Source organism: Struthio camelus, chromosome 3, assembly GCF_040807025.1.
Source record: "Struthio camelus isolate bStrCam1 chromosome 3, bStrCam1.hap1, whole genome shotgun sequence".
Lineage (NCBI taxonomy): Eukaryota > Metazoa > Chordata > Aves > Struthioniformes > Struthionidae > Struthio > Struthio camelus.
Genome location: NC_090944.1, coordinates 12,293,834 through 12,365,608, shown reverse-complemented (window position 1 = coordinate 12,365,608; position 71,775 = coordinate 12,293,834). Strand labels below are relative to the sequence as shown.

The 71,775-nt window shown below is 42.6% G+C and overlaps 1 protein-coding gene across 6 annotated transcripts; it reads left to right on the top strand.

Annotated features, from left to right (window-relative positions):
• The first annotated feature begins 11,332 nt into the window (after window positions 1-11,332).
• Window positions 11,333-44,692, top strand: TFAP2B (transcription factor AP-2 beta). Of its 6 annotated transcripts, XM_068936963.1 has the most exons (11): window positions 12,210-12,440; window positions 14,743-14,769; window positions 16,006-16,464; window positions 16,662-16,817; window positions 21,602-21,662; window positions 29,765-29,984; window positions 32,732-32,850; window positions 35,343-35,484; window positions 37,659-37,918; window positions 39,317-39,379; window positions 44,616-44,692. In XM_068936963.1, exons 2-10 carry the CDS (start codon window positions 14,743-14,745, stop codon window positions 39,355-39,357), a joined length of 1,485 nt encoding a protein of 494 aa, XP_068793064.1. In that variant the 5' UTR covers window positions 12,210-12,440; the 3' UTR covers window positions 39,358-39,379; window positions 44,616-44,692. The 6 variants fall into 6 exon arrangements, with proteins under 6 accessions (XP_068793065.1, XP_068793063.1, XP_068793062.1 ...); XM_068936962.1 differs by lacking the exons at window positions 12,210-12,440; window positions 14,743-14,769; window positions 44,616-44,692 and adding exons at window positions 11,359-11,503; window positions 40,872-42,906; XM_068936961.1 differs by lacking the exons at window positions 12,210-12,440; window positions 14,743-14,769; window positions 44,616-44,692 and adding an exon at window positions 11,359-11,503 and having other exon boundaries at window positions 39,317-39,411.
• The last annotated feature ends 27,083 nt before the right edge of the window (window positions 44,693-71,775 follow it).

Here is a 71,775-nt window from a genome sequence, read left to right as displayed (position 1 = left end):
CCTGTGTTTGGGAGACCACTAGCCGGCCCAAGCTAAAACTTTGCGAGGGACAGTTCCAGGTGGAGGTTGCAGGACAGTGCTCAAGCTGCTTACTGTTTTGTTATTCCTTCATGGCTCTCCTCTCAAAAATATCAATAACAAAAAACAGCTCTCTTCAATACCCTTAAACCCAAGCAACGCTTCATGAACCTCTCCTCTCCCACCCGAAACCTATCCTGCTGCTGCAGCAGCACTGCACGTCCACCATACGACTGAGCAGCGGTCACTCTGCTCTTCGGAATACTGTATTTCCCGTGAGTAGGTGTGTTATCCACTACAAATCTATCTATAAATTCCAGTTTGCATCGCTTAACACACTTCTGATGAGATGCATACTATCTGCAAAGTTCTTATAAGTTTTTTTTCTTGTATTTCAATTTATTTTCTTCAAAGAATATATAATATTAGTGTGAGCAGAAGTTCTGATTTTGCACCTATTTTGGGAGAATGCAGTGGTACAGGGGGTGGAAACATTTCACAGTGCCTTTCAAGTGATTTTTTTTTTTTCTTACAACTATGCAGCACCTTGTTTTCAGAGCTCTATATGAAAGCATGGGAAGCTATTGTTTTCATTTGAGTTCCAGGTTCAGAAAACCTCAAGAATAAGAAAAATTGTCCTATTTTTTATGTGAGATTTTCATTTAAAAGTATTTCTGTGCTTTGCTGTGTACACACAAGTACGAGGGTGAATAGAAATTACCAGTGTAAGAATAGTATCAAAACAGACCTTTCTGGTTTGGAAACTTGTCTCTCACAGTGGCCGTTACTAATGCCTCAGAAGAACATAACAAAAACTCTCTAAATAAGAACAAAGACATAACTTCATCTATGATTGCTTAATATCTTAGGCATGACAATTTGAGGAGTTTTCAAAGAAATGGTCAGACAGCTGGAACATAAATACTTGTTTTTCCTAACTTGGTGAAGTGCAGAAGATAATTTGTTGCCAAACTCTTAAAAGACGAACAGATAAATCCGCATGATTATATGCTGAGGTTTAGCATCAGTTCTGTGTCTACTAATGTAATATCTGACTGAGGACTCGATTAATAAAAAATTAAAGGAGGGTAATGTAATTAATACTAATCAATAAGGGTTTACAGAAAATAAATACTGTCAAATGAACTTGTTTTTCTTCCTTCTAATGAGATTACAAATTTGATTGACTTCTAGAGCACATTTAACTTGCAGCACAGGGATGTTGATTGCAATTATAACAATTAGACAAAATACTAAATACGTTAAATGGTTTTAAAGTCACCTATTGGAACCTGAAAATGGATGATGACAGAGAATAGTGACTGAGCATGTAAGCTCCTGGTAGAGCTTCAGGTTTCAGTTTCTGCTCTGACATTAGTTTACATTTTCATCAATGAGAATATATAACATTATTGATGGTAAAGTTTGTAGGTAACTAGGGAAAAGGTTTGTGGAAAACTGATGAGGAGGACACATGTACCATGCTCTGGATTGTTTGGTAGGCTGGATGTTATTAAGTAATTTATTGCAATGGAGTGAAAATGAACTTGCATATATAAGAAGAAAAGAATCAGTCCTTCCTTACAAGACGGTGGACTGTGATTTGGAACTCAGCGACTCTGAAAAAGAATTGTCTGTCATGGGGGATAAGCCAGTAAATATGAGCTTGAACTTGATACATCCTAACATAAGACTTCCCAAGATTCAGGTTTGACTGAAACACGTTCAGAGCAGAAAATAGGTTTTTTTATTTTCATCAGAGATAGTAATTAAGAATAATTCATTAAGGTAGGGATAGATTTTAAATCTTTGGTTTTAAAAAGCAAAAAATGGAGTATATTACTATTAACCCAGCAAAAATAAAACAAGATATACTGCAGCTCATTCAACAGTTAATTCATTGAGGTTTTTTTGTGCATATTCTGCAGAAGTTCATATTAGCTGATCAGCTCCAACTTTTGTTTCTATGAAGCTGTGAATATCCACCCTTCCTGGCCTATCCATGGCTATTTTCATGAGTTTCAAAAGATAGATCGGCTGCCCCACTTTCTATTAACTCCATTTTCAGAGAACGTGCAAATAGAAACCCTGAGGGAATGAAAGAAGCTGACCAAACAGACATCATCCTTCATTTGTGCAACATGCCTACATGGCATAAGAGGTTTTTGAGACAATGGGGAACTCTGCTGACTGCTGTTCTTGCTGCTGTAAGATTGATCCTTTCTATTTTCTTCTCAGCCAAGTGTCTTCCTGATGTTCACACTTCAAGGATGTGGTCAGGTTCCTTTTAATTACCTGCATTATGAGTACAGATGATTAAAAGGGAGCAAGCCATGCTGAAACTGAGCTGTCAGTAAAGAAGCAGGTCTAGACCAAGGTCAGGCACACAGGAGCTGTAGAAATATTGGCAGAGATGCGAGGCAGCACTGATTTCCCAGACTCCAAAGTACCCTTTCCACTAAACTGATTTGGGTATCCTTTTTTATATTCCATGTATTTTGAGTGAGATGTCTGTTTCCTTTTTTTACTGAAGTCAAACAGACTCTTCATATATGTAGAAACAACCCTAGAGATCAGAGCTACCAAAAAAAATAAAAATTAGACCAAAACAAGACTGGTCATTCAGGGAACTACTAGTCATGTGGTTTCAACATGCGATAAAAACCTAGTCTAAGCCTCCTGGCATAAATTTGGGCTGAAACTTTTTAGTATCCAACTCAGATAAAAATGATCATGTTGAACTTCAGCAGTGAATGGCAGCTCAGAGATCAAGGTTTACAAAACTAAGTAGTGATTCTGTGAGCGTTTTCCTTTTAGGAACGTTGTGCTCATACTTTTAGGAATGCCAGATATTCTGAAGATTCATAAACAAATCTGATAATCAAAAGGAAGGCGCTTATAAACTTTTACAAATTAGGTTCTTTTTAAGTAGTCAAATCAAATCATTAGAAGATGTTAATTTCAAAATTGGGGGAGAAAAAGGTTACAATTTTCATTTTCCAGCCTCTCTTTTTGATACTGGAGAATAAAATGTTTAATTTCAGTGCTGTTAAAATTATTCACTTATACTTGCTCATTCCTATGTCTTTTAGGTAGGAAACACTGATTTTTATTGTGCTTGTTAACTTATAATAATGAAAGTGATGGTATACAATTATGTTAGGTTTACAATTGCCAATAGGAGGTTTATATTAACATTAATATCATACTCTAGCGCTAGAATGAATATTACATGGAAGGCAGTGAGGGTGCTATTAACCTAATTTAGACAATTAGCTTGTGCCTTAATTTTAAGGCTATATCTCTACTATACCATGAGTCCAACTGGCACAAAACAGTTGGCTTATATATTACTAAGCTCAGCCTCTGAAACAGGATGGCCCTATCCAAACTACTTACTGGGAACAGTCCCTAATCGTGCTTACTCCTAAATCATGCTTGGGAGGTCTCTGGAAGAGCTGACATGGGCCAAAATCATACCAGGGATCCTGTTAATAATTAAGCAATTGGATAATTAAGTAACCAGAAATATTCCTTGCCATGGTTCTGTTTGTTAGCATAGATGCAGCCAAAGTGCCCAGATATGCAGGAAAGCAAAGGAAAGCAAAGGAAAGAAAAGGCCCCTGAAATTAAGAATTTGAATTCCCTTAAAAATTAAACAAATGAAAGTTGAATCTTCCAACTTTCTGTGATATTGAATATTCAGTAAAACAGAAAGCTTCCTTTGGTGGCTGCAATTTGTTCTTCCTTGATTATGTTGCCTCATTACTTTATGGATTTGTTTTTAGTTTGGGGCTTGGCATTTTCTGGGGGTGGGGGGTGGGGGGGAATGGGAAAAATAAAGAAATAAAAGTTCTATGTTTTATTCAGAGGAACAAGCCGGTTACTAATTTCAATGTCAATCCCCAAACTGAGGAAACTGAATGAATATTTAGTTTAAAATTTTTAAGCAAACAAGTTCATCAGCTTTTCTATTTGTTTGTTTGGCTTCTAAGATGAACCTGTTTCAGAAAGGATTAACTGTTTTCCAAAAGGTGGACATGCAGGAGAGGATACATAGAGAGGACGTGCAGGATAACCCTGCAGTTGAGATAGCAGGTCTTGGGACTCCCCAGACTCTTGTGTTAAAAGGGGTATGTCACCCTGTAGACCATGGGAGAGTAAAGTCTTTGGTTTAATATTTCAACATCTAATTCCTACTTTTCCTGTCAATCACAGAAATCCCTCAAGTTATCACTGAGGTGCCCTATCCAGATAGTGAAGAGAGTAGTGGGTCTTAAGACAAGGAGACACAGAAGCCAGCAACAAGGAACAATCCAAGCTCATAGGAAGGGACCCTAAAGTGGTGAGCAATGTTTGTTGCTCTGTGTTGTAGGCAGCTAAGCACTTATTTGATGTTCACTAACCATTTCTTGAGTTGAGTGCCTGAGTCAGATCAAAATCAAGAGGAGGTGGTAGTGGTATTAGAAGAAAGGCATGCAAAACTCTTAACTCTTCATCTAAGAGGTCTGATTGTCATTCCCACTCCAAAGAGTTTAGAGCATGTAGAACAGCTTGCAAGAAGGGATATCAAGGCTGAATCTAGAGGTTTGGTAAGATATCCCATCACATTGCCCTGAGGTCCAGGTCCCTGTTGACATGATGTACCCAGGACTCTTATGGAAAAAAAAAAAAAAAAGAAAAAAAAAAAAAACAGGTTGTAGAGAGGACTATCACATCAAGACATGAGTAGAGCATATAATTCAATTTGGGCACCAGAATACTCCAGAAAGTCTAGTAATGTAGGCATCATTTGGTGGGGTTCCCTTTTCCAAAGAGCCCACTGACTGTGTAAGACTTGGCCAGGGAGGGCGAGGTTTAGATTCCTGCTCCAAAGCAGGTAAAGGAAGAAATGAATCTTCACCTCTCACATCAGTACTGTGATGGCTGAGCCATAGTAAGTATGGACATAGTCTTAAAACTTAGGCCAAAGTTAATTGTCTATATTAGATTAACTGCATCCTCATAGCCTTTCATGTAATATTCATTCTAGCAATAGAATATATTATTGATTTTAATATAATTATGAAATTTGCAATTGTAATCCTAATGCAACTCCAAAGGAAGAGGGTTTTATTATTATTATTATTGTTGTTTATCCTCTAGTACGGGCAAAGCAATCCCTACTAGAGCAGAGTCATGTAAGCGGGATACTTCCACCAGAACTTAGGCAGCAGCTTGCTTCATGGTGTCAGAATATGCTCCAAGTATGAAATATTGACCCTAGGGTTGTGTAAATGCCTGAAAGTCAGAAGGTAGTTAGCAGGGAGGAAGGAATAAGATGGCATAGAAGAGCTAAATGTTGGATTTAGTGCCATTGAGATCTCTGCTGTTGTGAATTTAGACTTTTGTTCTGTATAGCTCATTTCCCATGTGTAAAGCACTCTACTTCATAGGCTGTATTAAAGACTGGAGGGCAGGTAAATACCACGGATAGATAGAGTGACATGTGAACGCAAACTCATTTTTTAATTGTGACTGGACAAAACCAAAATTATAGCTCTATTTCTTAAAATAGAGATTAGGGTTTTCCTTAATGTCACTGACTGTCTTTCAGTGTATCAGTGTGTGCTTATGGCTATGTGCTTATGCACACGCATATGCACTGTGTGCCCTGGCTATGAATGGATATTTGAACCAAATTGCTGAGATGTTATCTTGTTTTAAAAACTTTTCCCCTATCCACCTACTTTCACCTTTTAAGCCGCCTCCCCTCTGTAATTTTCCAGGTATTTGACAATTTTACAATTGCTTCCAGAAGTAAACAAAAAAAGTCTCTTCTCTCTCTCCCTGAGCTAGAAATACTTACTGAAAGCATCTTCAGTGTCTCCTAGTGGTGAGGGCTGGGATTTCCATAATTTCTAGTCCTCCTGAGCTCTTTACTGCTATTTGTTGCAACTCTTCACCTTTCGGAGAGACCCAGATGCAGAGGGGAAAGGCAGAGGGAAAACCCCAAAACAAAGGCAGTAGAATTATCCTCCCTTACAATGTGCCCATCTCTTCAGATATGCAAGGAATGATTCAGTAACAGGACTCAGGTCGTACTACCAAAAACAGGTCCAAAGCATTCCCTGAGTTTACCAACAACATTGTTATACACATGCCCTTAAATATGGGAGTGAGACAGAGACAACTAACCAAGTAATGAGTTCCTCATATGAAGAAAGGCTGAGAGAATTGGGACTGTTTAGCTGGAGAAGAGAAGACTGGGAGGAGATCTCATCAATGTGTACAAGTAGCTGAAGGAAGGGTGTCAAGAGGATGGGGCCAGACTCTTCTCGGTGGTGCCCAGTGACAGGACAAGAGGCAACAGGTACAAATGGAAACACAGGAAGTTCATTCTGAATCTGAGGTAAAACTTCTTTCCTGTGTGGGTGACTGAGCACCGGACCAGGTTGCCCAAAGAGGTTGTGGAGTCTCCTTCGCTGGAGATATTCAAAACCCACCCTGACACGAACCTGTGCAATGTACACTAGATGATTCTGCTTGAGCAGGAGGGGTTGGACTAGATAATGTCCAGAGGTCCTTTCCAACCTTGGCCATTCTGTGATTCTGTGATGCCGTGTTCCTGTTTAGTGATTCTTTAATGGTAGCTCACTACTGAGTCTGTCTGGTGGAGGGGTTTTATCTCTCTTCATCTCAGGTAAAAAGGCAAGAATCACAGGCAAACTTCTGCTAGCCTTCGAAAAGATATTTCTGGGCCTCCTTTTCAAAAGCAAGTAGTGCTGAAGATTGAAATGGTCACCTCAGCCCTTTCCAGAGCATGGCTCTTAGGATACTTCAGAGCTCTTCTTGGAGAAGACATTTCAGACAGGAGAAGACATTATTGTCCTGGCCATGTCCTTCCTGGCTGCAGATAGTGGTAGGGGCAGTTTGGCAGGCCCAGGGCAACATGAGATGGGTCTCGGTGGTGACAGGTGACCCCTTCGCCCTGATCACGAGGCTTGGGAATGGCCCGGGGGGGGGGGGGGGGGGCGCAGTGCTATGGGGATGGGGGTCCCAGGGAGGCCACCACTGAAGGAAGATCCCCGGCATCTCTCTTGACTCTAAGAAGGTCCAGCATATGTTGCTGCTCTTTCCTGGCTTGCTGAAAGCTATTCCTAGCATCTCAGCCAGTAGACAGCCGCAAGAGGGTGTGGAGATGGCCCACTGGAAAATAGGTGCTGATAGTTTTGAGGGGGAAAAAAAAAGAAAGAAAGAAAACCTGCAGTTATATCTGCCTATGTAATCATAGGCAAATTGAACTTACTAGCAAATAAGATGAAAAATTAGGATAAATTATTCTATTCTTGCTTTGGTTTATGTGTGTTTTCCTTCCTTCCTTAATTCCTTTCCTCCCTCCATCCTTGCTTTCTTCCTTCCTTCCTTTCTCTCTCTCTCTCTTCTTTTCTCTCTCTCTCTCTCTCTTCTTTTCTCTCTCTCTCTCTCTCTTCTTTTCTCTCTCTCTGTCTTTTAAAGAGACGAGTCTTAGGGTTATTCACAAAGAAGAGGGCTAAAATGCACACCAGCTAGATGCTTTCTGTAACCCATAAAAAAGCTGACAGTGAAATTTAAGCTGCGTTCTTAGATAGCTGCACTATTATATTTTTTTACCTCCGATGCTGTAAACTGTAAAGAAGTTGGGGTTTTATCTGTTTGTCTATTTACTTGTTTTTTAAGACTGAATTCTGGAATGCACAGGGGAACATATGGGAATTAAAAGGCACAGGAGAAAAGTGATAGTTTGCAAGAAAAGGTACCAAACACGTCTGAAAAGCCTGATTTTTCAGTTTAAAGAAGTGTCATAAACCTGCCTTTACATGAAAGCCGCCAGCGAGCAGCAGAGGGCGCTGAGCTAAATTGATTTATTTTAAACTCTAGCCAATAACATATACTTCCTAGGGGGGTAGGATACGGAAGAGGATATACTTTATGATAAAGAACCACATTTGCTTTAAGGTAAAGAATGACTGAAAGTCCATTTATGAAATATAATCTAAACTAGGTGAATGACTATTAAAAAAAAAAAGCCAGAAATATCTTATGACGTGAGCGTGGCATACTTGTTGAGCTGAAGTCGATTTTTTTTCTGACTTTTCACTAAAGTGATCGCCATGGTATTGAAGCTCCAGTCCCTCATGTGCCAGGGGGATAAGCTATTGACAGATAGCTAAATGAGAATATTTGATTTAAGCTCTGCGTTGCATTTAAAAGTGGACGCTAAAGGATGTATTCCTGCTTAATTACAACACGGAGCTGCAAAAACAGAGCAACCTAATGAGAATCTGCAGCCCTCTGCGTTCGTACAAATAAAGCATCGCAATTAGCGTCATTCCTAGAAACAGAAATGCTTAGCTGCTTGCAAATCCCACCCCCCCCCCCCCCCAAAATCGTCGGCTGGAAATGCGCAGAAATCCGGGGGACTGAGCAGCTTTCGGCAGGAGCTGCCGCATTTAGCGAAGCCCCATCAGAGGGCGCCGCTGCCCCGCTCAAGGCCGGTGCGCGGCCGCTGCCCCGCGGCGCCCGGCGGCAGCGGAGCCGCTTCCCGGGACCCTGTGGCCGCAGAGGCGGGGGGGGGGGGGGGCGGGAGAGCACCCTGATATATAAGCAATGCTATGTATAAAAGTATCCTTAAAACAAGGGGTGGGGGGGAAGAAAGAAAAAATTTCCTTAGAAATTGCAACTGCCAGGCTGAGTTGCAATGCCGCTCCGCTCGCCACCGCAAAGACCCGCGGCGTGCATTGAAAAGGCTGTGAAAGCATTCCCCAAAACTGCCGCAGAATGTCTTCTTCTTCTTTTTCGCTTCTTTTTCTTTTCTTTTTTATTTTTATTTTTTCCAGTTTGAAGGTATGCGACTTCTAAAGGTCAATTTTGAAGACGTGTCTCGCGTTTTGAACTCAGAGTTTGTTGCTTATGTCAGATAAACGGATGTAACAATTCCCGTTTGTAATTGCTAAAGTAGACATACTTAGATATTTAAGCTACAGAAGGGGAAAAAAACATAAACAAGAGAATAACCTTACTTCAATTTAATTTTTAGAAAGATCACTTGAGACATGTATCTCATGTTTTGCCAGTGCTACTGAATCCAATGATTATGGGACTTGAAAATACGAATTTACAGCCTATACCTTTTTATGAGCAGGGAATCAGTGGTCGTCAGATCTATTTTAGCTCCTTTTTTCTCCCCTCCTCCTCCCTCCCCCGACGCGTCGAGCATATTTAATTCAGGGTGCCACGAAATGGTAAAGCATGAGCTGTCAGGAAGCCCATTCGCTCTGCCCTGTGCCAGCCTCGCAGAGCATGACTCAAAGACTTTAACAAAAGTGATGGCAAAGTGGCCCTTTATGAGCTTGATATTTTTCTAGGAGGGCCATTCAGATGGGCAGGCGCATGGGAGCGTGTGTGGTGTGTCTGCCTGGCTATCTCCGTACATCCACATGCAAACAGCATACATCCCTTTCCTTTTCCGCATTTTTTACACTATTGCTTCGGCTGAAAAGGGCTGCCCAGCCCACTCAAAGATGTGCTCTTTTCTCCTCCTCTTCTGTGCAGCGGTGGCTGCAAAGACACGGTCTGCTGAGGGGGGAAAAAAATACTCGTATCTGCCTTAATAACTTCCAACAAAACCGTTGCCCGGCTCATCTTGCAATAACTAGCTATTATTTGTCTCTTCCCTTTTGCGGGCTGAGTTTTTTAGAAGAGATGATCGCTCCGAAACGGGGGCAGGGTGGGGGCGAGATATTTACAGAGGCTGGGAGGAAGAGGGGTGAATTTATACTTTTTGCTTTAATTAGAGGTCAAAACAAGCAAAAAAGAAAAGCCCACCCTTTCCATCAGCCAACCAAACAACATCAGAAGCGTCTTCTTACGAAGTTTCCCTCGTTTTAGAGATCATATATACATATATATGTATACGTATAAGTATATGTATATAAAAGCGTCTTTACCTGTAGGACCTTTGAAAGTACAAAGGACACTATGCATTTTCCCAGAGGTTCCCATGCAGAATAACAAAGATTTGTAGGACCCTTATAGACAGAGCTCGAAATTTCCAGAGCTAGGACCCTGAATTTAGAAACATCTTCTTTTTCTCTGCCTCTCTGTATGTGTGTCTCTCTCTTCCCCCCCACTCCCCGGGGTCCCCCCACCCCGGTGCACCAGCCCACTGCAAAGCTCAAGTTGTTTCCTTTCAGAGATGGGCTCTGCTCGCCTTCAGAATAGGTCGCCTCTTTGCGGTACAACGTGTTAAAAATGGACAATGCAAACGAAGGTTTGCCTGGGGAAAAAATAAATAAATAAAGGTTAAAAATGGTCCAACTCCTCCTCTCCCCTTCCAAACCAAGGGCTAAGCGGGAAACACGCACAAATCCATCTCTATTTTTAATCATTTTAAGAAAATAGCTAATCGCTATTCAAATGCGTGCGGAGGGTTTGCTAAACTCCTTTTTTTTCTTTTTACAGAGAAAGTGTTCCCAAGTTAGAAAATATACAGTCCAAGTCTGAAGTACAAAGCTTTCACGAGAAAATCATTGGTTTTAGGTTTACTCCTTTTAGATCTCTTCAATGTTCTTGATGAGATATTATTTTGCTGTTTTACTGCATATGAAACGATAATTTCTGTATGTGTAAATAAAAGCATATTGCATGGGGGGGAACATAATATCTCATTGTAAATGATGAATCGCTTAGTGCAGAGTCAGTCTATTCTTTATTTTAATATAAAGAGGATTGAAAATGTATCCATTAATTTCTCCTTTCTATCTATCTATCCATCGATCTAGCTATCTAGCTATCAAAATAGCAGATATATATACTATATAATATCTATGTATGATCACCATATATCCACGTATATGTGCATAGATATCAAAATATACACACATTTGCATTTATATAAACTTCTGTCTGTATTGATTAGGTTTATATGTATACGTGCATATGTAAAGTATAGTATGTGTGTGCCTACATATGCATGAACATATATACATTTTACATACGTATACATATCCTTTATATATGTCTGTATATATGAAAAGTTGTTTTGAGATATATGTGTGTATATGTGCCTATATGTGTGCGTGCATGTGCAGCTGTGCATGTATATATGTCTTTATATGCCTGCACATAAGTCTAAGTCTATATATGTGTGTATATGTGTATATGTAGTCACATATATGTCTGTAGATATATGTAACTATGTAACAGATAATGTGCTTTACTATCTGATTGAGGTTTACTTCTGCAGCCTATTGTTTCAGACAACAGATATAAGTTGCAATAGAAGAGGAACGTCGGATTTGGTGTCTGTCCCCCATTTCCAATTATAGATGGATCATTACAGACAGAGAAGTACTGAGAATCCAGACATCTGCTCTTCACATGAATGCACTCACCTCCTAGAGAACAGCCTGCCATCATGCTCTGGAAACTGGTTGAAAATGTCAAGTATGAAGATATCTATGAGGTGAGTATATAATATGCATACGAGTAAGAGAGTATATGTTTATTTAAATATACTTCTAGCTGTATATAGGCATGACTATACAATATATATCTGTATCTACACATATACACAGGCAGCTCTATAAATGCACACACCAGCCCACACAAATATACAGATAGGAAACCCAGAGTAAATTCTCAAATGCCTATTTATTTATGTATTTATATTGATCATGCTAAGTCTTAAACTTTTTTTTTTTCGTGGAAAAGCTGTTTGATACGATTTAAAACATCAAAGAAATGATCTGGGGGTTGAAATGAGGCAACTTAAAGGCAAGAGTTTGATTGTTTAGACCTCGAATTAAATATAATTCGATTAAATATGGACAAACGTTGAGGAAAAAAAGCTGAAAATAGACGAGAAACACAATCCAGCATTCATAGAGTGGATACATTTATTTTTTTCTTCTTTTTTTTTCTTTTATTTCCAATTCCCATCTAAGATCATCCGGAATCTGGATTTTTTTGTCTTCTTCTCGCTTTCACAATCGGATACATTTTTATGGTATTTTTTTATACCTATATAACAACAGACACGATATGCAAGCATACATATATTCATGTTAATCAAAGGGTATATACATTCTTGCACGTATACGAGCACACGCACCCGAATTCATACACTTAAAGCACAGCTCCTCATAGTCCGCTGGCGCGAAAAGTTGGGTGCTTTATTCAGACCTCTGTTCTTTTCGAGCAGACCGAAGGGAAAAAGAAATAATAATACAGCAAAAACACTGAGAAAGGTTTCCTAATTTTGCACGGTGTCACGAACGGCATCTTTTCAAAAAGGGGCTCGGCGAACGCCCGCCGCGTAAGTTAAACAGGATTTGCTCCGACACAGGGGCAGAGGCGGAAAGGAAAAGCGTCGGGCTCACGGCTTTTCAATTTATTTTTATGTATGTAATTAATTTATTTTTTTTCGGTCGGGGGACATGCGAGCGGCGGGAGCGGGGGTGGCTGCCGCAGGGGCGCGGCGGGGGGCGGCTGGCCGAGGGCAGGGCAGGGCGGGCCGGGCCGGCGCTGGCACCCCCGGGGCGCCGGGACGGGCAGCGCCGTCGGGCACCCCGCGGCCCCTTGCGCGCCTCGCCGGCAGCGCGTTAGGGCGTCAAGCTTCAAACACCGCGGTAAAGCAGCGGCGGGGCTTGGGGGCGGAAGGGGGCACCGCATGGAAGCACCGGCGACCTGCAGTCACGGTGAGGGGCGCCGGGAGGGCGGCCGCACGCTCCTGCCGCCCAGGGCGGCGTGCGCGGCGGGTCGCCCGCCTCCGCACGGCTCGGCTCTCCAAAGCTCCCGCCGGGCTGATTATCGACGGGAGGCTGGAAAGAGCCAGCAGATGCAGCGTGAGGCGCAGGCACAGCCCGGCCGCCCCCCCTCTCCCCCCGGCCCGCTCGTCCCTCCCCGCCGCTTCCCCGCCGCCGGCCCGGGCATTGTCCCGCTGCCGCAGCGGCGGGCGCCGGACGCCCCCTCCCTGGCCAAGGAGGACGGGGATCCCCCCCCTTTCCCTCTTCTTTCTTTTATTTTTTTTCTTTCTTTTTAAGAAGATATTTTTAAGCCTGGCTTGGCTGCTGGGCGTTTGGTGGACACTCGCGTTTCTAAATTGCCGTGGGAGAGAGGCAGCTTGGGGAGCGGCTGGGTGGGCTGCAGGCATGGTATGCCCTAACCTGTGGAGATCACAATGTGCGGAGTTTTAAAAAATATATATTACAGGTTTTGGGTTTTTTTTTAAAAGCAGCTAAAGCCTTCTAGGGTTATCTTAGTGGGGGGGGGGGAAAGTGTTTCTCTCTTTTCCTCTTTCCGATTTATAATTAACAACAAGGTGGTGGGGGAGTCTTAGACACTCAACCTGACTGTTCTTAAAACAAAAGTGTGTGTGTGTGTGTGTGTGCGCGTGTGTGCGTGCGTGCGTGTGTGTGTGTGTGTGTGTGTGTGTGTGTGGAGCGGGGTGGGGGGGCTGCTTTGGGAAGTGTGAGTCTATTTAGGAAGGAACGTAAGTTGAACTTTAACAGAAATGGCAGACAGTCCAGTTGAACGGGTTCCTGCAACATCAAAAAGGTTTTATATCGCCCCTGGCTTTGCCTCGAAACTATAAATTTACTATCCTTTAAAATTCAGTGCGTACATTTTACGTTTGGGTGAAAACTGGGATATGTGCGTATACATATATTTGTTATTATTATTTGTTTTCATATCGGGCAGAAGGAACAAGCTTCGGAATTAAATGGAGCCCAACTTAATCCTGATCCAAGTATTTGTTTTGCTATGGTGAATAAGTACGATCTGTAGCATTCAACAAAAGGGCTAATGCCCGCTGTAAATAGTTATATTATAATAGCTGCACATTTCTTCTTCTTTCTTTTTAAAAAGATTAGAAAAGCCTATTTTTTCTCATTATTTGTTAAAAAAAAAAACTATAGGAACAAAAGCACCAAAGGCAATCAATTTCTCGTATTTGGAATGTACAATTAAATGTAAAAGAAGGAAATCTGATTTTCTTCTTCTTCTTCTTCTCCTTAGCCTCTAGCACTGCTTCATCTCACTTCCTTGCTCCCGATCAGCAGTGTCTAGTTTACACATCTTCCTCCGCTTGAGTTAATTGAAGTTATGCCTCTTCCTTGCTAAACTTTTTCCCCCCTCTCCCTCTCCCCAAACTCTGCCTCTGCCAGCCCCCCTCGTCTGATTACATCTAGTAATTCTCCACTGAATGAACGTCATTTACAATAGTAGGGGAGCTCTCGAGCTGGCTGCCAGCTTCACGCTCCATTTGGTCCTGCATTCTCCCTTTAAAGTAGTCGTGTAATATTAATAGTCATGAATATCAATTATTATGAGGCGGTGTAGAGAAGGAAAGGGAGGAAGGGGTATCGGAGCAGTCTGAGCCTAGCCTTGGGTTGAAGAGGATTGTATCTGGGAGCTCAAAGGAAAAAAAAAAAAAAGAAAAAAAAAGGGGGGAAAAAAACCCCGAGAGGGAGGGGTAAATCATATATGTAGATACAGATTTCCAGGCTCGGTTTTGGGGGCACTGGTCTTTTTTTTTTCTCTTTTTTTTTTTTTTTGATGGATAGACTTCGAAATATCTCAAGCTGTTCTCCTGTATCCAACACGTCCCTTTGCAGATCTCCTTGATATTTTTCCCTCCAATTATTAGTATTATCGCCACTCTTTTATTTTTAGCTATTACAAGACTTTTTTTATTTCCAGATGTTAGTCCACACCTATTCCGCCATGGTGAGTTTGGATCCGTGTTGTACTAGAATTGCATGTTCTCTCTCTCTCTCTCTCTCGATCTGTTGTCTCTCTCTCCCTCTCTCTCTTTTTAAACGCCTTTGGCTTGGTAATTTAGCACAATAATTGGAGGAGGCTTGCAGCTGCTTCTCCCTTTTTGCATTGTGTGTTCTCGATTTGAGCTAGGGGAGTTTGGGGGGGAGAGCAGGAAAAAAAACTTTTTTTTTTTTTTGAACCATGTGTGCCATTGCTTGTGGGGATTTGAACTACACTTTGTGGAACAGATATTTTCTTGTTTACTTTAGCCTCGCAGCTTCAGCTCGATGGAGTTGGACAAAACTCCTCTCCCACCTTTTTGCACACACTTCCCCCCCTCACATCCCCCCACACACCCCAAAGAGTTTTCATTACAGTGAACCCCCCCCCCCCCCCGCACGATCCCACCCCATGCTCCGGAATATAATATTGGAAAAGGAGACAAAAGACACTGGAAGTTGCTGCAGAAATCATAGCGGCTGGATTTGTTCAACACCGATATTTCATTTTGGTTTTGTTTGAGGTTTTTGGATTTTTTCTCCCCCCCCCCCTTTTTTTAACCGGCGGTGGACTCTCCTTATACAAAGAGCCCCCTTGTTTTGCTTTTGTTTTTTAAGTCCTTTCCCGGACTACTTCTTACCTCGGAGCCCTCCGAGAAGTGCAACTTTCCTTCTGCTCTTTTCCACGTGAAGATGGGTTGGTGATTTTGAGTTTCAGGACTCCAGTAGAGGGAATAAATAGATGTTTGGAAACTTTAGGCAGGACAAGGGGTGGGTTGTTTGGAGGGCTGGATTCTTTTTTGGGTTCAGTTTGATCCTTTTTTTTTTTTTTTTAATCTTCGGTTTTACTTTTGGGGCTGGTGGAGGGGAATCGTATTACTGGACTGAAGTCACACATCATACACGCATATGAAACACCAGTCCTACATTTTTAATTATGACATTTAGCATTTCTCCCTCTCCCTCCCCCCTCCCCTTTCCTGCTAATTATTGGGAATAGACACGATCTGAGGGAGAAACGCTGCAATATTTCTAATCCGCGGCGGGGGAGGGGGGATACATTTGAACACCAGTTTCCATTTTTTTTTTTAGTCCTTAAGTTTTATTTTGGGGTGGGCGACTTGCTGCTGGGTTTGTGCTTCCCTTTTTTTTTTTTTTAAAAAAAAAAGGTCCTCCTTTTTTTTTTTTTTTAATTCACTTTTAGGACCGGCATGATGGAGTGCCCAGCCACAGTTCCCGGCTGTCCCAGCTGGGATCCGTCTCGCAGGGACCCTATTCCAGCGCTCCTCCGCTGTCTCACACCCCGTCCTCGGATTTCCAGCCGCCTTACTTCCCACCCCCCTACCAGCCTCTTCCTTACCACCAAAGCCAGGACCCTTACTCCCATGTCAATGACCCTTACTCCCTAAACCCCCTGCACCAGCCCCAGCAGCACCCCTGGGGACAGAGGCAGAGGCAAGAGGTGGGATCAGAAACCGGGTCGCTGCTGCCACAGCCTCGGGCCGCCCTGCCGCAGCTCTCGGGACTGGACCCCAGGCGGGACTACCACTCGGTCAGGAGGCCAGACGTCCTCCTGCACTCAGCTCACCATGGCCTGGACTCCGGCATGGGGGACAGCCTTTCCCTCCACGGCATCGGACACCCGGGCATGGAGGAGGTCCAGGTAAGGCACCGCGCTCCTTTCTCCTCCCTGGGCAAGGCAGAAACCTTCCCCAGCCTGCGGCCTCGCTCAGACATCATCTAGGGGGGCTTCTAGCAATGATATGATGCCTCATCAGCCTGCTCTCGCACTGGAGATTATAATTTTAATACTCCCTTTTTCTTCTTCTTCTTCTTCTTCTTCTTCTTTTTTTTTTAAAGGAGAATGTCATCACGCACAGGCTCTCTTTGGTAAACCCTCCCCTAAATGGAGAGCTAGCAGAACCCAGTAGGAAGACAGGCAGGCAGACACACTGCTCGAAATATTCCACGTGTTTCGAAAGCTGGCAGAGTTCAAGCCGGCCTTTCAAATTCCAGGTATTTCCCAGGAAATAGCAGCTCTCGCTAACCAATTTCCTGCAGCTTAGGGATTTTGATGAAACTGTCAAGCTCCTCTGTTCTTCGTCCGTGAGGGAGGGGAAATTAATAATGATAATAATAACAATAACAATAACAACAATAATAACAATAATAATAATAATAAAAACAAAAGCAACAACTCGCCGCCAGGAATGAGGCAGCCCCCCCCCTTATTAAATGCAGTTCTTAGTGGTAGGGTTGATTTTAAATTTGGTCTATTCGCTCCTCTAGGTAACAAAGGAGTTTCACGGGGCTCAACGCACAATATTTCCCAGCTTTCCCCCATCCCACGCAAAACTCGTCATCACGTGTTATTTCCTTAAAACAGAAAGGTCCTTAGCAGCTTTGCTGTTGGGGCCTTCTGCATTTGAGTGGATCAGTTTCCACCTTGCTGGAGGTGGGCAAGGCCAGCCAGCTGGGGACCCCGAGCTGGAGGCAAGAGCCTTTAGGGGCCAGATCTTGCATCAGACTTCAGAAGTTGAGATTTGGGTCCGCTTTTATTCCTTTTTCTGAATATACATATATTATGAGGCTATATGCATGTATAAATATATATATGTGTGTGTGTATGTGTGTTCAGACTTGGAATAAACAAAGATCTGGACAACCGGACAATATACGGACTCCAAAGTCACTCTGCAGAAAGGGGGAAAAGGAAGGAGAAAAAAGGAGGCTGAGAAGGAAAAAACAGCCGTGAAAAGGGATCCTGATGGACATTGTAATAAAAGAAGTAGTGGAAGAGGAGCAAAGGGATTATGTTGCTTTGGCTTATGGGTTCTTTTAGCGTTTCACGAGAAAATCTCGGAGCCTTACTGGTGATGAGGACTGAAGCAGTGCGGGAAGATTTTTGTTTTTTTTTTTTTTTTTCTGGATAGATTTCCTCCTGCCTCAGCCCGGTGGCCATCGAGTCACTGGTTTCCGCGTGTTTCAAAGTTTATTTGTAAGACCTAGAGGTAGCCCCTGGCCTCCCTCGGCAGGATTCACAGGTCTCATCTCGCTTTCCTTTCTTAGGCAAAACTCACAAGCAGGTCAAGGCTAGTGTGTGCAGGGAAGGGCTCCCTCCCTCCCTCTCTCTGTCTGTAACTGAAAGACGTAGCTAGTGCTTTGATATTTCCACCTTCCCCCAAGAAAGGCCGGTAATTGCTTGCTCGCTTATCCTTACACTATTATGAGGAGAGAGATAGAGAGAGAGAGCAAGAAAAAGAGAGACGGAAAAGAGAAAGAGAAAGAAAGAGAGAAAGAACACAGAGGCAGAGAGACAGAAGAAGAAAAAGAAAGAGAGAAAGAAAGAGGAGAGAGCATAAAAGAATGGAAGAGAAAGAAGAAAGAGAAAGAGAGAGGGAAAGACAAGAAAAGAAAAGGCAGGGAGGAAGGAGAGAATAATATATGGAGAGAAAGAAAGAGAGAGAGAGCGAAGAAGGAAAAACTGTTCTCGGGCAGTTCAAATAAGGCATCCTCCCTCTTTTTTTTCCAAGGAAGCGGCCTTTTTGGGGTGCAGGGAGCCGCGCTGGGCGGGAGAGCAGCCCGCGGGGGCCGCCCAAGCCCACGGCCGCCCCGGCGGGGCCGTCGGGGACCGCGGCCTCCCGTCCCGGCTGGGTTGAGCAGGCAGGACCGGGCCCTGGGAAGCCAAACTGGGTGCTGATTTGTACAAGTTTGGTCTCAGGCTAGGGGAGGAGGGGAAGAGAGAGAGGGTGATCCAAGCAGAAACATGTGAAGGGAGACGTGTCCAACTGCAAGTTTAGCACAAATGGAGGGAAAAGTAACCCAAAACTCACTCCTATCGCTGAACATTTTCTGTTCTTGCCGCCCTCCCCCTATTAGGGACAGATTAAGCTGGGCAGTTTTCCACCCTGATTTTTCGTAAGGATTTATTGTAGGTACACTGCTCCAAGGAGCGGATATACCTGTCATTCACAAATACTAGAGAGAATTTCCAGGAAAGGTCCCAAAACGTTTTTTTTTTTTTCATAGCCTTCTGAAAAGTTGAACTGATATCTAGGTAAATAGATGCAGACATGTAGCTTTTCTTTAGCTTAGGCGTCTCTGATTAAACAGATGTCATAAGAATGGGCTGGGCTGACAAGGCAGAAAGAGAGAGGAAAAAAGAGAGTGCGTGACAGAAAGAAGTAGTGGTTATTATATAAACACCAAATCCAGGCCATGTGTATCCCATTGTCCAGGGATATAATTAAGTGATTGTAACACGATAGCGCTCTGTTATTGTAAACAGAATGGATTGTATTGTCATTGCTGCCCCTTTCGAGAGGAATTTTCAGTCTGCCGTTTGCAATCGCACAGACAGGGAGCAGGGGAGAAAACACTTCCTTATTGAAAACAAATTTGCATCATCTAATAGAGACTCTAAAAACACCACTGTAACCCAGATTTTTTTTTCCTTACCGGCTAGGCAAAGTATGGTTTGTGAGTCTTATTAGAAAAAAGGTGTGATAAAGAAAAATCTACCGGGAAAGATGCAGGTGCTCTAGGGTCTTTGTAGAGAAAGAGGGAAAAAAGAGAAAGAGAGATAAATCTCCATATTTTCTTTTTCTTCTCAGATGTTTTCCTAGCTGTTGAATGAGGCATATAGGTTATATAGGTAGCTCCGTGCTACTTGCTTGTAGGAGGAGGGGAGGGAGGGGAATCTTTCCCTCTCGATTTTCTAAGTATATCTAGAAACACATCACCTTTCCCCTCCCTGCGCGCACACCTCCTCTCCTCCTCTCACCCACACACCCGGCAGTCACCGCCTCTGCGAGCTAGGTAGCGAGCTGGGAAGTTAAGCTGCGCCAAAACACCCAAGTCTCTTCGAAAGTAACCCCTGGTATCACTTTTAACTAAAGAAGTCTAGTAATTAAAAGTCTGAGTTGTTTTTCCACGTTTCCGCATGCAGTCCTAATTAAATCTTTACGATCCTCTCTGTGACTATTAACTGCCAGCATGCTGAGCGAATATCCTGTACAAAAACCCAGCAGGAGGGCGTAATTAGATAGAAAATCAGACAGGAGTCTTCTCATTAACTACAACAACCAACCCACGTTGCTGGCGGAGCGAGTGGAGGGCACGCACATAAAGCGTGTGCAGCACCGTGTACCCAGGAGAGGAGGGCAGAGAAGGGAAAGGGAAGATGGCGTTTCATATTTACCTCCACTTCTGGGCCACCGAGTGGCGAAGGAGGCCGCAGGATTTGTTCATCATCCCTCTTTGGCTAAGGGGAAGGAGGGAAGCCTCCGTAATTTTGTTTTGTGCCCTTTAGGTATGTAGCCTATTGATTATGGGAAAGACGCACGGACATACACAAACACACGACACGAAGAGACACTCTGCGTGTGTGTGTTCAAGGAAAATGGGGAAAGATCTGAAGGAAATATAGGTCCTTCATATATATGTATCTTTTTTTTCGGTGCGCCTTTTGGAGATGTAATTTTCTCCTAAATCTTTTTTCCATCTTGAATGTCTCTGCTGAGCCTAGGAAGAACAGGAGATAAGGGCTGGATCAGGATAAACTCAGCCACTCAGTGTAGCAAAGATAAAGTTAAAATAATAGGAAAGAAAATCATTGCTTTTCTGTGAAGAGGTTTTCCTTATCAGGGAAAAGGGAGAAAACTCCCTAAATAGGCAATAATCTGGAAAAAGCAAAACCTCGACTAATGATCAAAACAGAAAACAACAACAACAATAACAACAATAAAACCCTCAGATCCCCCTTCTAGCTGTAGTTCAGAATTTACCCTAACACAGACCCTGTCGTAATTCTGCTATAAATTGTTCCTACGACATCTCTGCTTTTTAGGCGATGATTTTGCTGTGCCGACCCAGGTTTAGCGGCAATCTCTGCGTACTCGTTTTTGTATATCGCAACTTCATGTTGAGAAACGAAATCCCACATTTGCTCTGTCCTCCGTGCCTGTCTTTGTTCTCTCCCTTCCTACAGAAGTTAATGCCATAATAACAGGTGTGCTCCTCATCGGGCTGAAAATAGAATAATAATAATAAAAAGGTTGAAAGGGAAACCGGGAGACTTTTTCTAGGCAGTCAATTTAGTAGTTTAGATTTTTGTTGAAGTACAATTCAGTTCCCCCTCCCACACGCACACACTCCCGCCCCCACAAATTCAAGACGTGTAAGCAACCTTGGGAGCTGTAAATCTCTTTCTGCTTGTACCCTATACGATGGGGGCGTTGCGCTGCACTCCGAATTGCTCAGGCTTTAATTAAAAGTCCATAATGTAAACTATTATATATAAAAAGTAAATGGCCCTTGAATTATTAAGATGTGGCAGGGTTAAGCAAACAAACAAAACAAAACAAAAAAAGAGGAGGGGGGAGGGTGGGGAAAGGGGAGGGAGAATGTAAGTTGTCCTTAATCGTATTCATCTCTGTCATGCAATAGATCTTACAGATGTTTCCAAATTGCTAGCTTTTCAAAAAGAGAAATATAAAGCTTTATCGAATGCAAAAAAAGTCTATGTAACATCTATGTTTTATAAGATAACAAAACCAGTATTGCACCCCATATGCTTCACACCTCCTTTTTTATTAGAAGACTATATAATTTGTAATAATTTCATTTTCTTGTCCATTTGGGGGAATAATAATAATAATAACAACAACAATAAATCCCTCCTCCCCTAGTGAATTAATATAAATGGAAATAACAGAAACTCCAGTTTGGAATGACATGATTTATGTACGCGATTCTTTAATATCCAGTCAATTTGAATAGTGATGTTTTTATATTCACAGTCAGTTGAAGATGCCAATAACAGCGGTATGAACTTATTGGACCAGTCTGTCATTAAAAAAGGTATGGATTATCCCAACAAGCTAGACAAACTTTTATTGTGTAGCAATATCGTCATGATATATTTTTACTTTGGGGCAATTAATTTATCCGGGAAGCAGGCATACATGGCAGCAAGATGAATAGCTGATTGGGGCGGTAGATAGAGCGAAGGGAAGAGAAAAGACACGTGAAAGGAGAAGCGGGTTTTTTTTTTCCCCTGTCCTGCACTCGGATTAATCACAATGATTGTAAATATTTCTGTGCGCTGTTGCCAATAGCAGTTCGAGTAGGAAAACACTCTTCCCGATGTGAATTTGCTACCTTCCCTCCCCCACCTTGCTCGACATTGCCCCCCCCCCCCCCCCCATCATCCTCAAACCCAATTTCCACAACCCCCCTCCTTCCCCTGGCCCGGCGCGCCCGGCTTTTAACGGGAGAAGGGGGTTGATGCTCTTTGGGGTTTTAAGACATTTCCCAGGCGGTTCAGCCGTGCCGTGCCGGGGAGAAAAATGCAGGCCGGTGGAAAAGAAGCCTCGACTCCTTCCCCACTTCCTCCAATAATCCCCCCTTCCCCCTGCCCCCCCCCCCCCTTTTTTAATCTTTCTACATATGCGTGCATGATTTAGTGCAACTGCAGCCTCACCCCATACTGTTAAAGGGAATGTGATATTAACAAATGTTTGCAGTCTCTTGTACAGCTGTAAGCAAAATAATTAACTAATTAAACTAATTAAATGTAATTACAATAACTCATTTTGGGCGTATTGCAGCTGCTTAATTTTTTTTACATTTCTCTGACAGTCACTTGAAGATGCTTGGCGATTAGTGTTGTGTTATGCTGATAGACATTAAACAGATCACACGCTGCAAATGTAGAGAAAGCTATCTTTAATTATCTAAGGAGTTTCTATTTCTAGATTCAATTTTAAGTACCAGAGATGAGCTGGAAATGCTGTCCCTTATGTTTGCTATCAGCAGCACTTATCGCCAGGACCTTATTATTTGTCAAATGCAGAACTATTAAACTACAAATAGTTTAATAGAGACAATCTAGAAAGTAAAGAAAAATAACACTGAGGGTGTTTATTTAAATTATACTGAAGATATTATGAGTTCCTTCCCTTTATTTATTATTTTTTTATCTAAATCCTCGTGCACAGTCATGCACACATAGACATATAGAGAATGAAGTTCTAGTCATTTGAGGAAGGATAGATGAAAACTTGAAGATCATTTGACAGCACCTTTTCTGACCACCGGTTGAAAAGACTAAGGATTTTTCGAGGAAAAAAATCTTAAAAAGTTGTCTTACCGTAATTAGTTCTTTTATAATTAGTTTTTAATGGAATTAGTTCAGTTGGCATGTGAGCAGTAAGTTTTATGCTAAGGGTCTGTAACACAATGGCTTCTGGTTGTATTTTTCCCCTTTTTTTTTATCTCTTTCCCACTCCCTTCTTCCTCCTTCCCCCCCCCCCCCCCCCCGCTTGATAGCTCATACACGATGTGTCCTCTTGGGTGTATTTGATTAATTGGCTGTTGATTTGTGGTCGAGAGACTTCTTTTTAACGTTGGTCTGCGTTCGTATTTTTCGTTTTGCAATTTGTTATTCGCGGAACACTCTTCAGTCACCTAGTCAAAAATAGCCTTTTTTTTTTTTTTCCTCTCTATCTCTCTCTGTCTGTGTCTCTCCCTCCTTCAAATGACGAGGACAGCAAAGACATATAATGTGCGTGCTGAGTGGTACAGTTAGGTAGTGAGTATCACGCGGTTAAATTTGTCAAATTAAAAATTGAATTGTAATAATTATGGGAGAGCTATTAGGTATAGATTGAGATGTGCTTACCGTGCCTGGGCTTTGGTATGGCTGTAGTCATAGCAGCTGCCACACACAGACACCTAAAGGTGGGATTACATGTGGGCATTTGCAGCTATGAGGAGAGATACTGTGAGTTTTATCCATGATGAATAGGATACCTCTGCACTTTGGAAATAACTAAAAAGATACTGTCGTTGGCTTGTAGGTGTTTTAAATAAGTCACTGTGGCAATATTATCTTCCTTAGAGGTAATGCTGAGCTCTAATGAACTGTTCAGCAGAAAGGCATATTGTGAGCTCGGTTTCTTTTTGAACAGCGAGTTTCTTGGGTGCAGACGAAGAGAAACGTGCAGTAAGTAGTAGGGCACATTTGTGGCAGACGATATTTATTCAGAACGAGAGAAGGAGCAACACAGAAAGGGTTCAGCAGGACTTTTGCTTTGTTCTCTACACTTTGCAGCTGTAAGGATGTACTTTAAAGTAAAGATAAGTTATTTAAACTCTGGAAGTCACTACTGCAGGCAGATGACACAGATAGATAGACAGTCAGATAGGTATTGATTAATTTTTGTGCAGTGGAATACTCTTCATGATAAATATTTTGTAGTTGAGGGGTGGAGGGGGCCTATTTCATCAAAACCTAGTTTAGTGCTTAAAATGGTGTAATAAAAATGTAGTGGAAAAAAAAATGACACAGACCTAAAGCATAAACTTAATTATGTCATCCAGCTTCTAAGTGTTCACTTCTTTATGGTCTTTGAGGCCTGCAGAGGGAACTATCTATCTATCTGTCTACCCACCTATCTATTTATCTATCGATGCAGAAGAATTGTCAAAAATATTAGGGAGATTATACAGGCATTCATATATAGCTATCAATTTATCTTGCACATCGATTCCACACAATAGATTATAGATACGCAGCCTCTTGTTATGTTTGCTGTCTGAGCTTACTTGACATTTCTGAAGTAATTTAGTTAAGAGGAAATGAGTTGTTCCCAGTAGAGAGAGCAAACGAGTGGAGTGAAGGTAGCCAGCGTGATAAATGGCTCTTTCATTTGGAGATCTCCAGAGCTCGTTTAAGGCTAATTTTCTGTATTAGCCCCCTTTGAGCTATTAATGCAATAGGCAGGGACCGTGGCCCCTCGTCTCTTAGCTGCCCCATTAGAGCTAGCATTAAGCTACCAAGCCTGAACTCTACTGTGGTGGTGGTGGCGGCAGTGAAATAATGAAAGGTGCTTTTTAAACCCTCCTAATCTAAACTGGCAGAGGGTGGTTAATACGATTTGAAGGGGGCTGGTCAATGAACAATCAATAAACTAATAATGAGCAGGATGCGGTACATTAACAGGCTAAAAATCCAACGAGACATTAAAAAATCATCGTTAACTCCTAGTCGCATTAAGATTTGGGTGGTGGAAGTGGGAGGGAGGGAGCCAGATAAATCAACGAGATGATAATAATCATCAAGAGCATTAATACCAGATTTAACTCGGCTTTGAGAGCTTACCGGCTACATGTTTTGAGGCCTTTCCCCGATTTGTGCTGAAATGAAGGGAAGGTTTTCCGTATGTCAGGAATAAAAGATCGGGTCCCCTTGTCAACTGCCCATCTGAAATTTGTTTGGCACGGGCTATGGTGAAATAAGTTGTCGTCTTTCAAAATCCTGCGTGGCCCGAGTCCAAAGTTAATTTTTTGTGACTCTGGGGCACAGTCAGTGACCTTAAAATTATCCTGATGTATTTATTTACTTTCCACTCTTTCTGCAGATTGTCGGTACGTTCGCATCGGATGTAGCACGAAAGGCCATTTTAACCCTAACAACTTAATCCATTGCCTCCTCGCACACACACGCGCTGTTATTGATATTGTTTTAAAGAATCGTATGAAACGACATTGTCTTAACATTTCTTTTTAAAGTGACCCTTAATCGCATAGCATGAGATCCGTCCCCACCCCCTTCCTGAAGTATCCAGCGATAAATGATTAACTGAAAACCACCCTGGCCACAGGCTTTCAGGTGACAGACCTGGGAATCAAACATTACTTCAAAGACTGTGCTTCGGTGTCAGTGTGTTGGGTACCTTTTCCTGGAATACTGCTGGAACGTTATTGTCACCTTTAATTTAATGCAAAACAATTTCGAGGGAATACATTTCACTTGGAAATTTCCTCCCGGCTTTCGGGGCAAAGGGGCTGCGGTGGAGAAGGGGGTGGGAGGAAGAGGAGGAGGAGACGAGCGGCAGAGGAGGGAAAGGAGCCTGAATACGTACTTTCTGTGTATGTTCATTAAGAAGAAAATAAGAACCGAGTCTTTTACTGGCAATGGGTGATACGTTGTCCCTGGACTCCCAGGTTTGTCTGTAGAGACAGACCAAATCAACAGTAACTACAAAGCCTTGCTCTTATGACGGACAAAGAGCTTTTGGCTCGTTTCAGGCGCAGTAGGTAGCTATAGGTAGAGAGGAAGACAGCAATTTGATAGCCAATTAGTAATAAGTTTGTCCATGACGTTTCTTAATAATAAATATTTATTTGGATTGGTGGATTGATAGATGGATTGATTGACTTGATCGACTCTCACGTTATTCACCAGGTTTACTGCAACGATGTCCGTAACTTAGAGAATCTTTATTCAGCTATATTTAGGACATAATGATTCTTTTTACTTTTTTTTTTTTTTAATATTCTTGACTCTTGACGTATCCTTTTTATTTCCATTTCTTCCTGTGCCTGTGCATTGGGGTGTACTTTCACGCGTTTGTGGCGAGCAGCCCAGCAGAGAGCCACCACCACCACCACCGAAAAAAAAAAAAAAAAACACTCTAACACTTAATGTATGCACAGAAAATTGTAAACATGTAAAGAACTGAAAGCTTCACGCTGAGTTTCGCCATGCTCCATTTCCCCACCATTTCCTGCTGTCGTTTTAAAGCGATCTCACTCATCTAGAGATCCCGTTTGCAGGAACAGTATGCTTATAATTACTAACAAATCAAGCGGCTACTGTTGCTCTCCCGGTTTATTGATAAGCTGAAGAGAAATGGAAGGGGGAGAAATGACAAAGAGATTGAAAGTAAGCGGAGAAAAAGAAAGAGAGAGGGAAAGAAAGAGAGGAACAGAGAGGGTGATAGAGAAAGAAGAAAGAGAGAAAGAGGGAGAAAAGGAGACAGGAGGCAAAGATTTTAGAAGAGGGAATTATGAGAGCTCTCTTATTCACTCACCGAATGGAGTTTGGGAGTGAAAGGAAAGCAGTTTCTGCTGGGGACAACAAGAGCTAAATTAATGGGATAAAGTTAAAGCAGAGGTAGTGGGGACACCGTGTATATATATACGTGCATGCTCTTCTGTATCGTTACAATAGTTAGGGGAATCCTTAACCTGTCGGGAAAGTTGACAACGACTAAAAATACCCTGGGCATTACAGTTTGTCGCACTTCACGTGCACACGGGGATCCGACACATGCAGCTGCACACACGGACGTGGGTATTTGTTCACCCCCCGAAACCTCCACGTTGTATTATCTCTGGTACTGGCTGGGCTCTATCTGAAATGCTATAGCCATGCTAAACATACAGATATGATATAGATAGAGATAATTCATTCCGTGACAAACACTTTTTTTAGGCAGTATTAGGTAATTTACAGAAGATATAGAGGATAGATAGAATACATCTCTCTGAAGCTATGAAATTGCAATAGTTATGCTTACACCGCCTGGTAAGACTTTCGAATGGGTTTAGAGTCTAAATTAGACTCGAACTGATCGGTATGTTCATTTAGTATTTTTTTGATGAGCCACTGGTAAGAACAATAGCTGAAGAGCGCTCAGCATAGCAGGGAAAGGAGCCAGCCTGCTTACCAAAAGCAATTTGCATGGAAAAAATATCGAACACGTGAAAATCCATATTTCAAAGGTTAACTAATGTAATAAGTGCTCCAAAGGCCAAAGCGAGTTGGGTGAGATATATTTAAGCATTACATGGGGACCTCTCTCTCTCTTTAGTGAGTTTAGACTGAGATCAGATGTTCTTGGAATTGCTGCCTCTTGTTTAATTTCTCAGTTCACTGGACAGTGACCTGATAAACTGGGCACTAAATATAGCCCCTGTAAAGGTGCACTGGAACCAGGGAGCCTATGTGTTTGTCCGAAGAAAAATGCCAGTCATGAAAATCTCTCTGTTGTGGCAACGTTTTAATCTAACTCTTTCTTTCTTTTTCTTGATGGTGCACTCCAATGACGCTGCAGGACAAAGTACATGGAATACGCCAAATATATATAAATAAATATATATTGTATATATGCATACACACAAACACACATATACATGTGCGTGTACATGGAGGAAGAGATAGACTCTTTTTTTTGAATGCCAATACCTTATCTGATACCCCAAAGGAGTCTCTTCCTAAAGAATCAATGGCAAAATATCTCCTAATAGTATGAAAAGCAGGAGCGGGCCTCTAACTCTTTTATAACTGTTTCTAGGCCGATTTCAAACTATTTGAAACCGCCTTTATGAGCTGCATAAAATGCCTAGCTAAAAATAATAGAGAAATAGGAATCCATTTCACTCTCCAATTCCCTGAAGTAAAGCCACTCAAAATAATTTGTTTATACTGGAGACTATATGCAAGGCATACGAAGCAATATGTATATCTGAAATCCACTTGCCTTTTGGTTTTTCGCTGTTATAGAGCTTTTATTGTGGGGGTCTGGTCTGGCGGTAGGAAATGATCTGTAATAAAAACAGTGAAACACGGTTGTGTCTATTCCATACACTGAGGTTATAAAATTGGCAATTGCCCAGTAGTTAGCACTTGGTAATATATTAGGATACCCGATCTTATTGTTTAGCAGCTCCAGACGACTTAAATATCCCCTCAACCCTAATGGTTTGATTCTCCAGATATGTTGCAAATAAACAGGGCTTTTATTACTTAACTGACATATATTATAACTACCTAAATAGCTGGCATATGTGCATAATAGAACCCTATTATTTGCCGAATTGGTTTTGCAATTGATTGAGTGGGAATGGGAGACTGTGAAGTAGTATCTGCTCTACGAGGGTGTGTAATCAATTAGTCTTCTCCTCTAAAACATGCCCGCTAGACTGCCACTAGACTACCACCAGCGAATCTGCAATTTAGGAGTACACTTTCTATAAGGAAATGCACGTTGCAGCGATTCCAAAAGGAAGCAGCAGTAGCAGCTGTCAGCTCTTATTAACTCCTGCATAAAACATACCTTAAGTACGGTTTGTTATCAATTACTCGCAGAAATGAAACAACTGGGAAAATGCAGCAAGGCTCTCTATAAATTAAAGTGATTGGTTGATTGATTAGAGCACCTGCTGTAAATCATAACAGTTACACACAATTATGAGAGAGCTATTTAAGTTCATTTGTAAACAAAATTCATGTCACCAGGGCATTGCTCTCATTTTTACTTTAGCTATTTTTTTGTTTGTTTCTAAGTGTGTCTGTTTGCTATTATAGGAGTTAGTTCATTATAATCCCCTCGGTTACTCTTAAAATAACCTTACTAGTTTCTCAGATAAATTAAATATTTGGTTTTATCGTGGGCAGAATAAAATGTTTTTTATGTTGTTTTGTTTTTGTTTTTACTTCCCTTAAATATGTGTTACAGCAATTAGATCAGCTTTATTCAGGGACTTGAGAGTTGCCACTACTTTATGGATAGTACAATATGATCAAGATGGCGAATGTTATGGTTACACTTTTTTTTCTGGCGTTCATTTTTCTGAACTAAAAAGCTCATTTTGTTTCATAAACCAGACCTAATAAAAACACAAAGCAATAACAGAGCTGTCTTCTGCTTGCTGTATCCTCCAGCCTCGATACTTATTTAAGACAGCACCTCCCTTAGTATAGTGAATTTATTCCTGGTTCAGCAATAGAAATAGTAGAAAAATGAGCAAAAGTAGGAAATTTTCCTTTTTTTTCCCCCCACCAATGTGCCAGGCGCTGTCCATTGTACAGAAAGGCATAAGAGGGCTCTAGGCAAACCTAGACCTGAAACATGATGCTGGTCCTAACGGTGTGTATTTTATTCCCCCAGTGATGAAACAAGGCATATGGGCATGACCCTGTTGACCATCCGTGGCTCTTGGGGCACTTTCCCAGAGGCTTGGTGGATCAGCACCCCTTTAGGTATCTGGAGGTAGCAAGAGATTGAAATCCCCTTTCCTTTTGTGGTGTGTGTTGGAGGCAGTGTGGGTAGCCGGACTCCTCCGTGCCGTGATGGTTCATCTCTTCCCTCCTCCCCTTTTTCTCTCTCCAGTTCCGGTTCCTCCGAAATCTGTTACTTCTTTGATGATGAATAAAGATGGCTTCCTGGGTGGAATTTCAGTCAATACCGGCGAGGTGTTTTGCTCCGTACCTGGCCGCTTGTCTTTGCTTAGTTCAACCTCAAAGTACAAAGTCACTGTAGGAGAAGTTCAAAGACGCCTTTCTCCTCCTGAGTGTCTCAACGCGTCGCTCCTCGGAGGAGTGCTCCGAAGGTAAGAGGCCCAGGCGAGCCGGTGAACATGTGTGGGCATCCTTGTCTCTATCATAAATGCTTGGCCATCAGGAAAGAGGATCTCAGATATGCCTTGATCTTATTACCGCAGCAGGATGTGCCTATGTGTGTGTGCCCAGGGTTAGGTAAAAATACACTGTATTGAGGTGTTGAGAGGAATGCATGGAGCCTAGCGAAAGATGTGGCCATGTACGTTTTTTGTCAAGGCAGCTCAGAACGAAAGATCTGAGGCAAGCAGGTGTTTTACACCCTTGTACGTGCACAGAGACACCCTATCTTTTCTCCTTCTCCTCATTTTTCTCTCTTAGCAAACAGAAGATATGATAAATGCCACCGTGGACGTCTGGAAGTTAGATGTTGCATGATGAACCTATTGTCTTTCAGGGATAAGACAGCATATATCCCAGATAGCAGGAATCTGTGAAATATCCTTTATATGGCAATAACCACAAGGCAATTAACAGGGTCCCACGTGGCACATCATTGAAATGGGCAAGGAATTAATAGGAGAATTGTCAGGTTGGCAAGTATCTGGTTAAAGAAAAGTCATCAACAGGTAGCTTTGAAAGTCAACAACTTCTTTCTAGAGGAAGGTTGCTGGTGGAATTATTCAAGATTGGTCTTGAGGCCTATGATGTTTCACATTCGGGTCAGTCACCCACTAATGTGCTGGTGAACTGTGTGGAAGATCGCACATTAACTGATGTTATCAGTACTGAAGAAAAAGAGGAGTAAGGGATGAGCTGGCAGCCTGATTGCAATTCCTTCATATCAAGTGAGAGGTCATGTGTTTGGGTACCAGTAACAAGAATTTAAGCTCCGAGGTCATTGCCTGGTAAGACCAGCAGGGAGATAGGCCTTTACATTCTTGACAGTGACTGAAAGACTGTGAATTGTCAGTGTGATTTGTTTGTGAGAAAGGTAAGATAAGGATAAATCTCCAATCAGAAGAGGGAAGAAGTCGCAATGTGGTATAAGGTAACAGCTCACTAGCCAACGGAAGGCTGAGAGGGGGTAAGACTTTATTTTCTACATAGGAGGTATATGGCAGGCTGAAAGACAAAGAATAACATCCGGACAGGAACAAATGCATATAAATTGGCCATGAATAAATCGCAGGTGGCATTTGAAAGTTGTTAATCTTAGAGCACTAGAAGTTTTGTCAACTACTCTATTGTAGCAGTTGAGCCACATCTTTTTAAAGTTATTTTTAAATGAAGCCTGGGCTTTTCTGCGAAGAAGTCTGTTACCACATCAGGGGATCCGGCTCCATGTCTGGAGAGGGGCAAAAGTCCTGCCGCATGTACAGTCACTCATCCTCAAACGCAGATGAGACGTAGGGTCTCCTTAAATGCACTTCCACGTGAACTCTGTAATCAGTGTTCAGCTCTGATCCGAGCCAGTAGAAGCAGAGACTTTTACTTACAGATGCTGACTGGTCTGCTCATTCTGTATAGCTGCAAATGGAGCAGAGAGAACATCTGAGAGATATACTGTAGAAAATACAATTATCAAGGTAAAGAAACATAATTACTGAACTTCAGTGGATTTCTGGAGATGGCCCAAGCCATAATCATTGGCTGCTGCTGACTTCAGTTCCTATCTTGAATCTGAGTTTTAGACAAGCTTTTGGTTCAGAGCGAATGAAATAGAAAAAGCTGCTCTTTTACAGTCTGTTCCTATTCTGCAATCTATTCCTATTTACTTTGATATGAAATAGTGAGAAGCCAGGCTGGCTTCTCTGTCACTTTTGACTTCCTTCCGCTAAGTTTGACTGGTTAATTCTATCTATATATCTACATATCTATATATCAATATATCTATCTATATAGATACAGATATATATATACATATATATATATATATATGTATGTATATAAACTCTATATACTGAACAATGAACTATGAAAAGTTTGGGATGGACTCTGATCCCAGTGCCAAAACTCCCATTGGTTTCACAGGTGGTAAAATTTCACCCCTGGGGGTTTATTCTCTGGGTACCTATCTATATAGGCACTCGAACAATAGTTGCGTGTTTCCCAACTATAGCTCACTCATCCCTCTATTGTCCTTATCTGTAACCTCCGGCAGATATTCAAATCTTCCTTCAGGCAATCCTTTATACAGTGCATTCTACTTTTAGGTGTTCCTCCCACTAGCCCAGCATTGGCTTTGAGCGCACACACACACAAACAAACACAAATACAAACGTTCACGAAACAGCTCAATTAGTTTCATCAATATATTTCTCCTTTTCTGTTTATCCACAAACACACACGCACATTACATCCTCCCTTAGAGCCTTTTAGATTTTTTTTTCTCGTTCTTCTTCCCATTCTGGCTCTTTGCTAGAATAGCTGAGAATCTAATTCTCATCCTCTATCTTTCTGCCCATCTTTACACTCCACCCTAATACATGTAGGTATCGTACAATAGGAACCCAGTTGCCGCCTTCTATATCATATACATATACAACCTGTACAGTAATTATTGCTATCTGGCATTATGTTATTTCCCTGGATAAAAGGAAGAGAAAAGTGGGCTCATCCCCACTCCCACCCCTTAGAGAAATTAAGCAAATCTCAGCAAACTTAAGGAGAAACCAACACGCACAAAGTGCTAACGAAGAGTGAAAGCCCTTCCAGGCTCCACTGACCGCTCAGAGTAAACGTTTCTTCCAGGAACACTGCGGGGTTAATCACAATGTTAATTTCTTTGCAATTCTAGAGCCAAATCGAAAAACGGGGGGAGATCTTTGCGAGAAAGGCTAGAAAAAATCGGTTTGAATTTACCAGCCGGCAGGCGTAAGGCCGCAAATGTCACTTTACTCACCTCCCTGGTGGAAGGTAAGCAGGGGACCGCAGTTCCCTTCACACTCTTGCCTGCTCTGAACTCGCGCCTGACATTTTGCGAACCCAAAAAGTTTCGGGATCAGGTGGGAAGGCGCTGCAGAGGTGCAATTCGGGGCGGGTGAGCACGCCTAAGGGCGACACGGATGAGGATCCCCCCCCCGCCCCCATCGGCCTGGGGGGTAACTGGGGGAGAGAAGGAGGGGACACCGATTCCTCTTGGTGGCAAGTGTGTGGGTGTGTGTGTGTGTAGGGCAGTCCCCCTCCTCATTGCTATTAATTGCCAGGCTGTGCCCTTCCGCCTCCACGTCTACTCCCTGCTCTCGCTAATTCCCTCCTCCCGAGTTTATTTATGGCAGATGCCCACTACAGTATGCTCATGGAGGAAAAATAATACAGGCTCCATTTTTGTTAAGGCAAGGGAAGGAAATCTGGGCAGTTTAGCAGCTGCAGAGTGCAGGTTACCTTAGGATGACTAGAAGCGAACAAAGAGACGAGCCATTCCTGGGGATGGAGAGAGGGAAGGAGAGGCTTAGGTTTTAAGCGATTTCAAGCGAACTAATGCCGTTGCGGTGTTCGGAGTGTTTCTTTGATTTATTGTTACCGTACTGAAGAGTAACACTGAGAGCTGCTAATATGTTTAGGATGTGTCCGTGTGTTTATGCTAAGAAAAGTTGGACCTGCTCCAAAAGAACGTAACCAGAGTAGTATGGATGTAGTTATGAATTACGTGTATCTGCTTTATATGTACGCACCGAGAGGCGTAGAAATAATCCACTTATCTCTTCTGCATACAAGCACGCATACAAGCACGCATAAACATTTGCGCTAGATATTAACTTTTCAGCTCTTTTTGATTGAGTTATGCAGTGCTAGAGCCGCATGCAGAGCTGCACCCAGACCCGAAAGAGCCCATAGGGACCGGCTCCCCCGACCCGCTATGGGCATATGGCTTACGCCGAGTGCGCAAGGCATAACGAGGAGATATGCGATCCTGATACCAATCATATCAAGCGTGCAGCATCGCCTGCCTCATGCTACCCTCCTCTGATTTACCTCCAGATCAACAGATTACTTTAAAAGAGCTCCTTCCTCGCGGGACAAGCAGCAGCACTTGCTCGGGCTTTAGCTTGCTTTCTGCCACCAGTCAGGATTTGGCACTGCTATTATACTTTTGCCCGTAGCAAAAATGCTGCATCCAGCCCCGGGCGGGATGAGGGGCCTGAGCGCAGCCCAGGACAGGGCTCCCCTGCCCCGCGCAGGGCGGCGGCGGCCGGCGCCGAACAGCCGCGGAGCTCAGCCCGGTGCCCTCGCCTCGATCAACCCCTTTGGCGATTAGCGAGAAGCCTCGGAAAATAAAGATGACGTCGTACCGCAAGTCCTGACCGTTAAAAATAATGCAGTCCTAGAGTTGTTAGACATATCTGTTTTACGTGTTGGAAATCTTTCCCCTGGTCCCTCAGGCGGTGCTTTAAAAGGTTTAATGCTTTATTCTGGAGGGGGTGAGCCATAATCTGGTGGAATCTCCTTAGAGTCTGAGGGATTTTTTTTATGTTTTTTTTCCCCCTCTCTTCTTCTTTTCCTCCTTTCTTCAGCTACTGTGTCTTCTTCTTGTGGCATAAAGTACATCAGTAGGAGTTTGATGACACGAACCTCTGGAGGCTAGAAACCTGAAACCAGACAGGCAGAGGAAGTGACAGTTAGAATTAGAGTTAGAATAATTATTATTTTTCACAGGAAAAGGTTGCCATTAGTTAGTATCTTTCTGCTGGGGAAAGAGGAGTTTCTGCTGCATGATGGTCAGGTCGGATAGTGGACTGATTTCCAGCGGATGAAACGCAGCTCTCTGCATCACTATACAGCTGCGGCAACAATCGCGATAATGGTGCAGGCGCTCTCTCTCCTCATTTGTGGGGGTACATAGAAGTATGGGTATAATGTTCTGCAGAGAATGGCCATTCATATCAAAAATTATGCCTACATCTGTAAAATTTTGGATAAAGTTCTGATCTATTGAAATAGGAGTGAATTCTCTGCTTTAAAATAAGTCTGGGTCTTCCAGAATGTAGGGACTAAAGTAGTTCCCTCTCACCTTTTCACCATTTTTTTTCCCTTTTGGTCCAGTTTACTTGAAAGTGTGTGTGTGTCTGTGTGTGTGTCTGTCTTTCTCTGTATGAGTGTGTGTGCTTCTCCCACAAGTTTGCATAAGATCAGGTTGAAGCAAGAACAAACCTCATCGGCTGAAAAGCTACCCCATAAAGTTACTTCTGCCGACAAATAGGGCTTGTGGAGGGAAAATACGAGCCCGGAGCCTGTCTCTAAGGTGCAGGGGATGTTAGTGGGCTCCCAAACACGGCCCGAAAGAACTGATCTGTAGTAGAGGGTAGAGATGGGCAGCAGAAAGCTGCTGCACAACCGTTTGGGCAGCTCAGACTCACCCCGGGAGGGCGGTGATCAGAGGCTGTTAATGCCCCTCTCCTTTTGTCCAGGTGAGGCCGTTCATTTAGCTCGGGATTTTGGGTACATCTGCGAAACGGAGTTCCCAGCCAAGGCTGTTTCTGAGTACCTGAACAGGCAGCACACGGACCCCAGCGACCTCCACTCCAGGAAAAACATGCTGCTTGCTACAAAGTGAGTGCAAAGTTGACCACCTCTGCCCTCCCTTGGAAAAAACAAACAAACAAACAACCTCTAAAAATCCCCCCCCCCCTTAAAGGCTTCCTCTGAGCTTATTTTAAAGGCAGATGGAGTTGGCAGTCCCAAAATCATAGCGGTCCGGGGCAGGGGAGAAAGGGATGCTCGTGTGGTCCCTGTGTCACTCCATGATCCCATATTGCCTCCGTGTCCTTCTGCAACGGGGTTGCTCTGGGGTGCAGGCAACTGTCCTCTAGGTCGTTTCCAAGCCATCCACCCACCCTCGCAAAAATGCTGCATAGAAAGGAGACTAAAAATCTGTATTTTCCTTCCACTCTCATGGCTGCAGGGGGACAACGCAGTCTGTCTGTCTGTCCCTCCCTGCTTCTAACACGCACCCGCACGGCTGCTGCCAAATTGCAACGTCCTTCCCACATGGTTTAATTAAAAAAAAAGCCACACCATGTATTGCTAGTCGTCCGTAGTTTTAGCAATTTTGCAGCTGCTATTGCGAAGTGGGTGGGGAGACGGGTCTCGTGAATCTGCTACTAGATTTGGGTCCCCACCATCCATCTCTTTCTCTTCGGACTTTCTCCGTGGCTTTTCTATATCGTTTGATTTACACCCGGCTTTACCTTCCGGGCCGCTAGCTGGGTGTTTTATCGCTCGCTCGGGTCTTCGGCGGTGGGTGCTGTGCGTCTCTGCACATTTCTCTCTCTCCGACAGAGGAAAAAAACAAAAAAAGAAAAAAAAAAGGAGAAGGAAAAAAACCCAGCTAACCCAAACAGCTCTCATTTATTTCATGCTCTGGGACGTGGCTTGCTCCGATGACAGTGTAATTTAAAGAAATATATGGAGGGTTGAAAAATCATTTGCTCAAATTTGTCCAGATGTTTTTTAGACGTGATTGGAATTTGATTGCCCTTTTCCGCAGGGTCAGAAGATATTAATGTCCCAGAACTTTAATTGCTCGCAGACCCTGCTTTGCTCTTTGAAGATGTAAAATGTTGGACTCATTACTGTTTGTTCTCCAAATTCAAAGTTTCCTCTCTTGCACTTTCTTAATGGATAATACACATAGAAGTAGACCTTTATCTTTCCCCACCCTCTGAAACCTTTAACCCATCGGGAATTTCAGAGATTTTCAGAGGATGAGAGCTGTACACCTTTTAAAAGGTGTTTTTTTTTTTTTTCCCCTCCTTTTTTTCGGCTTTTCTTTTTCTCCCTTCAGCCCTCTTTTTTGTGGTCCCTGGATAGGCATTTGTCTCAAAGTGACTATTCTTTTGGGAAGACCTCCCTGCCCCCCGGGTTTTCACTTTGCCTGGATAGCTGTTGACTTGAAGGCCTCCTGGGCTAAAACAAAGTAAAGGAGAAGGGAGAAAAAAACTCATTAAAAATAAAAAAGGGAAAAATCTGATTCTCTAAGGCGTGGGAAAGCAAACAAGAGTCGGATATCAGATCCGATACATTGATTCAGGTACCTTCCCCCAAAATAAAATAGAAAGACCTATCTTTGGTCCTCATGCGAGGAAGTATGTGGCCCCAGAGCCCTGACATTTCTTCCTGTGGGTGTCCAGCCTGAGCCATCTCGAAAGGGGTGGTGCCCCCTCCCTGTGCTATCCCACGGTTCTCCATGCATTGGGCAGCAGGTCCAGGCAGGGTCCCTCCAGCTGGTGCTTTCCTTTGGGAACAGCACTGATGAGAATAGCTCAGGGCTTGGCTCAGGCCTCCGGACAGACGGACGGACCGCAGACCCTTGCTGTATCTCTCTGCCTCTCTGCTACCTAGAGGCACCCAGCAGGCCTGGATTTTTAGTGATGCTTCAGAGGCATGCACTGAGGTATCCATCTCCAGGCCTGGTGCTCTTCCAACAACCCCACTGCAGCAAGCTCGCTCCCTTCTGCTGAAGAGCCTCATCCTGGGCAGGTGGCCTCTGGCCTCCACCAGTCTCGTGGTGTGGGAGCAGTGGCTGGGTCCCCTGCACCACTGCAGAAAGGAAGGTGGCAAAAAAGCCCCAGCCAGGGGCTTCAGATCAACCTTGCCCTGACCTGATCCTGTCCCTTCCTTCAACCTTAGTTGTCTCAGAGACCAGTGCAAGCATGGGATGAGCCTAATCAGCGCTTTTTTCTCTTTTTCTGTCTTCTCTCTTCATCTTCCTCTCTTCCATGCAGGCAACTTTGTAAAGAATTTACAGATCTCTTGGCCCAGGACAGGACGCCCATTGGAAACAGTCGGCCCACCCCTATTTTGGAACCGGGCATTCAGAGCTGCTTGACTCACTTCAGCCTCATCACTCACGGCTTTGGGGCCCCCGCTATCTGCGCCGCCCTCACAGCCCTTCAAAACTACCTAACTGAAGCTCTCAAAGGCATGGACAAGATGTTCTTGAACAACAACACTGCTAACAGGCACACATCTGGCGAAGGACCAGGTAGTAAAACTGGAGACAAGGAAGAGAAACACAGAAAATGAAAAAAAAAAAAAAAAAAAAAAGGAAAGAGAAAAGAAAAAAAGTTAAATAAATAAAAGGAAAAGAGAGAGAGAGATAATCTTTTAAAAAATGTCTTAATTTTAGCTTTAAAAGTATTGGATTGGGCTTTGGAAGAATTCTATTAGGTAGGACAAAATAATAATAATAATAATAAAAAATAATAATAATAAAAGAAAGACAATAATTTAAGATCAGAGGAGCACAATGGCACAAGACCAGTGGTTCAGAGTCTCTTGCCAGGATCATGTGAAGACAACCACCAGGATTTTTTTTCCCACTTCTGTTCTTTCACATTTTTAAAATAATGATTTGGGGTGGGGGGGGGGAATATAATAATAATTAATAATAATAATAAAAGAAAGAAATGAATAACTTATTGGAAGAAATTGGAGAAACATTTTTGGTGTCAGTGCTTTGATTTATGAGATGCACGGTCTGTCTTACTGTGATTTTTATTTCGTGGTTTTTTTTTTTTTTTGGACTATGACCTGTTTCCACACTAGACAAAAGTATCTTCCAGAGCGCTCCTTTCCGAGCAACCCCATCGTCTCGTTCCCGGGCTTTTCCCATCTCATCTTGCCACCCTGGCTCTGTCTAGACTAGGAAAGGAGGTGACGCGAGTGGGAGTGCAAAGACCCAGACCTTTTAAGAGGACAGCAAAACCAGTCAGCCCTATCTGCATTCATGGCAGTGTCTTCAGTTAATTACATTAGATTGGATGTTTCGAGTCATGCTAGCTCAATCGAATTAGCTCACCCTATTTTTCAAGAACCCTTTTTTTCCTGGTCTAGACAGCCTCTCTGTTTAGATTACCAATGTTTACAGGTGTGTATGCACGTGTGTGTGCGTATGTGTGTGCATCTGCGTACGCACACACATAACTTGATAGAGGCGTCTGTGTGTACCGTGTATGTTTGTATATATATATATATATATATATATGTATGTATGTATATGTATGTATACATATATATATATATGTATTTAATATGTGTGTACAGCCACACACATTCATGCATGCAAACATACCTTTTTAATTTAGTACTTGCCTTTTACAGTAAAATGCCTTTTCTATAATGGGTTGCAAAATTCAAAAGTAAGGTCTGGCAAAATATATTAGTGCTATCTGGTTTCTTAATTTTCTGAGATCTCCTCTTTTTCTCTAGGGAGTTTTATATTCCTAACTATGCCAATGTTGCGATCCTTAATTTCCTTTAGTGGTGTGTATGAGATTCCCATTTTTTAAAGAACTGTTAACAGCAACAAAAAATGAGTGATATGAGTATGTAATTCTTTCTCAGGAGTATGCACTGTTTTATTTTCTTCTGTCTCCTAAAGCTTTGCCCGCTTGGCTTATGAGCTTCTTCAAAGAGGACTAGAGATCCCTACACAATATATCAGGTACAGAGAAAAAAAATCCACAATTCTGATATTCTGATACTTTTTTTTTTCTTTCTCAAATCAAAGCCAGTTGTTTCAGAATCCTGTAGGTGCACTTCTTTAAAGAAGCTCAAAGGGAATAATTTGAACAAGATTAAAAATAGAAGTTGAAATCGAGGTGTAACATTGCAAAGAAAATAAGAGTTGTGCTGACTGTTACCGCTCTTGCTTGGCGCTAGGGTTTTGTACACAGAGAGGAAAGGCCTGCCATGTGAGCTGGCTCCTCGTGATGGGAGTGGGGAGGGTTTGCCAGGGAATATCCTGATTTCTGATCTCAGGCTGAGGAAATCTGTTTCTCGTAGAGAGCTTTTTAAAATGTCTTGTGACTCTTGCTTTAGAACAAGTTGGGGTGGTAGGGGGAAGAAATTCTTAACTCCAATGTTTTTCTCAGTGGTTTGGTGTGTGACAGGATGTCTTATGCATATGATTTTGGGGGGTGGAGGGGAAGTCTGCTCTCTTTCTCTCTCTTGTTGTGTGTTTTTTTTTTTTTTTTCTTAACATACCTTTCTTTGTCTTATATGGTAAAATAATGCTAAAGTGTAAGGATATGAATTTCTGTTTGGGTTATGCCATACTGGGCAATTGCATATGTTGCTCAGTGGGGTAGGATTCATGTACTAACACATCTTTTTGCTTATGTCAGAACAGTTACTGGGTGTGGGTAAAATCTTGGCTCTCCCGGAGTCCCTGGCAAAACTCCTGGGAGGTCAGGTCTCCCCCCACCCCGTGCTCCCTTTTAAAGCCACAGCTCCAACCTGGGCAGCCTGAGAGTGGGGGAGAGAGAGGAGATAGGCATGCCTTTGCCTTGCTTTAGTTTCTAAAACTAGAAAAAAAAAGTCTTCAAAAATGGATAGCAGAGAAGAACTAGTTCAGAGATGTGTCTTTTCAACAGTCTTTTCCTAAACAAGCAAATGAGTCTCTTGATTCCCACCCTAAATGTCCTTAGCTGCTTGGGAAAGGTCTATAATTGAGTCCTGCTCTATTTTAAATTCCAAAGGTTTATCTTCGTGCTGAAGTTCTTGTCCTGTCCCTGTGCCTTGGGCATGTGTATAGCAGTAGAAACACAGGAATCCTACTGATTTGCCTAGCTCCAGAGAGTGCCATCCCCGCTGAAGCTGGCCCTCATTCATATATCTTCGATCCTTCTGGGGCAGAGCATCCTCATATGAGAGAAGGGGGAAACTGAGGCAGGTGGACTTCTCTGTAGGCTCCTAGCAGGAGCTGGGGTAGCCTTTAATCCTGGCAGTCCCCTGGCAGGTAGCAGTGGGCTTACACCTCTTACAAATTGCAGACTCCTATGCATGTCCCTAAAGGTGATGTGGATCCCTGAGGGACCTAGATGTTGGGGATCCCTCACCAGGACGTAGAGAACCTCAGATTGAGGGGCAGACCCCAGGTAGCCCAGACCCTCTGAAGCCCAACCCTTTGCCAATCAGCCTCCTGATTTTGGCAGGTTCACGGAGAAGAATAACCCTGGCTCCAGTGCAAGGCGAGCTCCAGCCATGTGATACGAGGACAAGGGAAGGGGTGTGTGTCTATGGACAAGGGGAGGAACAAATGGGTATAAATCCCCGTGACATCACTCGAAAGGCACGTCTCCCTCCTCTGCCACACGAGACAATCCTAGTTATCGAAGCCAAGTGCTGAGTGCTGCACGCAGCTCTGCCTGTAAAGCAGCCTTTGCAAGGAGCCCACAGGCCGAGCAAACCCTTCAAATCCTCCAGCATCTTACCCCGGATTGGGCTCCCAGGTGCTGGGGAGACCCCAAGCTAGTGTTCAGTCTTCCAGCTCCCAGGCAGTGCACCCAAGGACAGAGGTATTCACTCCCTGCCACTGAGGAGCTTGCAATTGAATGGTTTTGGAGATGTTGAGAATGCTCCTTCCTTTTAAAAGCAGGTGAAGATAGTATAGTATATCACACCATCACGATGAGCTCACGGGAAGGGGGGGGGGGGACTGTGTGCAATTTCTTGAGCAAAAAGCTGCATGCACATGTGTGCATGTACATGCATATGTGAGGGCCTGCTCCTGCTGCTGCTGAAATCTCCCTTAGGTGCAGATTGGGTCACTTGGAGCAGGATCCAAACCCTGGGAAGGTCGAGGGGAGAGTTTCGGTTGACTCCTGGCAACTTTGGATGTGCCCCTCATGCCTTCTACCTCGAAGACAGACTGCAAACACCAGGTCATGTTTTGCTCAGGCAGAACTAAAGAGAATGCAAACTTCTCTGTTTTTGGCGGACTCCCCTCATCTGCTGCCCAGAGTCCTGAGACAAAGTCCTCGAGGTTTCTATATCAAAAGCAAACAGGCAGAAAACATGGCATAGGAATACACCCGTTCCTATTCTTCCCCATAGTCAAGTGCTGGCCCCAGAGGGAAACATCCCTTGCTTGCTCACTGCTCTCAGTGCTGAGGTCCTCCCAAGAGCTAAATGCAGCCTCCTGCTCTCCAGGTACCGCCACAGCCTCTCCTAATTGAGTGGCATTACTCTGCGCACTCCCATCCTGATTTCTCGTCTTGGCCGAGCACCTCAGCCATTTATCTGATAATTGAGTTATTAAAAGATTTGATTTCCTCGGGATGATAAATCAATAAACAGGGGGATTAGCATGGCAGCTCTGCTCTTTAACTCAAGGGAAAAGTTTTGAGGAGAGACCGTGAAAAGTTTGTTTTCAAACCAAACAGGTGGGTTACTGTAAATTTTATTTCATTTTTTGCCTCACTGTTTTTTTTTTTCCTTTGTTGAATACAATTCTCTATTTTCCATTGGAAAGATCTTCGTTTACTTATGTTCTCTGACTTTTTTTTTTTATTGTTATTCACACAAAGTGTGAAGGAAATGAGAAGCCAATTTTACGGTAATCCCTTTAAAGACGTCTTATTTCTTTAAAACCGGGTCGTGTCTTGTCCCACCGAATAGAAATTCTCTGTGAGAAGCTCTGTTAAAGTCTCATAGCATCGTAACCTCCACGGCCACACACCAGCTAGGCGGTGGAAAGGACCCTCCAGCTCCCATAGGAGAAATCCCAGTCTTGTATCCAGAACAACTGCCCCCACCCCAAATCCCCAAATTTCTACTTTTGGGGGTGAGTGGATGGGGGAGGGGGAAAGGAAAGGATGCTTTTAAGACCATTAGCTGTGCCCAAGAGCTTATTACCTTCTCCTGCTAATCTCTCTCCGACCGGTTTAACACGCAGTCCTCTCTTTTAGTGTTCTGGGAGAATTTGGTGCTCGTTTCAGCTGCCGGGAGCAGGGAGCAGCTCTCCGCCTCCCTGTTATCCAGCCAAGCGCCCCTTCCCCTCGGGTTTCCCTGGGTGAGAGACACCCTAGGCTTTTTACAGACAATATATTTTTCTTATACAACAACAAAAGTAAAAGAAAAGGTCCCCAAACACACTGGCAAGCGCCTAAGCATTTCGAGAGAGACTAAGCCTTGTGTGCCAGCCATAAGGAAAGGAAAAGCAAACGAATGCAAAACTATGAAAACGCGAAAGAGAAACCGGAAAGACGAAAAAAAAAAAAAAAGACACCATTCTCCTTTTTGTGCCCTAAATGATCCCTTTCACCTCCTCTTCCTGAAAAAAAAAAAAAACAAAAACAAAAAAATCTGACCATGCAGTGAGAAATATCAGTTTATCGACTCTTCCTGAGAAGAAATGCGGAGAGGCATTCAGTATTGAGTTTGTATATATTTATTTATGCTTAATTTAACGGGAATGTGTAAATATGGCGAGCAAGTAGTTTTTGGGTTATTTATCTGTGAATCTATACCTCTGTGAACGGGTGGGGGAATTTAAAAACAAAAAGAGAAAAAAAAGAAAAAAATGAACAAAAAGAAAAAACAAAACCAACAAAAAAAACCGCTTGACTAGATAGTATCCTATCTGAATCTTTTCTGTTCTTTATAGACAAGCTGTTATGGTAATGGGTAGAAATTGGTTTCTTGTCCAGTGATGACCTGATTTACATAAATAATAAGAATAAAAAAAAGATTGTTGTGTTTTGTTGTATTTTCCTCTTCAGTTTTTTTGAATGTTGGTGCTGCTTCGGTTCTGCAGACGGATTTACTTATAACGCCAAGAAGTCTTTATTTTCCCAATCTAGGCTTTGGGGAAATTCAGGACATGTCTCTACATCAAAAAAAAAAAAAAAAAGACAATAAATATTGCTTCTCAGAAATGTTGGTATTTTATTTCTGTCTGAGTCAAAAGTGTCCATATTTTTACCACTCTTACCTCTTCCTCTTCATTCTAAGCAGACCTATAATAAACCTCATGTCATGTTAACGTGATCTTTCGTTTCATTTTGCCTTTACTAGCAAAATTCGGAGTCTTCTTTCCCTCTTCCAAGTATTAGCCAGTAAAACAAAATTTCATTTATTATTACAAAGCTTCAATGACAGGAACCGTTTTGTCCGCGATCCCCACTGCTCTGTTACTATACTTTTTCACTTCTGTATATGTGCATGTGAGTGTGTATGTATGTATATTTATTCTGTAATATACAGCTCGGGCGTGATGTTCATATTCACAACGTAGGATTACTTTCTAGCTTTAGGTCTACCATTGCAGCAACATTGCAAAGGGAAATATTAACCTCCCCCCCACCCCCTCCAAAAAAACCCTCCATTCCCCAGTCGGCTTTATTTGGGTTTGTAATCGACACACATGAAGAATAGATGAGCAGCTCAGGGTAGATCCTGATCTCCAGGGCTAACCTGGAGCCACTCTGGAGCGACTCAGGATTTACCCTGCGGCTGGGAAATGGGATTGAGGGGGTGGGTTAGGACCTCCCGATGTTTTTTTGTTTGTTTGTTTGTTTCCAGCTCTATCATTTTTTGTCCCTGTAAATCAGAGCTGGAAAGGACCGTCGATGTAACCCTCCACACAGTCACCCTGAAAGCAGATGCACACGTGTGGAGCCCTGGGGGTGGGAGTGGTTTTCAAGCGTGACATTTACGGTGGTGAACTATTTTAGTTAAACACCCGTTCTGAAGGGTTTGATGTGTTTGCTGGTTTTTCAGAAGAAAGCAGTAGACGGAGAAACGCAGGAGCCGTAAAAGGCAGTATAGATTGGGTTTTGCAACCTAATATTTCTCGCCTGGGTGGGAGTCGGGGCGGGAGGAAGAGCAAAAAAAAAAAAAAAAATCTATCCCCACCTTCAGCTCCCAAACTACCTCCCTTCTCCCTCTCCTTCCAGCTTGGACTACAGGAGCAGACTCAGCTGATCGCCCAAGGTGTCCAAAATAAATCCTAATAAAAACCAAAAAGCATTGCAAACAACCGGCCCCAAAGTCTGTTTTCTGCGGAAGCTTTCGAGGCTCGGCTGCTTCGGCTCCAGCCGGGCTTGGGCTCAGCCGTGACCTACTTTCCTCTCCTTCGCGGTGCGATGGCAAAAGCGCCGGGAGCGAGTTTGCGGGGCCGGGGATGGAGGCGGCGGGCGGCGGCGGGGATGGGCTGCGGCGGCGGCGCCCGCGGTCCGAGCGGCCCGCGGGGGGAGGAACGAGGTGCGGGGAGGCGAGGAAGGGCGGCCGCAGCCCTGCCAGCCACAGAAAAAAGAGGAATCCCCCTCTTCTTCCTCCCTACCGGGGCACGGCGAGGAGTGGAGACCAGTCACCCCCCCCCCCGCAAAACACCCCCCGGGGGCCCAGCTGCAGGTGTGGGATGAAGGAAACCCTCAGGCAAGGAGCGCTAGGAAGATCAGCCACGCTGGAGCTGATTTCCAAAAGCAAGGAGGCATGCTTCTCTCTCTCTCTCTCTCTTTTTTTTTTTCCTTTCAGTTGTTGTTTTAATTGCGCTGATGATATTATTTTTAGTAGAGCATATGTTTTGCATGAAACGTTTCAAAACAGCTCTCGAAGTTCCCAGCGGAGTCTGGGAGGGCCGTGGCGAGGAGCGGGGGCGGGGAGAGGGAATCAGGAAGTTCCTCTCTTGTCCAAGGACTGTGCAACAGTTATGTAAAAAGGGGGGGGGCGAAAAAAAAAATAATAAAGGAGAGCGGGGAAAGCTCTTTTACAGCTCGGCAGAAGCGCTCGCTTGTACAAACCGAGGGCTCCCTTTAAAACGCGACCAGACGAGACGAGAACGGGTTCAGCCTGTCCCCGGGAAGTTTCCCAAGCTCCCAGCCACACTCTCGAGGTTGTACATCGAGGCATATATGCAATATATAAAATATTTTAAAATAAGTATTCTCCTCGGAGGGGAAGGGGGGGGTTGCTATGCCCTAACCTGCAGGGGCCGGGGTACAGCTCCAGCCCCAGGTGCTCTTCGTGCCCCCCGGCGAAGAGGGGTGGGCTCAGACACAACTGGATCTGGATATGTAGTGTCAGGGTGTCAGGACAAAAAGAAATATTCCTAATGATCTTCTCTGCTCCACTACCTTTTCCCAAAGGTCTTCAACAAATCAAGATCAGGTTCGTTCGTTCTTTCTTTTTCTTTCGTTCTTTCTTTCTTTCTTTCTTTCTTTTCTGTCTATCTATCCATCTATCAATCAATCTATCAGTCTCCTGCTCTTTCTCGTCTTAGGGCTTCTCCCTCAGCTAAGGTTAAAAATAAATGAATAGCAGCAGTAACCTAGCTCATCAAAACTTCCCCCTCCCCACCGGTCTGATGCTATAATCTGCTTTCCCAGTCATCACCGGCGGGGACCTTCTCTCTGTTTCTCCTGCCTTGCCCCAGTCTCTTCTTTAAACTCTAGGCAGTTCTACTTTCCATTACAAAACTTCACCTTGATTTATACAGTCATAAACATCATTTTTTTTCTTCCATCCCTTTGGGGTGAACTCCTTTCTTTTCTTTCTTCCTTCCCCCTCCCCCTCCCCTTTTCCCTCCCCACCTGCATGGTATGGCCCACATTTATACGAGACCTCATAAATAACATCTGGTGTCCCTATGATGGGACTAGTCAAATGTCTTAAATAATCCCCAGTACCAATTTATTCATTGAATTCCTTTGTTTTCGCTGTCTCTCTCATAAACAGACATCCACAGGCATTTTTTTTTTTTCGCCGTGGCTGGACGTGTGCATGTGTATGTGCACAGCTGTACCCAGGACATAGTGTTACATCGTGTATCAAAGAAAAGCGACCCTCTACTGCGCGCCTTGCGGAGTCGCTCCCACTCACATACCACTGCTGAGTTTTACAACTTAGAGAGAGGGGAGGGGGAAAAAAAAGCATCTCATTTTTGCCTTCGGAATTAAATTCTTGGAATAAACTTGAGCCAGCGACCTCCTCGCTGGGTGCTCCCAAGTGCAGGGCTGTGATTTTTTTCACATCTGGGCAGGAGGCGAAACCTGCCCCAGGCCCTGGGGGCCCTGGGTTGGGGGGGGGGCAGCTTTGCTCCTTCCAGCCGGCCTGGGCCCTGGGTGGGATCTAGAATATCCCCGGTGAATATCCCCCCTGAATCTCCACAAATCAAAAAAAAAAAAAAAAAACCCGACAACCAAAAAACTGGGAACGATGGGGTTCACCGCTTTGCCAGGTACGAAGAGCGAAGGTGCTGCGCGGAGCCCTGCCGGGGTTGTGCGCGGCTGTGTGCGCAGTGCGACTTGCTCTGATTTCCCAGCGTGGGGAGGTGCCGTGCCTGTAATTATTGGCACCGTTAAATAAACAGTGGCGTGCGAGGAAGAGCCGTCGTCTTCAGATAACCCTCGCCTGGGAGGACGCCTGCTCTCCTCAGGTCGAAAAGAGCACTTCATTTAAAGCAGAACCGTTCTCTTGTTTCCCGGTGATAACACTCGCGCGTGTTGAGACTTCCAAAGAGCATCGGATACAATTGAAATCACGTTCATAGTTTTACTTGCGAACACAGACTTGCTTAAAACGCCGGGGCGAATCAAGTGCGTGGGGACATTTCTTCTCCTGGTAAAAATCCGTTAAAGTACCAGGGGGTATCTTTTGCCTGGTGAAACCAGCGCGAAGAGCAGTTTATCTTGCTCCTGATGCGCAGAGCATCACCTGCCAGTCTTCGCTCCTGCAAAGCTCCCATTGACTTAAATAAAATGTGCAGCTGATTGCAAGGCGAGCTCTGCAGGAGCAGTTGTTCTCCAGAGCTGGGAGCAGCAGTCAGGACGAGAGCAAGCCCCGATCTCCTTTACACTCTGGTGCTCCTTTCTTTGAGTCCGGAGTGGATCCTGTTTTAGCTGGGGAAAAGGGAGCCTGTTTGCAGCCCTGTATAGTAAATCACAGCGCAATAACGGCAACGGTGGGAAGAGGGGTGGGGGTGGCAGGGGATGAGCTGCATATTGGGGATAGAAAGCGTTTGAGGGTAAATGCCTTTCACGGGAATAGGCTGGCTTTTCCAATGGGTTTAAAACAGGAATAATACGAATAATAAGAGGCAAAGTCTTTCACAACGAAAAGTTATGCCTTTACTTATCAACATTTCATGGGTGAATTTTGTTTGTTTGCTTGTTTGTTTGTTTTTCTGATGAGTAGAGTAAACACCGGTTTGGAAACTGCCCGGCAGAGCCGGCTCTCCATCTACTCGCTTTCTCCATCGCTACGCTCGCGTTGACACCGTGCAGAGAGATGAGGCAAGGAGACTGGGGAAGTGAGGCAGAGAGAGAGGGGATCTCCCCGAGCCCTCCAGGGCTGCTGCCCCGGGACCCTGCGGCTGCAGCCGGCGGCTGGAGGCTTCGCCGGCGCCCGGCAGCGGCCGGGGGAGGCGCAGCGGGGACCTCCTCTTTCCTCACGCTTCAAAGGTTTCTTTAAACTTTAACTTCAGAGTGACAGGAGACAAGCGAAAGTAACTCAGCCCTGACCTGCAAACTCCTTTTTTTTTTTTTTTTTTTAAATCCCCCTCCCAACACATATTCCAGCGCTGGCTTGGAAAGTTGCGGCTTGTTTGGAAAGTTTGGAAAGAAGGAGAATCACAAAAAAGAACTGTGTGGAGGGGGAATAAGGGAAAGGGGTGATTACACAGAGCTTTACTTCTGGATAAAAGGTGGCAATGAGCGGTGATCTAGGCAATGTGGGGACCCCCCCCCCCCCCCCCCCCCGCAAAATTTCACAGTAGGCTGAGGCGTTGCATAATTCAGGAGGATGGGTGTGAACATCGGGAAGGGCTTTAAGGGCTCTTTTTTTTTTTTTCTTTCCCCCCTTTGGCTGTGTGTGTGTGTGCGCGCGTTTGTGTACGTATACCTACTTGTGTTATTGACCTGCGGGGAATATTTTACAGCTACTTATCTCCCTCAGCGCAGAAAACGAAGACTTACAAGGGTGTTTTCTCCTTTCTGCCTTACTTTCTCCTTCTCTCCCTGCTTATACCGTATGCAGCTGCCTCATCCCGTGCGGACAGCATTTCCCAGTCTCCTTTCTTTGCCACAGCCCCTTCAGCTCTGCAAACCTGCCGCCTTCCAGCCAGGTCCGCACAGCCCCAACCCCTGCCCCTGCGAGACCCCCGGCCCCTTCTGCCCTCCGCTCGGAGCCCCGCAAGGCGATAACGAGATTGCCCTGGCTCCTTCCCTTCCCCAGCCCGCCTCTCCCCCCCTTCCCTGTCTCCCCTCGCCCCCTTCCCAACATCCTGTCAAGCAAGAGGCTGTAAAATAGTTATCCAGCCCAGCACGCAGGCAAGTGCCGTTTGAGAGTAATTTCTGCCCCGGGCGTTTGGCCGGGGGCAAAGCAAGCGTGCTCTCTAACTGATCAACCTGGATATTTCATTATTCATTAATTTACTGTTTAACCAAATCCCACTCATTATCAGAGGCAACGCTTGGCAGAGCCCAGCGAACAGTAGCAGTTGGTGTCAGGCGTGGAGAATTGGCCCATTTGATCCTGGGCTGTTTTATTATTCAACACCACTGACTGAGAAAAAGGCCCATGAATAATAAAGAGCCAAAGCGTGTTTGAACTGAGAAGCATGACACAGCCTTACAAAACAGCAGTTAGGAAGTTAAAGGCGAGGTGGCCCAGGCTTTGCATTTTTTATTCTCACTGTGGGCACAGGCACTGGGATCCCAGATTTTCGTTGCTCCCGTGCTTATTGTTGTTGTTGTTGCTATTTTCCCACAAGCCCTTTTAGCAGTGCAAAACCAACATCTCCATTGGGTTCTTTCTATTGTAAAGTTTCTGTTCTATCCCGATTGTCATTTTGGGTTTAATTATGACACAGATTGCGCTGCTTGCTTTTTCTCCCCTCCTTTTCCCTATAGGAAATGACCCCCACTAAAAAACGCCGAGTCCATATCGTTTTGGGTGTAATTCCACAACAACAGTCATGAGAGCTAACGGAGCACCGGGCGTCAGAGGTGCCGCAGGAACTCTGCCTGAGATTGTGGAGGACCTCTAGGGCTGCAACTAGTCCATCAGGATCAAGTCTTCAGAAAAACATCACTCTGAGGGCATTTTTGATATTATGACAACACTTACATCTCCAGGCACCTACCTGACCGATCACCAGCTGAAAAGGAGAATATCACCCCCTAGACAGTGACATCTTAAAAAAAAAAAATCCCTTTAGCAGAAAAATGATACAATAGTAATCATTTTCATTATCGTGCTTTTCACTCTTCAGAATCTAGTTCTTCACTTTTTGGCACTAATCCTTCACTTATATATGTCAATAACTCACATGTATAATCTCAGTTACATTAGGATTAGACTGTATTTTCCAAAATGCTTCTATATTTTTTTTTTTGCACATCCTTTCAGGGCTGTCATATGGAGCAGTGATATTTAGTATATCTTAAAAAGTAAAAGCTTTCTCCTTTAAGGTGGCCAAAATATTGGATCCTGAAAAAAGAATGAGGGCCAAAAGGTCAACAGCAGCTTTAAGAAATTTTGACCAAAAGGGGTCTGTCTTATCTAAGTAGTACAGGAACAGAGGAACAAAATAACTTCTATATGCAGCTAAAATAATCACAAAAGTGAACCTGATGTATTCAAAGAAACCTAACCCTAATCTAACTCTCTTCAAATAGAAAAGTATTGCAAAACTTTCAGTCAAAATATTCTTTCTATGTTGTCCTTCTGTTGATTCTGACAACTGCTGTTTACAACATGCCATGCAATGTCTGATTTTCCTATGCTTTATTTTACTATAATTTCCATTAGAAGCGACCTCTTTAATGTCATCAGGTTGCACTAAAGATCTTACTTTCATCTCCCTGCAAACAAACGGCTGAATGCATTTTCTCCTTACTTTTTTGTCCCACTCTATCGACTTCTGCAAGGAGCATGTGAGGCACAGCCGTGGCATTTCCATCCTCCTCGCATGTAGTATTTGGCACGACATGCTGTTGCAGTCCCTGAATGGGGGAACGACCCCCATAATGCTGAGATTGGGCTCCACCTTTGCCATTTGTATTTAATCAGGCTTAGACACTGTGTAAGATGCCTGGATGGTGAAGCGAGATTGTTCCTCCTATTTGTGTCCCTTCCTATCATCTCTCTCATCTTCTCCTCTGCCTCCCTTGACACACACAGAACTGGGATTTCTGAGGTGTGGAAGCCGTGCAGGGAATGATAATTACAAAACCAAGCACAAGCTATCTGCACATATTAGTTCTGGTCAGGATCAACAAAGACCTCCTAAATGATTTAGAGTTACTTGATCTGGATCAATTGTTTATTTAATAAAAAAAGCGGCCAATTCAACCCTGCACCACATGTCTTTTTTTCATTTGTGGCCTGGCTCCCTGCAAAGGCATTTTTGAACAGCCCATGTGTATTTTCTTGTGGCACGTATCCTCAGACCGTCTCATCCTATAGGGTGCTTTTTATTTTTTTTTCTTTTCTTTTTTTCCTGGTTGTTACTTTTAGAAGACCTGGTGTGAAATTAATTGGGATTTTAAGTCTTGACTAAAAAAAACCCACAAGTCCAGTCTCTGTCAGGAATATCCACTGGAAGCTTGGCTTCTTAGTCAGAGCTTTGCCTTATCTTTCTAAACCAAAGCCTCCTCTAGAAATCAGTTCAGATTACCAGAGTTTCCACTTAAGTCTGGTTCAAACCGACTGTAGGTTTAAATACTGACAAAAATAATGAGTAGTTTGTGTGCATGTGTGCACATCTGTTGGTTGGGATGATGTGTTCTGTTTATACATCCATACATATGGTAATTTTTTTTCCTTTGCTTTTTCTTTTTTTTTCCTGATCTTTCATTAATATTCATCTGTACGGTTAAAGTTCCTGGTATTGAGTGCTATGTGATAAAAACAATCCTCCTGTTCCACTGGCTTTGTAGAATTTGTGTGGGTTTGACAGCCCTCTGAGACAGGTCTTCACATGGTCAGGAAGAACACAGTGATCACTAAATCAACTTTGCTGCTGACTCTGGGAGAAGAAGGATTTCACCTGGATCTCTCCACTAGCAAACTAGGAAAAATGGCCATGCATTCACTCAAAAAGGATTGTGCATACGTGTCAAGCCACATGACTGCAGACTGCATGGGCAGCCTGTCATAGCAGTAGTCAATGGTCGGCCATGCATTAGGGATGTCAGTGACTTGCTCTCATGACATTTCCACAAAAATTACAGATATTTTTTGGGTAGGTGACCTTCAAATCCCTCCACAAGAAACTCTGTCACTTTTCTGAGGTGGAAGGTGGGCATGGCCCTAATCTCTTTAAGGTGGGAACTGTCCTTTGTTACAAGTACCTGGCACCTTGTGAATTGGCATCTTGATTTTGGTTTCTTCTAGTTACTAGTGTTATATCAATCATAGTATATAAATATACTATACAGAAAATATAAAACAATGAGGATTTGAAGTGATTTTCTGGGAAGACAACATTCCTTAGGAACAGCAAATCTTTTTGCTCCTTGGTAAGAAGTAGGTGACTTTCTATCTTGAAAAAAACCACTATTATCAGCATGGAAGAAGAAACCTGGTGTCCCCATGCGTGCATGAACGTGACGAGCAGACGTGCATCCCTGTGAAGGCTGTTGAACATAAGTGGATGCAAATGCCAGTGAAAAATTATACTATAAATGCAGAATTGCAGGTTTAATCTCATGTGATAGTAATTGAGTGCTGGGGGGAGGTGAGCAACACTGCTGCTATAACTGAATGGGGAGTTAGAGGGTGTGATTGTAATTAAGTGTGGGTGTAGCACTCTGAACATAACTGAATGTGAGTGTCAGGAGTTGGGTATATAACCAAATGTGAAAGTGTCTGAGCAAGTACATGTTAATGGAGAGAAGAGGGCATGATTGAAACTGAAGGTGAGCGTGTCTGAGTGTGCGTGTGATGGAGCTGGTGTGCGGTGGGAGGACCATGATGAACCAGGGCTGCAACAGCCATATCTCAAGAGATGGGTTGCAGGTTGATATTTCTAGAGTGAGGGGTGCAAGAGCTGAGGGTAGGTGGTGCAATTAAAATGCAGTCTAGGCTTTCTAAACTGAAGCGGTAGCTTGTACAGCCCTTCCGCTAGTGTGCTCAAAGTCACAAGCAGTCTCATTGACTTTAATGTAGCTAAACACGCATGAATAAGTGCTCAGTACCAGGAACAAAGGCTACAAAATTAGTGAATGCAGTTAACAAACCCAATAGTGAATGGTACTGGCTAAGCCTACAAAACATTGACTGCTTGCTTAAATAAAATGCTAGACATGCTTTTGCTCTTTTTATGCTGCCAGTGTATTAATTTTCTATGAATAGCTTAGCCTGTAAGTTTACTACAGGAAAGTTTGTACAAACAAGAATTTGAAATGATTATTAGAAGATGTTTGTGGCAGGAGTATTTTCAAATACTTTTTTTCACGTAACACATGTTTCTAGGAACTATGTTAACACAAACAAGACAAGGAGCTAACACTTCATAAACTATGTGTCTAATCAAAACTAATTAGCCCAGCTTGATTTTCAAATATTAAACATATACAATGAACAGCTCATAGACTTTGAGATCAAGACTGCCTCAAACAAATCATTTGGAATGTGATTTCAAATGATCAGTAAATTGTAACCTTGAAGACCAGGTGTGAATCTAAAAAGGAGCTGAATTAATCCCATCCTTCTTTTTTGCTCCAAACTAGTTGCTCAGCTCTAGTTGTTTTTATGCCAGAATGATTGAAAATGATGCTACCAGCAACATTCTCATTGCCATTTGCCAATATACCCAAGTTGCCTATTATTTTTACCTTCCTTTTTACTGCTTCTCATTGACACGGGCTCAGGCGTCTCTTCACATGCCTTAGGGCTTCTTGACACTTCAGAATTTACCAGAATAGCTATTCCAAAATTCTGGAATAAAACTGGCTACACGGGGGCTTTAATTAAATAACTACTTGGGAACCATTATCCAGAAATAGTAAATTTCCAGGGGTAGAAAGCCATTAAAAAACCAATGTGATCCAGTGAGTCACATGGCACAAGAGTCAGGAAATATACAGTCTTCTCAGTTCAGCCATTAACCTGAAACAGCTGCTTTACCCTCATTTCTTATATATATACATGGGGATAAACAACCATATTCTGGTTACTTACTAAGGGACTGAGGTCATTATACCTCACCTGTCTAAAAGGCAGGCACCTATTTTAAATAGTAGAGGCTCCCTCTACATGGAAGACAGCTTCTTCCAGAGGCTGGCTCATGCCATCCTGAGATGGGTGCCTAGGGAGGCTGGATGAACATCCTCTCGGTGGACTTTACAGAGAGCCAGAATTTGGAAAGTTCTCTGTACAAGTGAATTAAAATAAATATTTTGAACCCAAAAATTATTTCATTCACAGTAGATGGAAGATCAGTTATCTTCATGCCTGAGATGCCTACGGGTGTGAATAGCCTACTCTATTATATGTGATTTGGTCTGGATGCTTGTATCTTGCAACCTTCTCTTCAAGTGATTTGCAGAGGCAAGGCCAAAAGTAGCACCATCAGGAAAAGGCACTATGAGAAATGCAATGATTTTGAATAGTCACTAGCTTCTGAAATAAGTATGTTCTGTCATCAGTTTGGAAATACCAGCCACAAGGAAAATATAATTACATCACTAATAAGCATTCACCATAACCTATGGGATGTCTGAACACATCAAAAACAAGTCTGGAGATGTTGGCCACAGAGACCCGCACTCATTCCACGTATCTTTAGTTGTCTGAGCCACACAGCTCAGGCACATAACCACTCCTGGCTCTCTGTAGTCATGAGAGAGGGCAACGGTGGTTCAGAACTGAGATCCACACGAAACGTTCATGGGAGGTGCTCTTGGGTGACTTCAGAAGAATTATAAACACCTCAGTGACATAGCCGATGTTGTGTAGGAAGATCTGGGTTAAAGTCCCAGTTGTGTCTATAGTTCTCTGAGGGCACTGTAGGTATTTGCAGGACTCTGTCTTCATACAACCTGAATTCTTTACAAATTTTTGTGGATTTTGGGCTAACCCATAAAGGGACTGTTAGAGAATTCTTAATACAATCCATATCTTTTATGTATTTTTTTCTTAATGAAAAATGCATAAGAATATTTGGAAACAGATCTTCTCTCTTCTAAGGGAGTTCTCCAAGGAAAATCACATTCCCTCCTGTTTTCTCATGCTTCTTTTCACAGTGCCTTAACTGCAGCAAGAGCAATTGGGATTTTTTCTTCTTTAAAGTATCTTGGTGACTTATGGGACTTTGTTGGGAGAAAGGGGCCTGAAGTCTTTCAAGAGGAGCAAGGCATTCGTCTTAAATGTCCTTCTCCCTGGACAAGAGTAGCTCTTTCTTCAGACACACTTTTGAATGAAAATGGTCACAAACTGGAAGTGATGCCACTGTTAACCGCCTGCCCTCCTCCAAGCACACTTGCTGGACTGGCCCTCCTTGGGCTCAGGGTTACTTCACACGTAAACCTCAAGCAGGAGATATGTTTTGCTGAAATGCTCAGCTCAGGATAGTGGGGTTGCAATGCAATAGCGATTCTCTAAATTATTATTAACTTTCTTATCAGTTGTAAAGGTGAGCTCTCAAATCATGCTCCCAACCTTCTCTATGAGGTATGAGTGTCTGAGCACACTGATTCTGTCTGATCTGCGGATATTAAATGACTGGGTATCAAGCCCTTGGTGTCTGATTCAACATCCATCGGTCACCGCTAAAGCTTTCAGTGACATAAGTGGCCCGACACTGAAGCCTTCAAGTGTAAATTTTAAGGAATGAATCACTGCACACTTCTATAAAGGTTCCTGCTGGAAATGACTTGATTAAAAATAACACACTTAGGAGAGGTGTTTCAGTTCCAGCCAGACCTCATTAACAGAATCACTCTTGATGTTCTCCTTGGCAAGCCTGGCGTTAGGTCTGCTTCAAACTTGTTTATGAGGCTGTTTGAGGTTTGTGCAGCACACAAGATCTACAGTTGGAAAAGTGTCACTGCATGAGGCTGTAATCCTCACTGTGGTCAACGTGTTGAGAGTTTTATATTTCCTGACCGCAGGATCTTTCCATAAAGTGAAGGGGGGAGGGATATTATTGTGATTAACCAGCTGGTTTATTAAAATTTCTGGAAGTCATGGTGAAGCTTTAATGAGATTGTTGTGTCCATAAACTGAAAAATTTCTTCTGCTCTTTCTTACTAGGGAGAAAATAGAGGAACTGACCAGGCCTTTCTAAGGTCATGCAAAAGGTTATTAGAGACCATATCTCTAGGTGTGAACAGTGGCAGTGAGACAGGGAGAGGCTCTCCCGATGCACTCACCAGCTGAAAGTTTGTGAATTTTCTTCCTCTATGGTCCCTGGTGGTGTAAACTGCAGCAGAAGCTTTTGGCAGCTGCAGTAGAAACAGTGACAGGATTCCCTCCTTCCGTCAAACCTCTCTGGTTAACCTGAAGACTGAAACATGAGCAAGTTTTCCACAGGCTGGCCATGACCCGTGATTTGAAGCCGTATGCTACATTTATAGTCCCTGCTTTGGCGGAGCCCTTAATCACCTACACGAGAGTGTGTGACTTCAGCCTGACTGCTCAGAGTCCTACTACCAGGTCCACAGCCAGAGCCATGCCAGGCTCCTTTTTCATAAAATCTGTGGAGCAGCAGTTTTCACAAGATAACAACAGTATTTAGCATTTATAAAGAACAGCATGTACTCGGCTTGCTTTACAACATTAACTAACTCATTACTCTGCTAGGTAGCAGTGCAATACGGTGTTCTGCATACCACACTAATACAGCGCACAAGGAACAAGTTAAGTGTGGATCGGATCTAGGGGAAACAGTACTTACGTGGGCTGTAAGAATTCCTTGCCTTTACATCTTGATTCTTCCAGTCCTCCTTCTACTAACTTAACATTAAATATGAGAAAAAATTACAGGCTATCCTAATAATATCCTAATTTTTCTTCTCTTTTTAAATTCTATTATTTTATTTGCTAATTTCTTCACTTCCATTCCTCTTCCTTTCTTCCTTTCCCCTTCATTTTATTTTTTATTTACTTTCATAGTCTACTCGAAAAATTGCAGGGTGGCATTAAGCCAACTGTCATTTTGCTTAGAGATGTGGAAAAGGCATTGAGAAAGCTTCATAAGAAAGAAGAAAAGTGTACCAGGTTGTTTTCAATCTGGTAATCCTTTCTGGACCTCAGAAAAACAGTAAAAAACTTAAACAATATTTCAAACAGAAGGAGTTATAAGTCCATCCTCCACAAAAGACAGCTTGGAGATATCAGGGCACACTCGCTTGGCACCAGGCCCAAATGGCACAATCTAGCTGTATCTATATCCATATGGGGAAGATGCTTCTTCATTTGGATGACTTTGATGCAAAAGAAGAGAATATCACGCCTTCTGGTGTTAGGCCCACAGTAGGTAGTGCCTCCAACACCCACTTAATTTTAACCTCCAAAGTGTGCAATCGTATTCTTTTGAACAGAGCAGGAGGGAAAGTGGTGGTATCCTCTGCACATCCTGAGGTGCTGCAGATCCTAGGAGCCACACAAATGTTTTTAAAGCACTGATTAAAAATTTCTAAAAGAGACTAGTGTGTGGTCTGTTTTACAGTTAGTGCAATAAAAATTACTAGATCCAATTTATCCTTAACAAATGCAGGGCCAGAGGTGAATCCTATTTTTTAGTTGTTACTGTGATAAGCGCGTTATTTTTCTCCCTTCTAAGCATCAGCTCAACAATTTCTGTTTATTTGTAACATAAATAGAGGAGAATGGATGTTGTTAAAAGAATAAGCCATTTAAATATAGCCTTTATAAAAACCTAGTGTTGGCTATTAAAATACTTAGAAATGTAGTTACGAAGCCTGTTTCAGCTCTCATTTCGATTAGCAGCAAAATTCCTATTGATTTCAGTGGGTCTGATCTTAGTTTCTGGTGGGTTTGACTCACCCTTCTCATTTTGGATGGGTTTAAGTCAGTGCATAATACGATCTCTTTCAAGGATGTAATTTTAATATCCTCATGTGTAAAAAAGTTTCCTTGTAGAATATACATGAAAAAAGAAGAATTTCGTGGAAGTAACCACATAGTGCCGGTGACTTAATAGGCAGAAAGCCCATCACTGTAGGTAGGCTTGGAATGTCCCACAGGCGGGCTTTCCCTGGCTATGGGGGATTTATGAGTAAAGTCTTTTTGTTCTCCCTGCTTCGGAGTATTCGGAGTATTAGATTGGTAGTGTGTGTGATATTCACTGTCCTCAACCTATTATTGCACATTGCAGGAAGGACACCTACTTCATTATCAGTCCTGTAGTATCCAGAAGACTACAGCGCTTCCCTGTCTTATCCAATACGTTCAGAGATTTGATTCTTTTCAAGCACTTTTGGGTTGGGACATAAATGGCTTGACTGTCAAGCTGTGGGGATATGGTACTTCTTTTACATGAGGAGTCTTGTGCAGTAAGAGGTTATTATCTGCATATATCTGCACTGATTGCTCAGGTTGTCCTTGAAGTGACCTCAAAGTTGCACTTGTTCATCCTTCTGGCACTGAATCTGCATGCAAAGCTGGAGCCCCTGTGCCTGCATGCACCTGCTGTATGAACATCAAGTGGTCTGCAAGCAGTCTGCACTGGAGCCATTTTGCAAGGCACAGGGGCTAGGAAACACCCCATGCTTACAGCAGCTTCACTTGTAACCTGCTGCAGATATAGCCAAAACGTTTTGAGAGATGTCGTCTTCATCCTCAAACCCAAGAAGTGGTCAGTATACCCTTAATATCAGGTGAGATGATCCTTTACACTTTTGTTCACCCAAAAGGCTAGTAATCAGTTCTTCAGAGGGAACATCAACCTCATATGGGTTTGGTATTAAAGTTTGGTATTAAAGTAAGGGGAAAGAAAACATTAACTCGCAAAAAATGTCAGAGAGGTTATTTAGAGAAATATCATAGGGCATGTCTGGCTCATAACCGGTAAATATAAGGTGAAGGTGGATGAGATCTTCGGTTTTGTCTCTTGATCCACCTTCTCCTTATCATAGTCTCATGCATTCGTCTGTAAAAGACTTGTACTACCTGTGGCTGGTATTTTATCAATTTTATTAACCTGAATAGTGTGTGTGTAGACCAATAAGTAGACTAGAAATCTTCAAGAAAATGACATGAAGCAGTAATGAACTTAAATCACAAAGTCTGATCCAAATGTGAACGGAGAGTCTGAGTTGGATTAAAAGGAAATTTCCTAGCAGGAGCAGCTGATGGCTCAAGAGCTATTCTTCTTCACCTCACTATATTCTGGACCCACACGACATCCAGGGTGATCATTATTGGTGATGCTGTGTTTTAGGTGACATTTAAGGAAAGGTTTTTATTCTCCCCTGCCATCAGACTTCCAGGGAAAGCTATACATGCAGACATTAATCCTCTAGATGCTACAAAAGGTAAGTATATCGCCGCTGAATTCTCAATACATTTTTGGTTGGGTGAATGAAGCCTATACTTCAAATTGCCTATATTACTGTGCATTTCTGCATTGTTCTATTAAATCACTGCGATAGCAATGGTTATTTCATGAAAGGCAGCACCTTCAAGAGGAAAAGGTGTTTTGATCTATTTGTAGAGGATATGAGTACCCTCTAGCCAAAGAAATCATTGGTCACTCTGTGCGATGGCCAGTTGTAGTTCAGGACTGTATACAATATATATGTTAAAGCCCATCACTGCCATCCCTTCTTCTATGTCTGACAACACAAAATTATTCTACAGGTTTCTTTTTTTGCTAATTGGCAGCAGCTCTGTAATTATGAGATAACCGCTCCAAATGAAATATTTGGGACTGGATTTGAAATACTGTCTCTTCCTGCCTGCCTGGGGGATTTATGCAAATACAGAAAAAATTGTACCCTAAGTCAAAAGATTCTGTGGTCTTATCCACCTCTTCCAGGACTTTATGAGCAGGAAGGAAGGTTAGGGCAGTTTTTCATTTCCTATGTGAATGTCAGAGCTTGGAACAATAATGGAGTCTGGAATTGCTCTTCATAAAAAGTATGTTGAAATTATCGGTAGAATGGAAGGGAAATGCACCAGGTGAGATAGGAGATATAAAAATAATTTTCCTATTACAAAGTAGTGTTCTTCCTTTAAATGGCATGAAGGGCTAATCTGTTTAGTATCTAAGCAAGGTATTTATCTGGTAATTTATTTTCCTGCAAATAAATCCATCTGATATTATTGGAGTATATACGGACTGAACATATATGTGTGTGTGTGTGTGTGTTTGTGTGTGTGTGTGTGTGTGTGTGTGTGTGTGTGTGTATGTGTGTCTGTGTATATACATATATTGTTTGGATTTTTTTCACTGGTTTCAAAAGCTGAAAAAAGTAGATTATTTCAGGTTTTCTGCTGACAGCTGCTGACTGTAGGTCAGAACCGCAAGCTATAGATTAGGACGTTTGTAAGACTCAACAGACAAGAGGTTAATTTTAAGAGTGAACTTTAGAAGCCTCAGCTGACTAAGTCTGGAAGAAAAGATGGGGCTAGTTCAAGGGTTAACATGACTCAGGTATCCTGGGACAAGCTAACTATAACACCCGGGAGACTGTGCTTTTAAAATAACCCTTACAAATATAAAATTAATAATCTGGTAAGGCTTTAAAGTTCCAGAAGTTTCCTAGGGTCAACAGTTAACAGAAAAAGTATACCATGCCTAGAATTCAGATCCGGAAACCTTAAGATGTTGTCAGATTTCCAGGTTTTCTATGCATAAGAAAACAAATGCCATAAATTACATGCATGATGCAGTACATATGCTGATACAATTAGTTCATATATATATATATATATATATATATGTAATATAAATGCACATAGGCTTAGAGAGGGAAAGGGGACAGTGACAATGAATTGTTGTGGGAGAAAAACAGATATACTAGCAAATCAAAACTTGCTTCTGGGAAGCGTAAATATGAAAAAAGCAGTATTTGTTACTGCAACGACACTCATGAGATTTCTAAAGAGATACTGAATATCTGGGGGGTAGATTAGTCTCATGTAATGTTAAATGTCTACACTGTAGGTACCTAGTCTAAGTTAGTTGTCTAAGCTGTTGATCATCTCTCAGTAGTCAATGGGAGCAGACAGGATCCTCCAGAGAACCGTTCGTCTCTCTTATAGTGGCATGGGTTAAGCCCTTTCTAAAGGTTTACCTCTTTCTTCACTGCCTATAAGAGGAACTGACTAAATAGTGTGGACAGATGTCTAACTTTCTGATGGCTAAAGTTAGATGAGGTGAGTGCCTTCTTCCTGTGTGTCCACGTTTATGCCTCCAATCCAAACAAATTGCTTTAGCACTTGAGATACATTGGGTTTGATTGCTAATCTAAATATTAGAAACCCAAAGACTTTGAACTACCCAAGCTCTCCCATGCTCTAAGCCTTTAAGCATTAATTATATTGCTACAATACTCTCCTAGGCTGCATCTAAATCCTATGTCTAGATTAAAAAAAAAAAAAAAAGAAAAAGTGATGCAAGCCAGAAATAGCTGAACTGAAATCAGCAGTGGTATAAAAGTAAGGTCAATGCAAGTAAGGTCAGAATCAGTCAAAAGTTCTGTTTTTTTAAGCTCCACTAAGACATTATGATAATTTCCATGAAAATCATCCAGGATACTTTGGTTCTAACAGACTTTCTGTAAAGATACAACATTCTGCAGTCTATTTCTCCCAGACCCTTGAATTTTCTGGCAGTGCACACATGCTCACTGTTAATAAAAGCAAATGGCTGCAGGCTATCCTGAGTCTTAAATTTAATAATGGGCAAGAGTTAAAGTAGACAGTGACTTTGCACCAGTGCAAAGGGCTTCACAGCGGACATGCCAATGGTGAGCTGCAGCTGAGCTGTTCCTTTTCACAGGCACAGATCTGTGCATTACCTGACTATTACTGGATCCCTGCACATCCCTACAAATCTCTCCTTCGTCCCCTCCCCTCCTCACCATCTCCCTTATTGCACCTGCAAAATCTCAGACTGTTTTTTTCTGTTTTGTTTGTTTTTTCTTCGTTTTAAACTCTCCAGGTACTGATGGAAAGGAAACTTCTAAAGCAACCAGGATCCCAAGAGCATCCTACCAGGGACAAATAGCACAAAGACTAGTCATTTCATAGCAAATACTACTCAGTAGGAAGCAGTAAAACTAAAGTGGTAAGTATGCCAGTAATTCTAATCAATATATTCCCTTTGCACGTCAGGCTACAAATGCAAACAAAAGTTGGTTAAAATGCATATCCTGGGACATTTTAACATCTGGAACATTTTATGTATTCATGAAGATTGTGAGTCAGATTCAAAAAGCTGTTTAAACAAGTGTGTTGATACACATAAGGTTTACTGTATATATAGAAAAAAAGCATCATTGTTAACATGCTTTTTTGTATCCCTGCCAACCTCCTGCCAACTGGGGATAGAGTGTAGGTTGTTGGCATGCATTCCTAAAGCTCTCATTGGGATGGAAACTTCCCAGTGCTAGTTCAAAGGTTAGCTGGGTGTTTGATTTAAGCCAAATGCCCTTGGAAAACAGGGATTTATTTTTTCACCAAAATGAGCATTTATGTTGGTAATTCTCACATTTGTTTTTCGTTGTTACTGGAGATGTTTATTTGGGCTTGAAACAAATGGTCTGGTCAACTTAGTACTAAAAAAGACTGATCTAACTTAGGTAAAACCTGCACTATAGCAGTAGCTGAATGCTTATGAAGGAGTTAAGCTCTCTTCATGTTGCACTTAGTTGACTATAGATGGACACCTAGTCCCAGTTAATCAGATAGCAACCCATTTTAAGACTGAGCGAATCACCTTCTGGAGGTTCCTCTCTCTCTTACATTGAACCCATACGCTAAACCTAGATGACTGGTTTGGACCTAACTCAGAGATAAGGGTGGTGAGTGCTTCCTTTGCAGGCTTTAGGATGTGAGCTTCACAACATATCCACATGCTTCAGAAGGATATATGCCAGCAATTTATTGAGATTTCTTCAGTTACTTAGCGAAATTAAGTTCTAACTTATCTCCTAATTACCTTTGGCTTCAACAAACGGGAGTGAAGTAACTACTTATTTCAAAACTGTGCTCTTGGTGGTGTGTGAACCTGCTCTTCACTTCACGAACTTCCCTTTTCAGCAGCCACGGTGACATGTGTCCTCAGATATCCACAGATGACTGGTGAGATGGATTGGGATGAAAAATAGTAGCCTGAGCCCTGTGACACCCTAAGTAAGTGTCTTCTAGGGGTTAAGCATGAGGCAAAGAGATTATAGTTTTTCCACCCACTTGTTTTCTAATCATAAAAGACTCCGTGCTTCAGTGAGCCTATCAAGTAGTTTTCCATTCAAGAGACTGAGTTTCAGGTGTAATTAATTAATTAATTAATTAATATAATCATTGTATAGTGCTCTGACTTTTTTTTTAAATTACAGTCAAGCATGATAATATTCAGCTATATGGCAACAATAAAGATGGTACACATGTATAAAGAAATAATATTTTATGAATGTGCTTACAATAGCCTCCTTTAATATCCATTTGGTTTAGTTACCCTTAAAAAAACTTTTCAATCACAATGTTACATTCTGTTAGTTCCTTGTAGACCCATAAAACTCTGCTAAAACTTAATGCACTCATTTTTTAAAATATATATTTTTTAATAGTACTGTTTTTAATTCACAAGAATCTTGTAAATATTCTTCCCAAAGATTCTTAAATGCAACTTTCTGTTTGGAGTTAAAAGTGTTATTGCTTCAGCGCTTCCCAGAATTGTGCTTCAGTGCTTTTTAAGATGGAATTCCAACGTCTAAATCTAAGGCAGTCATCCTGGGTTCCCTTTGTAGTCAATGGAAAAGACAGGTAATTCTTGGGATTAATAAGTCTAAAATAAGCATTTAACAAAACTGAGATGATACACTCTCTGGAAACGCTTATTTTTCTCCCTTAACTAGGTAACTTGCAATTATCACTGTAAGTGTTCACTATAACTTTAAGCAGGTTAGTATGACTTTCGCCATCTAGGATTTAAATGCTTGCATTCAGGTTAGATGAATCTCACATACAGTTTCTGTTTTCCAAATAAGGTGATACAACGGATCTCTCCATTTGGCCGTGTTTCATTTATGATAGTTATATATTACCCCTCACCGCAGAAGCTGAACAGACTTTAATGTATTTATCTCCATATCTGGATGTTGCTGACACAGCAAGGCATTTAAATTACAAGGAAATTAAAGAGTGCTAAGGATGCAGGCTTTACCTCTTTCTTAGGATCACAAAGAAAGGCTGTGATACAGCAGAGATCTTGGTGATATCTCAACTCTACGTGCACTGTAACCGCTACCCCCCATTCTCCCTGCTCGGTGCTGTCTGACGAGCTTCTCAAAGCTGCTGAGCGCCACTTAAATTGTGTTGAAGCCTAGTGAAGCAGTAAAGCACTATCAAGAATTGTACAAAGGTAGGATTTTCAAAGGAATGTAAAAGTTCATTGCCTTTACCTTCAGAATTAAGCCTGTCACTCTCTTAAGGACCTCAACAAATCCTTTTTTTGAGATGTGAATATTGGTATAGGCTCTCTTTTTCAAAAGCCAATCCATGAAAAGGTCCTGTTTTTCCGAGAAATGCTGAGCTCCCTTTCTTTACACCTCAGGTCTCATTTAACATATCTTCAGTTGGGAAGATGAAATCAGAGTACACTATGGTACAGAGTCCACTTGAGTTAGTGATGATACATAAGCCATGGCGCCTTTGAGATACTCTGGGGTGTCTCAAAGGACTCTGAAGCTGTTGCATATGACACAGGGCATATTGGAAATGCAGTCCTTTCAAAATGGAAGCTGAAGACACCTGTTTGTTGAAGTCTTGGACCTGAATTGTGTAAAAATGCCCTAATATTTCTGCGAGAAGATCTTCTCTCCAGAGATTTCTTCAACATCTGCTTCTCATCCTATCACAAATGCTGCCTGTCTTTGGGATGCTTTGGCATTTCCACTTCCAGTCCTAACGTGCAATCAGTGGTAAAAAAAAAAGAAAAAAATTAGAGAAACTTGATGAAATCTGGTTTGAATTTAGGTGCAAAAATGGCTGAGGCTCATCTGCTTTCTATCTTCTCTGAATTGCTGGCTAGTCCTTTTCAGTCAAGATGTTCAAGTGAAGATTATGTATGTTTTTAAGGAGACTGTGTAGGAGACTAGACTAAGGGGCCAGGTTAAAGAAAGCAGGAGATTTTTCTCCCTGAGTCTCCTCTATAAATCTCTCATTATCAAAATAATGCCTCGTTTGTGGTCTTGGATGTCTCTGCCTTGAATGAGTCATATTTCTTTTGATACATATGATTCATATCCCTTCTTGTACAGCCCAGGCTTGATTTGCAGAAAAGCTGAGCAGCAGAAAAGCTAGCTGTAGCAAACGGGCTCTGCACATGCTCTGAGTTTGTGATAATCAGCCTTTATTTAATTAAGTTTCATATCTTTCTTGTGAGGTAATTATTATTATCATACAAGTTGTAGTACCCTATTAGAAAAAAAGAAAGAAAATCAGACATGTTAAGTGATTGAGGAAAGTGATGGGAAGTGTTACTATAAAGGTGTAAATTCAGAAGTGTCTGACTTAATATTCCTTGAATACACACAACGCTCCTTTCTAATGCAACTTAAACTAGATATATATTCCACACAGCCAACAAGTGTCTTTATTTAGCTCTTTTTGCACACCGTGTTCTGAGTCAAGGACCACAGGATGCAGTGTTCCTGGCTTTAGCGATGAAAAGGCTCGTACGTGCTTTTTTCAAGAGATAGCGATCAGGAAGTTGAAATATGAAATATGTACATTTCTGAGGTTTTTGGAAGTAGAGACAATGAGTTATGCGTACATTTTTTCAACTTCTGGTCCCTATGCTGTCAAATTGTTTTTATGGCAATGTTTTCTGAAGTTGTATCCTCCAAGGGATAAATATTTTCTTCCTCTGCCATCAAACAGGACTGTCCTACATTTACACGGGGGAGCACGGGATGTTTTTCAATTTAGACCTCACTGTTTCTTCTCTCTTGCTCCACAGAGCTAAGGTTGCTGCTCTCAATGTTACAGTCTAAGTGGACTCAGCCTTCAGGGGATGTAAGTATATTTCAAGTGAAAGAAACTGTGAATGAATCCCAGATGAGGGAATGTGTAGTTAAGTAGCAGTTGGAGACGGTTTCCTAATGTGACCCTCTTTGCTGAGGAAGAACTACAAGGCAACATGATCTTCATAGTTGATCCTAGCAGTTAAAAATAAGTGTGCTGTCTTGATCTTTGTGTGTTTCACTGTGGACCTAACAATGGACTTTGAAACCAATTTTACCTAAAAAAAAAGAGAGATCCTATTCATGTATCCACTGCATAAAAGTAATCCAGATTATGTGCAGCCACAAAAAAAAGCCCTTTTTCATCATTAGAGAAATACCTATTTTTGTTTTCTTCTCAAAAGTGTTTTTTATGTCATTGAAAAAAAGGCAAATTAGACTGAGCAGCCTAACAGCCTTGAATTTATTAATGATGGCTCTGATGTATCAGCAGATATGATCCAGTAATAGACTTCATCCTATCTATTCTAGACTAATTATAAGGACACCTTCATAGATAAAAGCAGAAAATACATTAGATTTAAATAAGAACAATATACTTAAGTCTTGACATGTCATAACATCACAGAAGGAGGGAATTATCTATTGAATGGCATATTGCCCTGGCTATTCAGACACTCAAACTAGCTGCATCTGCAGTAATTTTCCTGAAGGAATGTAGAAAGGATACTTAATCTTTTAGTGGCTGTATTTCCATATATGTATAAAGTGGCAACACTGTAAAGCAGTGAAGAGATGATACTAAAATCTGACATCATTGCGATCAAATATAACAAAATAAACCAAGTAAATCAAAACAGATTCATTGAAACAACAGCAATAAACCCCAAACCTACCACCTCACACTAAGCCTCTGTCCTGAAGTGTGATATTTAATGAGGTGCACTATTAGGTTTTCTATTGCTGTTGACTTTAGGCGAGAGACATTGAAATACAATGATCTTAGGCAGCTAGCTAAGGCTAGAAAAGCAGCTTGACTTTGTAATTACTATATGTGTATGATGCCAGGAGTTTGGTATTTCATTTCTAGTTCATGTACATTTATCTAGATCCAAATTCATTATCCATAAAGCTATGACCAGCTGCTGGCTGGATCGTGTGGACTAAGTTGGCTTTCTCAGTCCAGTTGCTTACTTACCAACAGGCACATCACAAACGCAATCACTGGACTCCATCATGTAATGGAATATATTGTCCCTGATTCAAAAGGAATGGATGTAAAATCTTTTTTTTTTTTTTTTTTCTTCTAGCTGTGGTTCTTAGAAGTATCAAGGAGTTGGAAAACTAGAAATTTGCAGAGCCACTGTATCTGCTTGCATGGATAAACAGAGAGATTCATTTTCCAGGTCAATATCCTTCTGCAAACATGCAATTTCTATTGAAAAAGAAAAAAAAAAACTGGCAAAATCAACTTCTGGCAGTCTAAACAAAAGCATCTTCTTGGCAAGTAAAACAAATCCTAATATCAAGCTGTAAGTTAACTATCTAGTGAGATACAACTGTAATTAATTTAATTGTAATGATGCAATCAATACATTGATGCTTTCTGATTTGACGAGGATGATTACTGGATCACCATTTATCTCTCAGCTTTCCCAGTAGTCAATGCCTCTAACAAAAAGTCTCCTTCGATTCTTTCTCATTTGGTGTTTTAGCTTGTTTGAATTATTAGCTCTAATTTTGTCAAGCTGGAATGCTACAGACCAGGCTGCTAGGATATTGCAAGATTCATGGGTTTGGGATATTGTACCACAGTAAAACAGCTGGAGGGGAGGGGAGAACCGGTATGGTGAGTAATGGCAAATGCATCCATCACAACAAAGAAACTTCTCTCAGCCCCACTGGCGAAACAGTGAGTTACTGAACTATCAAGGATATCAGGCTGAGGATTTTGAATGATAGCTAAATATACTTTCCCCTTAGAGGAGTGATCTTGCTTGGGACTGATTATATTTGTTGCTATCAATGATGACAATGAACAGCTGTGCTCGGTGGTAGCTGCTTGCAATTTCTTTGCCAAACATACCCACTCACAGGACAAATGGATACGTTTTGAAATTACCAACAAAAAGGACAAAAAATCCCAAGATGTACAGACATGTGCTACTGTACAGCCATCTTCAAAAGGGATTTTTTTTTTTTTTTGATAGTCACAGTAGCACAACTGAGTCTATTTATACTGTTTCGTCTATTTTGTTATAAAGCTTTTCAGCAGTGAGGTACAGTATTCCCACGGGGTAAAAGAGATACTGCACAGAATTTCCTTCTAGCGTAAACTGAAGCCATGAGTTCTGTCAACTCATAGTTTGTTGCAAAATATATACCTTTCTTTAAAAATGTATCTGTGCGTGGACAAAAAGTACCAGGATAGAAACCGTGATGCAATTGAAGTTAATGACAAAAATCTCTTTGACATAAAAAAAGAACAAGAATTTGATCACTTAAGAGAGCTTTGATGTCCTTTCCAATTTTGGTGTGCTTTTACCAAACACGTTTTCAGTAGTGAACAGGGTTGCATAACCAAGAGTCTTTTCACTGGGTATCTGAAAAAGTTTCCTTAGAGTTCAATCTGGATTTGAAAGTTTGAGCTGGCTTTGGCTCACAACCATTTATCTTGCCTTAATCGTTTTCTCATCATCATTACATTGTTTGCTAGATCTGGGGAAAGCTATCATTGTGTTAGTCACTTAACTTTCAGATGAATAGGTAAAGTTGGCCTGGAAAATTGTAAGGACCTCTTACCCTAAAAATCTCTTTATTTAAAATTGTGATTCAAATCTATCCTACTTTTTTGTCTTTCTCTCCCCTTTTCCTCACTGAAGAATATAAAGATGATGGAAACACAATGAAAATAGCAATAAATGGATCTCAGTACTTGAAGAAACGTTTAAGAAAGATGTGCACGGAGAAGTGCGCACAGAAACTATTTCATATTTGAGCCCTGGTCTCAGGGGAGTAGTTAAAACATACTGTCTAAAATGGAGATGCAATTATGAGAAACAAACCAATAAAGGAGAAGCGCATAAAAGTGCAAACTGCAAAGAAATAAGGGAATAAGGTCACTTAGTGCATCAAGGCTAGAGTCAGACACAAGCACAGCATAGACTAGCAGCAATTGATGTTACTTTGTGAGGAGCAGTGGACTTTTTGGTAGCACCACTCAGGAGCCTGAAACACCTTCTCTCCTGGCCTTTGAGGTGAAAAGAGCAGTCTCCAGTGATAAGTTTTGTATGATCTGGTTTGTATTTAACATGCCGTGAGACCAACAATGTCTTATGGGTTCCACATGGCCACACATGAAATGTTCCTGTGTCCAACTTTCATGTTGCAGTAACACTTGAACATCTACTGCTGGGAAAAGGATGGTGTTCCTCTGAGCAGGAGCAAAGCTGATGCATTGTATTGTTTCTATATGCACCTTTGGTTCTGCACTCCCTGTGCGCCCCAGTCTGAATCCCTCAGTGTAGGAAACCTCTGCTAACTTCAAAGACCACAGTTAGTACAAGACAAATGGGAATATGTTTATATATTGATTTCTATGCGTATAAACAAGGAGAAAGAGAGACAGATGAACATATTCAGATGGCATCCTACAGGTTTCTAACCGAACTACAATAACATTTAAGTTTAAGATAATGATGGGTTGATTCAGGTGGCTAGTCACAGAATGACAGAATCACAGAGTGGCTGAAGTTGGAAGGGACCTCTGGAGATCATCTAGTCCAACCTCCCTGCTCAAGCAGGGTCCTCTAGAGCATATTGCCCAGGGTCACATCCAGACGGGTTTTGAATATCTCCAGCGAAGGAGACTCTGCTACCTCTCTGGGCAACCTGGTCCGGTGCTCAGTCACCCTCACAGGAAAGAAGTTTTCCCTCAGGTTCAGATGGAACTTCTTGTGGTTCAGTTTGTGCCCGTTGCCTCTTGTCCTGTCACTGGGCACCACCGAGAAGAGTCCGGCCTCATCCTCTCAACACCCTCCCTGCAGATACTGGTACACATTGATGAGATCACTTCTCAGTCTTCTCTTCTTTAGGCTGAACAGGCCCAGCTCTCTCAGCCTTTCTTCAGAGGAGAGATGCTCCAGTCCCCTCATCATCTTTGTAGGCCTCCGCTGGACTCTCCCCAAGTAGTGCCATGTCTCTCTTGTACTGCGGAGCCCAGAACTGGACCCAGTACTCCAGGTGAGGCCTCACCAGGGCTGAGGAGAGGGGCAGATCACCTCCCTCGACCTGCTGGCAACACTCTGCCTAATGCACCCCAGGATCCCATTGGCCTTCTCGACCACAAGGGCACATTGCTGGCTCATGCTTAACTTGTTGTCCACCAGGACACCCAGGTCCTTCTCTGCAGAGCTGCTTTCCAGCAGGTCAACCCCCAGCTTGTACTGGTAAGGGTCAGTCCCTATTCACTCCTAGTGAGGAGAGAAGTACTTACCATGCTAAATTTCTTACTCCAGCAGGGACTTCATTTCAAGTTTACTTTCACCAACTGCATCAAGAGCCAGAACCTGATTACCCCAGCAAGTGTGTGATCTGAAACCAGTCTGCTCTGTCTTGAACTTGCTTACTACAATATTAACAATGCATGACAGGTATCTTTATGGGATGAGCTCTAAGCCTTCCCTTTCCTGAGGTGGCAGAGGCAGTGGTGAATTCTGAACATCTAGCATGGGATTTACTTCTTCAGATGCCTGAATTTAGGTGCTTACAGTAGGAGATTCTCCTGTTTACAGTCAGTGAAGATCTAGGGCTTGACTCAATCACCTGGATTCACAGTGCTCTTTGAGTGCTGGATACTATTGGGTATCCAAGACACCCAAGTGAGGCTACTAGATATGCCATAGGACGTATAGGAGACTTGCACCCTTTGGGTGGAATATCCTACATCATTGCAAATGGTATTAGATGCATATGGGTGAGAAACTGAATCAAACTCTTAGCTGATACAGTTAATGGAGCTTGGAGAGCATTTCATTTCCTCTTAAGATAGGCGCCTATACTGCATCTATTTTAGGAAATAAAGCTCTGGGGCCCGGCATTATTTTAGCATGGTTTTAGCTGAGGCCAGCTGATAGTCTCACAAAATATTCTCCAGCACAGTTGAGTTAGCACAGACCAGAAATTGTTCCCAATAGGCAGTCTGGATGTATCCACCTCATTTTGGAGGTTCAGAAAGTTAAATCATGCAAGTGGCCAGACTGTGCATCATGATCTTGGTGTTAAGTTTTCTCATAAACGAGTAGCCAGAAGCAGTTGGTCAAGTGAATTAGATGAATCCTTCGCTATTCCCGTGACTGTCTTGACTGTACCTTCACTGATAGTAATGATAGCAGAAGCATGCAGAGACATCAGTGTGTAGATATCTAAGCTGAGTGTCTCAAGAGTGGAATCCCACCTCTAGAGTTGGAGTCGGGTCTCTGCTCTGTCCCCTCCTGCACGGCCTTGGGAATGTCCCTTGTCAACTGCCCCAGGGCATGGTCCTGCCAGCCAGGGCCCATCCCACTGCCCCCAGCGCAGATGGGACATGGGGCCATGGCAGGGTGGGGGGGTCGCTTGGAGGCTGGGCAGGGCCCAGATGAAGTGCCTGAAAAGTGGTCACTTTGTCACTTTGACCACAGACCTGCCCGTGCTTCTGTTCCTTTCAAGGGAAAAGCATCATTTTTCCTTTTTCGGTTCATGCTAGCAGATCTTTGAATAACTGTTCATTGGTTAAAGGGTGTGATCTCATGATTGCTTTTAGCTAGTCTGCTACTGCTGCTGCCAAAAACATTGTAATAAGATGACCTCCCCCATCATACACACTGTCCCCTGCACATATCCTTATTCTCTCCTTCATGCTGGCACTAGGCTTTCTCTTTATTTATTGCACTGAGAAGAGTCAGCCAAATGAGCCGTC

Coding starts and splice junctions, on each gene's coding strand:
- TFAP2B (XM_068936962.1), top strand. CDS start 11,423: ATGCACTCACCTCCTAGAGAACAGCCTGCCATCATGCTCTGGAAACTG. Junction 11,504..16,005: donor AGTATGAAGATATCTATGAG/GTGAGTATATAA, acceptor ATTCACTTTTAG/GACCGGCATGATGGAGTGCC. Junction 21,663..29,764: donor CCAGTCTGTCATTAAAAAAG/GTATGGATTATC, acceptor TTCTCTCTCCAG/TTCCGGTTCCTCCGAAATCT.